Consider the following 71,215-nt stretch of genomic DNA (forward strand, 5'->3'; position numbering starts at 1 on the left):
GCATCAATCTTGTGCAGTCGAGCCCAGCTTGTCGAAAACGCATTGCTAAGGGAGGACCAGATCTGTCAGCAAGCTAACAAGAAGAAATGATAGCGCACCTTTTGCTGTCGTATCCTCGCGAAGACCGCTTCGCCTCCCAGATGACCTGACCGTCATCTCATGTGCGTCTCCAGACTCCAGCTATTGGACTGCCCGAAGCCTGATTCAACTTCGCATAGCCCCAGGTCTTTTGCATCAAGAGAACGCTCGCGGCTCCAGTTGCTGAAAATGGGACGGCGAGGATAAATAGACGACGGAAGCGGCCACGACGACCCGTTGGGTGAGGCCAGCCCTGATCTATGCGCTTGCCATTGGGTGCCACTGATATACCAGTCTCGGTCCTCTCGGACTACCACACAAAAACGTTAGTAAGAAGACTTTATAACAGGAGCAGTGAATACGCACCAAGGCACACAGCCATTTGCACACTCTTCTCAACGAAACCCACGGGTTGCAGTGTCCGCTGGCGACTTGCTTTGTCCAGCCATTCCGTTACAGTCAAGTTGTGTATGCTTCACTGGACACCTCTCGAATCAGGACAAAGTGCGAAAGGAGCATTTGGCGGATTGTAGACGGAGGCGAGGATGTGGTTTCAGAAGGGTAATAGTTCGCATGTTGTCGGTGGCGAGGGCTGCGGCCCGGGTATCCAAAGGTTAGAACAAAATAGCCAAATTGTAAAAAGGCCCTCACGCACCCGCATTTGTTTTGGACGTGAATGGGGGGAAGCGCGGCCTGCGGACAAGGCGAGCGTGTGGAGTACACAAGATCCCGCTCGCCGCTCGTGCGAGCCTTGGGCAATATGAACGCGAGAAAGATGTGGTCGCGGACAAGCTTTTTCAATCACGTCACCACGTATTCTCAAGTAACGCTGTTAAAATGCTTTAACTCGGATTCACGTTGTGCAAAAGACAAGAAAGAATAATAATCGCAGTACCCCAGAGTGGCGATGACCATTGACAACTCATAAGCAAGGAAAGCGCAATGTGCCAACGGGAAGCGTTTATTCCACTGGAAATAGAATACATCCATAACATCCGAAACCAAGCAGATAGAATACCAGTACAGTCCGGCTAATACGCAAAATACTGGTCCGAGTCAAAGTCCAAGTCCATTCCTTGTTTCTTTAGAACCGAATCGAAGTCGCCACGGAGACTACGAAGTAGACGGTTACGATTCGGGGCCAGTCAGGCTCCGCGTGTTTTTCTTCCTCTACATCCACTTTCAAAAACCCAGGCATATCGTGGAGGAACTTGACGGATGAGTTTGACTCCGTTTTCTGGAGCGGTGGTGCAGCTGGCATCTGCTTCCGAGGAACTCTGCTCAGATGCCGGTTAGCAAGCTGATTGGACACAGCAGGGACACTTACGACCGCATGTATATTGGTCCGTCGTCAGAATCAGAGTCGCCAATTACAGTCCCGTCATCGTTATCCGAGTCGGCATCGCTATCGCTTGCATCGACATTGTCGGTGTGTGCTGCGGTCGTCCCTGTGGCAGTTGAGGACTGCGAGAGGTTAATCCGTCTGAACTGCTCCCAGTGTCCCTGAAATGTCGGATCAATTCAGCTTAAACTTGAAGAACCCAAAGAATAGTTAGAAAAACACTTGCAATCTCTTGAGAAACGGCGCCGAGCGACCATCCACGATGGATATTTGTGCGATATATTGAATCATCGGAGTGTCCAGCGCTATGAAAACACGATCAGTTGTCATCTCCGAAGTAAGGCTGGATAACCTACCCCGAGATATCGAGACCGACGACAAAAGGACTGCCGTCCCCGACAACAGTCGAACTCGGTGATTCGCCCCATGGCGCAATGGTTCCCAGCCGTGGGTCCAACAAGTTACGTGGGGGAGGCCTGTTGGCAAAATAGCCCCCTGCTTCAAGCTCGAAGTCCCAATACATCGGCGGTGTACGAGGACTCCCGCCCGGACCAGGCGTAACAGGCAGTCGAGTGTAAGGAGGAAGCTGCGGGGAAGGAAACGCGGAGGAGGTTGAGAACGACTGCGAACGTGGCATCGAAAGCAAGGCAGACGATACACGACTTGTGGTGGTTGTCGACTCTGGGGGTCCTGGGGGTCTATCCCGACCAACGTCGTTGTGGAATTTTAACCCTCGACTCTGACCGAGAAGCAGTTGTTGCCGTAAAGCGAGGACACCCTTCCAGCTCGTGTCCTTGCATGATCGATCAGTTGCCGATGAAGAAGAAGCCAAAACTGGTGTCTGACCTCGATTTGGGAGAGACACTCGATCTCTGAAGACAATTGAGCCGAGTTGCTGATGCTTTGCGCGGATGTCGGATCCATCATATTGTTAAGCTTCCATTCGTCTTGCGCGCTGAGAATATCAGGTGGGTAGGTCGGTAGTCGGAGTAAGCTGGGACGACCAGGCGGATCTCGCGAGTCGGTGCGGGTAGCAGGGATGACTGGGGACGACGAAGGGGTTGTTTTTGGAATGAGCTGCTCTTCCAACCTGAGAGATATGTTAGATGTACAGTCGTGAAACGAAAGATATGGGCATATACATATGACGCCTGGCCAGAAATTTCGATTTTCAGTGACTGATTTCGCTAGATTTATGAATTTACGCACATTTTGTTGACAGCCAGAGCGTTTTCAATCTGCAAAGCAAACACCAAGTCTTCTCGGGTCGCCTTGAACCGCGCACCGTAATCCGCGAGAATTTTGTTCCGGCCTACAGCTCGAACAAAATGAATGGCTGGTGCTGAGCGGTCATGCGCAGAGAGCTCTGTCGTGACTCGGAATGAGGGTATGGTACGAAAGAATATCTGAACCCGCACCATTATAGCACCCATGGATGTCTTTTTGCATCTGCTCGCAAACGGCTACAATGCGAGACTTAATCTTCTGGCCAGCAGGCGTAGTTCGGTATGCAGTATAATCTTCGGTAAAATATTCGAGTCTTTCGAGAGCCATGAGGAAAGGTACATGATGGAAAGGGATGGCGACTCACTCGACCAATGCGAGCATCGCATCTTTGATGACCGTGAACAGAGCTGCGCGTCGATGATCGTTGTCTCGACGTTTTGTTTCCCTTGAGATTGGAGACAGTCAGTTGATCTTCAAGCTGAAACTAATTCGCTCAACAGATGGTACAGGAGTTTGAAAGGAATGAATGCCACTATCGAGAAGGATTTAGTTGGATGCAAAGTAATAATAGGGCTCACATTCGACAAATGGATGAACTCTTGCTAGCGCCTCAAGCGTTCTCAGCAAGGTCGGCACTCCTTCCAACGCATGGCGTCCCAGAGCCTGGACTTGTCCAGAGAGCGTGTCACTGGAGGCCTCGATTACAAGTCCCATCGTGCTATCATCCGATTGTGTGCGTTGATCTAGATTGTATCAGAGCCGCAAGTAAAAGCAGAAAGAAAGCGAGGCTCACCCGCAGTATCCCTCAAACCATCTTTGTTGGCATATGAAGGTCGTGCGGAGTGCATCGTGACCCAAAGTTCTGAGTTATCGCGTTGGCGCATGTCAGCAGGTGGGACATTGCGCGGTAGGTCTGTGCAACAATTATTAGCGGGGGGAAGATTCAAGGTATTCAAGCTCCCTTACCAAGTGCTTCGGATTTGGGACTTGAAGTAAGCTCGTCTAAGAATTTAGGAGAACGACGAGGAGCATGTACTTTCTCTTCCACTGCAGCCATTGCGCAGTTGGTAGTGGAGCTTTTGGAAGGCTTCACCAGAACTATCGAAAGATTGTGAGTCGTGAAAGCCAGTATTACAGGGCAATGATACTCACGCAAGTCTTCTTCACACGACTCCAAGGAGTGAGTGAAGGTCGATTCAGCAACAGTCGTGGGAGGTGTTTTGCGTTTGCGGCGACGGAGGGAGACGAACATAGCAGAAGCAGAGGGAGCGCGACACGAATGGGGGAACCAAAAGACCAGGGGCACGGTCTTTAAACGCCTTGACATGAGACATCGAAGAAGTTCTAGCCCATCTGGCGCGGAGGGAGAGTCACTCTGTATGTGGTGCTCGGCTGGCTTGAAACGAGGTTGTACACGTTGTCCTTCAATCGCGCCACGACCCGCTTCCAAGCGAATGGATTCTGAGCCCACATGCTATTTCGTCCGTCCGTTGCGGCCTGCACATTTCAGAATATTCACGCAGGAAGATAATAACACCCACGGGTAAGGGTAGTCCATCCAGACATCGACTTGGAGGCCGTCAAACGAATCTCCTTTCCGCGGAAAGTCGGCGCATGTTCCGCACGTTGCAGTCGAATACCATAGGAAGATCGTCGGCTGGTGATAACGGAATCGGTCAAGGGTTAGGCGAATCCACTTCTTGAGAAACTTTCCGGCAAGCTTTTCCGCACATTACGGAAGACGACAAAAGCTACTCCATCGTGTAGTGGATCCTTGAATGAAGCAAAAAAAGAAGAAGAGCGCACTTTGCGGACTTAACACCTTGGCGCCGAATATGACTGCCAGCACCGTTCACAGGTCCAGCGTGTGCCGTGAAATCTTGATGAGTTTGGGGGTAAATCTGCGACTGGGAATCCTGGCGAGATGAAATGCTTCTTGAGAAAATCTCGGCCCGCAAATGGCAGACGCACACCTTTGGAAAAATGGGAAAGCCATATCCGCATCCCATCTGTGACGAACAAATATCCGAGGCATGAGGAAGCCGGTAGGGACTCCTAAATTGGCCTGCAGAAACCGATGAGACGGGGTGACTGCCAGACAGTAATGAAGCTCGCGTCGCGCAAGCCTGCAAAAGAAGTCGCCCCGGTGCATATTCTCGTGGCATAGGTGGCTCCATCTCGACAGCCAGCGAATGGACACGAAAACGTATGGGGTCGTGGAGGTCAACGACAAGAAGGGTCACTATCGGTCACACACTAAGAAGGGTCACTATCGGAAGAAGGGTCACTATCGGTCACAAGTCAATCAGCATGTGCTGATTAAGATCACTTAGTTTAATGTCACCTTATGCTTCACACTGGGGTTTTGGATAAAAAATAGTCCTCAAAGAAGGATCTATTTTCAAGTTTGAGCCATAGTATAACAAAAATGGGTCAATGTATAAATGGAAAATAAAACTCATTGAAGTAGACCAAATTTGTGCCAAATAACAAGTTAGTGTGTATATAACTCCATTAGTTTAAACAGATATGATGAAAATATGATTATCCCTGTTACATTGGAGTTTTGCACAGAAAAGCCACCAAAAGCTGGACTTTTACAGTAGTGTCACGTGGCCCAAATTCCGGAAAATCCACAGCACTGATTGCTGAGCATGTGAAATTTGAATGTTCTTGTATGAAACCTGGTGTCAGGCTTCGGGTTGGGCCGTGCAAGGTCTCTCCTGAGAACGCGCACCTGGAACAGAACAGACGGATTGTCGGGCCCGCAAGTAAAGCGAGCGGGTAGATCAAAGCCGAAAGGGCCTGTTAACTCAGTCCCTTGTCGTTGTCAGTGAGCAAAGGTTCGAATTGTCACGGTTCGGGTCGGGCCGTCCGGGCCATAAGGCCGCACGGGCCCGAACGGGCCCGCACGGGCCCGTATACCGCCGTCCTCCTGGACGTCCCCTCATTCTTCCAACCCCTTCCGTTCACCCCTGCAGCCCTACGCAGCGCCCATCCGATCCGCCCTGGGACCTGGCGCCCATCCGATCCATCCCTAATACCGTAGCGTATAAAAGTCGTACTTACAAGATGTAGTCGCTAGGCTAATATCGTCTATTCTCCGGGCGAATACCCATCTCTCGTGCTCCTCAGACCCCTTCGAAGTCGGACCCCCCGACGCCCCGATACGGCCTGAGCCCGACGCTGACAGAATATTAGCCTCCCCCACAAACGCAAGAAGCGCGACAAATGTCTACCGAGCACGACAGTACGATGGGCACCCCCGCAAGCCAGGGGGATGAACGTGCCCGATTCATGGCCCTGGGCCATACGAACAACAGGAGTTCCTGTTCGCCCATCTGTTCCGAACGAGTCAGGAGATGGAGCAACTCAAGGCGGAAAACACCGCCCTGACGAATCGACAAGTGGTCCTCGAGGCCGAGCTGTCCCGAGTAAACGGGGAATACGCAGCTGTACAGCAGGGAGTCATGCAGAGCTATGATCTGCTCCGCCAAGCCAGAGAGGACTTGGCTCATCGGCCCCACGGGGGAAATACACGAGTAACCGTCTCTCCCCCTAAGGAGTTCACGGGCGACGCCAGCGAAGTAGACGCCTTCCTGGCCGATTGCTGGTTGGCCTTCGAAGCCAACCCGAATGTTTACAACGACGAGGTGCGAAAGATTTCGTACACACTCTCCTATATCAAAGGCGGGAACGCGGTCACGTGGAAGGAAAATGTCTCCCAAGCCATGAAGCTCCGTACCGCCGCAGCCTATACTACGTACGAAGGCTTCGAGAAAGCCTTCATCGCGGCCTTCCGCGGGGAAGCTCACGCCGAAATCGCGCAGCAGAAGATGGAAACCTTCGTCCAGACCAAAGACATGGACGCGACTAGTTATTTCACGGTCCTCGACTCTCTCAACAAAGTCGCGCACTACGACGACGTTAACCTTATTCGCGTCGCCAAGAACTGTATGCTCTGGGGCGTTACGAACGCGGTCTACCGAAAGGACACGCTCCCTGACACCTACGAGGCCTGGAAGGCAGAGGCCATCAAGCAAGACGGCGCACTCCGCCGCTACCGCATTTTCGACGAAAGCCACAAGGTTAACCACCCTCGGGCCAAAACGCCCCCGACGGCGCCCGCCCCCGCCAAGAGCGGGCTCAGCAACCGCAACCCGTTCAACGGGTGGGCCCGAAACGCAGCGATCAGCGCCACCGGACCGACCGTGGCCGCACCCCGAGGAAACGGGGCAACCACGGTCGCCGGACCCTCGACGGGGCCCGCGCCTATGGAGATCGACCGGGCCCAGGCCCCCGCTACGGCCCGCAGCACTCGCTGCTACAACTGCGGCCAGGAAGGACACATCAGTCGGATGTGCCCGAACCGGGCCGCATCGGCAAACCAGATCCGGGCTATCTTCTCCGAGTTTGTCAAAGATAACGCGGATAAAGCGGATTTTGGCGATCGTCGCGAGTGAAGCCTACGCCCTCGCCGACGTATACCACAAGTGTCTCTAGTTACAACCCGCATAATCGATATTCCGTGTTGCCAATCCAGAGATACGTGGGACCAGACGTAGAAACCAACCCCGAACAACAAACCCCGCAACCCACCATTTCCGCCCGCAGAAAAAACCCGCATAAAACCATACGAGACACTCCGAGGCCCGCTTGGAAAAGTTGGCCCGCGGCCAGCGCCGAGAGGCTTGTCGCGCAAATTCGAGACCAGCCCGAGAAGGCTCGTGCGAAACTACAACAGTGGATACATCCGGCCCGACGAGCCGAGAACGGGCCCGAACTAGAAGAGTTCATACGAACGGGGTACGCCCCCGACGTAGCCGAAGCTTTGCGACAACTGCAAAATGCTCCCCCCTTTCGGAAAAGTGAAGGCACCACGGCTACGCGGGTAGCCGTCACCCTTCAAGGGGTCAACGACCTCCGCGCGGGTACTCGGTTGACGCCCTCCTCGACAGTGGCGCCACCTCCGAGTTCATGCACAAGCGGTTCGCGGAGGACTCGCAACTGGACCTCGAAGCCCTACCGCACCCAGTCCCAGTGTACAATGCCGACGGGACGATCAACGCTGACGGGGCAATCACCCACGTTACCCGCTTACGAGTCACCATTCAGGATCACTCCGAACTTCTGACGTTCGCCATCACGGACACCGGGAACAGTGACGTGATCATCGGGCATCACTGGCTCAAGAAGCACAATCCCGTGATCGACTGGCGTGAAGGAGCGATCGCCTTCACCCGATGCCCGCCCGAGTGCAAGCGGGCCCGATTGCTGGAACAATGGGACGAAGAGGACAACGAACCCCTGGGCAAAGGGGATCGCCTCTTCGTCATGCGGATCTACGACGAAGGTTCGAACGCGCCCGCCCACATCCGGGCCATGCAGAGCGTGGCCACCAAACTGGCCACCGCCGCCTACGCTTCTGAGAAGCCCCGAACCACCGAGGAGAGCGTACCCGCGCACTATCTTGAGGAATTCAAAGAGGTTTTTGAAAAACAGGACTTCGACAAACTCCCGGAACGGAGGAAGTGGGACCATGCCATTGAACTACACCCAGACGCCGAACCCGTCAAAGGGCGCTGTATTCCCCTATCAGGAGAAGAACAGAAAGAGCTTGACGCATTCATCAAGGAACATTTGGCAACCGGGCGGATTCGGCCCTCGAAATCCCCATACGCATCCCCGTTCTTCTTCGTCAAGAAGAAGGACGGGAAATTACGGCCCGTACAGGACTACCGGAAGCTAAACGAGATCACTATCAAAAACCGATACCCGATACCACTCATATCGGACATCATGCATAAGTTACGTAACGCCCGGTGGTTCACCAAGCTCGACGACGTTGGGGATACAACAACATCCGCATAAAAGAAGGCGACGAAGAGAAGGCCGCGTTCGTTACCAATCGGGGCCTATTCGAACCACTCGTGATGTTTTTCGGCCTCACCAATTCCCGGCCACGTTCCAATCCATGATGAACGAATTGTTTTCCAACCTGATCTCCCAGGGTCGCGTGATCGGGTACCTGGACGACATCCTCATATACTCTAGCGACCTCTCCGAACATCGCAACGGTGAAAGAGGTCCTGCAGATCCTGAAGGACAACCAACTGTACCTGAAACCGGACAAGTGTGACTTCGAGCGGAACGAAGTCGAATACCTCGGTGGTGATCGTCGGGAACGGGCAACTCCGCATGGACCTGATCAAGGTCGCTGACGTGCGCGAATGGCCCCGACCTCGTAACCTGCGAGAGGTTCAAAGCTTCCTGGGGTTCCTCAACTTCTACCGACGATTCATCAAAGACTTGGGCGTCACGCCAAGCCACTGACCCGGCTGACCCGAAAAGACAGCCCATGGAAATGGGGACCGGAAGAAGAGGAGGCCTTTCAGACCTTGATAGACCGGGTCACTGATGAACCCGTCCTACACTTCCCTACAGATCACGGGGCATGGCGGGTCGAAGCGGACTCTTCCGACTTCGCCACCGGGGCCGTCCTTTCGCAAGAACAGGAGGGGAAGTGGGTGCCGATCGCATTCCTCTCCCGGGCCATGAACGACACCGAGCGCAACTACGACATTCACGACAAAGAAATGCTCGCTATCATGCGGGCCCTCACCGAGTGGCGACATTATCTCCAGAACGGGGGGGATAAGCCGTTCGAAATCCGGACCGACCACAAGAATCTGGAGTACTTCATGATGGCTAAGAAACTGAACCGGCGGCAGGCACGATGGTCTCTCGAACTGAGCGAGTATCACTTCTCCTTGCTACATAAACCGGGGAAAACGAACGGGCGGGCCGACGCGTTATCCCGACGAAACGGGTACGAAAATGGGAAGGAGGATAACCAGGATATCGTCCTACTACCGGCGGGGCTATTCAAGGAACACGCGATCCGCGCTATGCTCACACTGGAGCATACGGAGGGCGACGGGCTGATGGACTCGATCCGACAGGCCGAATCGGCCACAGAGGAAAAGGTCCTCAAACTCTGGGAAGAAGGAGAACCGGAAGGCTGGGAACAGCATGACGGCTTCAAGACTAGGAACGGACTCGTATACGTGCCCCCAGCCATGGGACTGAGGCATCGGGTGCTACGCCAACACCATGACATCCCTATCGTAGGACACCCAGGGTAGCATCGAACCCTCGAACTGACGACCCGCAACTACTGGTGGCCGTCTATTCAGGCCGATTGCCAGGCATACGTACGGGCCTGCCCGTTGTGCCAACGAACGAAGATATTCCCGAGACGCCCCGTAGGGACCTTGGTCCCGAATAGCGTGCCGACTCGGGTATGGCAGCGCATATCAATCGATCTGATCGTGCAACTACCCGAATCCTCCGGGTACAACGCAATTCTCGTAATCGTCGATCGACTGGGTAAAGGGATACGCGTACTCCCGTGCACGGGAAACATCTCCGGGGAAGGAGTCGCTCGGCTATATCGCGATCACGTCTGGAAGGATTACGGATTCCCAGAGGAAGTAACAAGCGACCGGGGCCAGCAATTCATCGGGCATTTCATGAGCGACTTGAGCAAATTGCTGGGAATCAAGGTCCGATCTTCATCGGCGTATCACCCACAGACGGACGGGCAAACGGAGCGTGCGAATATGGAGGTCGAGCAATACCTTCGAACATTCTGCAACTTCCAGCAGAGTGACTGGTCCGACTGGCTTTCCCTAGCGGAATTCGCGTTTAACGACAAGGTTAACTCTTCAACGGGATTCTCGCCCTTTTTCCTCATGCTGGGATTCCACCCGAGAAAGGGGTCCGAAGCCCCGCAAGACGTCCCGACCGAGGCCGCTACAGTGTTTGCCGAGCGAATGAAGGAAGCCCGGGCCGATGCGGCCGAAGCTATGAAAGAAGCCCAGGAAACGATGAAGAAATACTACGATCGAAAACACTCTCCGGACCCGAATTACGCCGAAGGGGACAAAGTTTACCTCCAGGGGACGAATTTGACCAGCGATCGACCCTCAAAAAAACTGGACGACAAGAGGTTCGGGCCGTTCGGAAGTCAAGCGCAAAGCACCTGTAGTTGTGCACATTTGACAACTGCACTGAGTGCACTGAGTCAACCTGGTGTCAAATCCACTAGCTCCACTGAGGCCTGAGTGCAGTTAGTGCATTTGTCTTCTGTTCCCCTATAAGACTGATCAAACTTTGATATAACATTAGTATTAATAATGATTATACTTAATAAATGAATGTTAAGTTCCTTTTCTTCAGGCCGAAGACCCGTTATATAATTTGGAAGACTATATATATAGAAAATAATTAATAATCCCAATTTGGACAGAAATGATGTAGCTGGTTACAATCATCAAAACTTTTGATGGCAATCAAAAATGTTTCCACATTGATGACATTATCTAGATGCCATCAATTCCATCATCAATTCCCATAAGAGTAGTCTTAAATAAATAAAATAAGCCTTTGAAGGAATGTGACATATGTGACAAAAAGCCCTGCTCAGTGTATTTGACAACCGTTATGCTAGCTGTAGCTAGTTGCATTTGTAAAAATATAACGCCTATGGCTCCGCAAAGTTGGTAAAACATCCTACGAACTGGTGCTACCCCTAACTTGGTGCGTGAGCCCCGTATTCCACACGGTGCTATTACGACCCTGGAACGCCCCAGTAGCGGATCATCAACGGGCCGCCCCACCACCCCCGGCAGAAATGCGGGACGGCGAGCCTCACTACGAAGTCGAGGCCATTTCCCTCCGTACGCAAGCAAGGTCGACACCGCCTGAGGTACTTAATTCAGTGGAAAGGCTATCCTCGGGAAGAGTGGACGTGGGAACTGTGGGACAAACTGGAGGGCGCAGAAGAGGCACTCGAGGACTTCTATACTCTCAACCCGTTCGCGCCCCGCGAAGAACTCGTAAACGGCCGATGGAAAATCCAAAAGCAAGACCAGGGGACGCGGACCCATAGGGCGTCGAGGCGCCGCCCACAACGGAGGGGGTGATGTCACGGTTCGGATCGGGCCGTCCGGGCCATAAGGCCGCACGGGCCCGAACGGGCCCGCACGGGCCCGTATACCGCCGTCCTCCTGGACGTCCCCTCATTCTTCCAACCCCTTCCGTTCACCCCTGCGGCCCTACGCAGCACCCATCCGATCCGCCCTGGGACCTGGCGCCCATCCGATCCATCCCTAATACCGTAGCGTATAAAAGTCGTACTTACAAGATGTAGTCGCTAGGCTAATATCGTCTATTCTCCGGGCGAATACCCATCTCTCGTGCTCCTCAGACCCCTTCGAAGTCGGACCCCCCGACGCCCCGATACGGCCCGAGCCCGACGCTGACACGAATTGGGTCGTCTCGGGCCCTGTTAAGTGCCATGTCGACCAAAGGACTGGAGTCAAAGTTGAAGTTGGAAACAGAATCGAAGTCGGAGAGCACTTGGGGGTGGAACATCACAGAAGGATGTTTGGGTGACTGGGGCTTCCAGTTGACCAAGACAAGACAAGAGAGAAGTGTGGAGTCGAGACAATGCTGGGAGATAGAGACCAGCAATGTTAATTTACAAACTGATGTACATAGTGATACATCAAAGTATTTATAGTACTGTCAGGGGAACCTCCCTTTCGGCCCGGAGACGCGCCCGATTCCGGTCCGACTCCGGTTCCGACTCCGGTCCGGCCCTCCATCTCGCCCGCACAATCACCGATCCGTCAACGCCCTCCCGACGGTCGCCCTGGGACCTCGCCTGCGACGCCGCCCAAGCCTTCTGTGCCCGACAGCGGCAGCTACGGACAAGCAGTATATAGTCAGCTACCTAGCAGGCGGACCCTTAGAGTTTCTTCTCTTTGGATCCTCCCCTGCTAGGTCAGCTTCATTTGTATTCGCTTACCAATGTTCACGCTTTGGATCCTCCCCTGCTAGGACCTTGATCTCAGGCCTCCGGGGTTGCCCTTACAGCAGAAGAAACTCTCTACGGGATCAACCGGACAAGATTGCCAGGTTCGGCGCTGACTCAGGCTCGGAGTACGAGTCCGTTCCGCCCTCGTCACCGCCCCTGCCACTTGTCCCCTCCTCCTCTACTCCTGTGGTCCCCGCACCCGTCATGCCGTCCGGAGTCACTCCTACCGCAGACGCCCGGCTGGACTCACTCGAGGCGAAAATCGATAGCCTAACTGAGGCCCTTGCTTTACTCACCAACCAGGCTTCCGCTGCCGCTGCCGCCGCTAATAATGCTGGCGGACCCCAAACACCATCGCCGGAGACGTCGATTCCGACTCCGACTCCGGTCCAGGGCGACTCGAAGCCCTTTTTGGCGACATCAACCTCGCCTCAAAATTGGTCTTACGACCAAACCCCCCGTTCACCTTCAACGGCGACCGGAAACGCGGCCGCGCGTTCCTCTACGCGGTCCGCACCTACGCCCGCCTTGCCCCTGAGGCCTTCGTGGTCAACGGAGAGGCGAGCGAGGAAAAGGCTGTCCGCTATGCCATGTCGTTTATGGCAGAAGGACCCGCTCAGCAATGGGCGGAGCGCCACGGAAGCAAAGCCCCGTTTCCGTTTCCGTCCTGGGGCTCGTTCGTTCCGAGTTTCGACTCCGGTTCGTCGAGGAGAACGAGCAAGATCACGCTCTCTCCAAGCTGGAGACTTCCGCCTATCACATGGGCACGAAGGATGTCTACCAGTACACCGACGACTTCGAGGACCTGATGGACCTCGCCGGATTCGAAGACGCGCTGGTCAAGGTGACCAAGTTCCGCCACGGACTTGACCCCTTGATCAACAACGGAATCACGTCCTCGAACGACCCCCCGGACCTCCGGGATTACCTTAGCTGGCGCACCCGGGCCTTCCGTCAATATGAGGCCCTGGTCCGGGCCAAGCTGATCAAGTCAGCCGCCCCCAAGACGCCTGGCGGTTTGATTCGGACTCCGTTTCCGGTCAACCGCATCCCGGCTCCGGCCCCTTTCCGCCCGGTGGTTCCGGTCGTACCACCCCGGCCCGCGCCCCGCTCCGGCGCCTCCAGCTCCCGTCCCTATGGAGTTGGATCGCACCAGGGCTCGGGGTGCCCCTCGTCGCGCCTGCTTCAGGTGCGGCGACCCAAACCATCTCGCCGGGATTGCCCCCTCCCCGCCGATGTCCGCTCGATGGACATCCTCGACGAGGTGATCCAACAACTCGGTGACGAGATGTTAGCGGAGTTGATCGCCCGCTACACGGACACAGCTGCCCTGCCGGAGACGGCAGCGGAGTCGATGGCCGGAGAGGATTTTGTCCCCCGCGACGAGTGACTGGTGTGCCCTCGTTCGCGTCTATAAATCGTTTTGCCTCTTTGTATGATGAATGCAGTTCCTTGCCCTACAATGAGCCCGAAACGAAAGACACACCCTCTCCTGCCCCCGCCCGACTCCGTCTCCGACTCCGCCCGCGACTCCGGTCATCGTCCTCCGCCGCCTCACTGCCTGGGAAAAGAAACTGCCCAAGCAGTACACCGTTGCCGCTGCCCCTGGGGCGAACTCCCTCCACCTCCCGTTAGAGCTCGAGTCCACCACCAGCGCACTGAAGCTCTCGCTCTCTGGGCTTGTCGACTGTGGTGCCACCTCCGACTTCATTGACACGAACTATGTTGCTCGGAATGGCATTCCGGTCCGCACTCTTGATCAGCCGATTCCGGTTTTCAATGTCGATGGCACCCCCAATGACGCTGGCTCCATCAAACAGATCGCGGACTTGGTCCTGCGCTACAAGGGCCATGCCGAACGAGTTCAGCTGGCCGTCACCCATCTTGGCAAGCAAGACCTCATCCTGGGGTATTCCTGGTTGCGGAAACATAACCCAGAGATCGATTGGGAAACCAAGGAGGTCAAGATGACACGGTGCCCCCGCAATTGCTCGACCTGCCGTGAGGAAGAGCGGGTCGAACGGACCGAGTTGCGGCGACTCCGGTCGCTTCAGAAGCGTCTCCGCTCCGGCCCGTTCCCCTCGGTCTGCGCCATGGACCTTTCTGGGTCTGATGACGGAGACGATTCCGTCTCCGGTGACGACTCCGGCCTGCCTGATCTGACGCCGGACTCCGACGACGACGATGACGATGGTCAGCTTGAAGATGGTGACCGCATCTTCTACACCTCGTTCCGCCCCTCGGAGCAGATACGCGCTGGCAGTACTGTCTCGCAACGCCTGGCCGAAGCCTTCGCCAGGAACTCCGCCCCTCCGCCCTCCGAGATCCCGGACTGGGCTAAGGAGTTCCAGGACGTCTTCAACAAGGAGTCCTTCGACACGCTACCGGAGCGGAGAGCCTGGGACCACGCCATTGAACTCGTCCCCGACGCTAAGCCCACCAACTGCAAGGTGTACCCCATCTCGCCCCTCGAGCAACGCGAGCTCGACGCCGTTCATCGAGGAAGGGCTTTCGACGGGCCGGATTCGCCCCTCCAAGTCTCCGATGGCGTCTCCGGTCTTCTTCGTCAAGAAGAAGGACGGCGGACTCCGCTTCGTCCAGGACTACCGTGCTCTCAATGCGATGACTGTCAAAAACCGGTACCCCCTTCCGCTGATCAACGACCTCATCAACCGGCTCAAAGGCGCTCGTTACTTCACCAAACTCGATGTCCGTTGGGGCTTTAACAACGTCCGAATCAAGGAAGGTGACGAGTGGAAAGCGGCTTTCTGGACTAACCGAGGCCTGTTCGAGCCCTTGGTGATGTATTTCGGCCTGACAAACTCTCCCGCGACGTTCCAAACGATGATGAATGACATTTTCCAGGACCTCATCCTCTCCGGAGACGTCATGATCTACCTTGACGACATCTTGATCGCCCATTCCGACCTCCGGAAACACCGGCAGATTGTCCAGGAGGTCTTACGGCGACTCCGGGAGCACAAGTTGTACCTTCGAGCGGAGAAGTGCGACTTTGAAAAATCGTCAATCGAGTACCTCGGAGTCATCATCTCCCACAACCACGTCGAAATGGACCCCCGTCAAGGTCGCAGGCGTCTCCGCTTGGCCGACTCCGGAAAACAAGAAGGACATTCAGCAGTTCCTTGGGTTCGCTAACTTCTACCGCAGGTTCATTCGGGACTTCTCGACCCTTTGCGCCCTCTCTTCGTGCTCACCAAGAAGGACCAGCAATGGACTTGGGGCGACGCGGAGGCCTCCGCGTTCCAAGCGATCAAGGACGCGGTCACCCTCGGAACCGGTCCTGGCGATTCCGGACGACGCACGGCCTTTCCGACTCGAGGCGGACAGCTCTGATTATGCGACGGGGCGGTTCTTTCACAATCCGCCCCGGACGGGAAGTGGCACCCTGTAGCATTCTATTCCAAAAGCTTAAATGATGTCCAGCGCAACTACGAAATCCACGACAAGGAGATGCTCGCGATCATCCGCGCACTCGAGGAGTATAGACACTTCCTCGAGGGCGCCGCGCATCCCGTCGAGATTTGGACTGACCATAAGAATCTGGAGTACTTCAGGAAGACGCAGCACCTCAACCGGAGACAGGCCCGCTGGTCCCTCTACCTCTCCCGGTTCGACTTCACGCTGCACCACAAGCCCGGCCGCGACATGGGCCGACCTGACGCCCTCTCTCGGAGACCAGACCACGGAATCGATTCCGACAACTCCGACGTCGTCCTTCTGCGGCCCGAACTCTTCCATGTCCGCGCTCTCGAAGGCGTTTCCGTTTCCGGCCCTGGTTCTGAACTCCTTCGCGACATCCGCGATGCCCTCTCCGGTGAGCCTGACCTGGAGGAGCCCGTCGCACTAGCGGCCCGGCAACTCCTAAAGGTCCAAGGTCAAGCTCGAGGCCCCCGCTCCTCGCGCTCCGACGAGTGGGCTGTCTCTGGTGGTCTTCTTCACTTTCGTGGGAAGATTGTCGTACCAAAGGACAAGGACCTCCGGAGACGCATCATCGAGCTCTGCCATGACACCCGAGTCGCCGGACACGCAGGTCGTTTCAAGACCCTGGAGTTGGTCTCCCGGAACTACTGGTGGCCTCAGATGTCTCGCCATATCGGCCGGTATGTTGCGACCTGTGACTTGTGCTGTCGCACCAAGGCACTCCGGAGACTGCCCCACGGAGAATTGCACCCCACGGAAACGCCCCCGGAACGCTGGCATACCGTCTCCGTCGACTTCATCGTAGAGCTTCCCGAAGTCCATGGGTACGACGCGATCATGGTCGTCGTTGACACCCTCGGAAAGCGCGCCCACTTCTCAGAGTGTCATACGACGGTCGATGCAGTAGGGGCAGCCCGTCTCTACTACCGGAATGTCTGGCGGCACCATGGGACTCCGGAGAAGTACGTCTCCGACCGCGGCTTGCAGTTCATCGCGGACTTCACCCGAGAACTTTGGCGTCTAATCGGCATCAAGCCCGCCACGTCCACCGCGTACCACCCGCAGACAGACGGTCAGACAGAGCGCGTCAACCAGGAGCTGGAGCAGTACTTGCGGATCTTCACCAACTACCAGCAGGACGACTGGGATGAGCTGATTCCGGCCGCGGAGTTCGCCTACAACAACCACGTTCACTCCTCCACGCAGCAGGTCCCCTTCATGACGGACACGGGACGGCTCCCGCGCATGGGCTTCGAACCCGGAGTCCGTTCCGCCATGGAGTCAGTGAACGAGTTCCGCGACCGGATCGCCACTGGTGTTGCTGAAGCCAAGGCCGCGCTCACTAAGGCCAAAGAGGAGTACAAGCGCTACTACGACCGGAGACGGACTCCGTCTCCGGAGTTTAAGGTTGGCGACCGTGTTTGGCTGGATGCCTCTGACATCAGGACGACTCGCCCCTCGGAAAAGTTCTCCCATCGCCGCCTTGGACCGTTCAAGATAGTCGCGGAGATCAGCAAAGGTGCCTACAAGCTCGACCTCCCTCCGCGCTACTCGAAGCTCCACCCGGTCTTCCCCGTCGTCAAGCTCGAGCTCGCCCAGGACGACCCCCTTCGACGGACGCCCCGGCTACGACCAACCCCCTCCGGACCTCGAGGACGGAGTCCCGGAGTGGGAAGTAGAGGAAATCTTGGACGCAAGGGTGAGGTATAAACGGCTGAATTACCGTCAGATGGAAAGGCTACGACGCGTCGCACGACCAGTGGGTCCGCTTCGACCGCGTCTTCGCCCCGGAAAAAATCGCGGAGTTCTATCGTAAGTACCCTGGCAAGCCACGACACATCGCCTCCCGCCACCGACTCGATTCCGTTCCGGTCTATGCGTCGGGACGCCGCATTCAAAGGGGGGTGATGTCAGGGGAACCTCCCTTTCGGCCCGGAGACGCGCCCGATTCCGGTCCGACTCGGTTCCGACTCCGGTCCGGCCCTCCATCTCGCCCGCACAATCACCGATCCGTCAACGCCCTCCCGACGGTCGCCCTGGGACCTCGCCTGCGACGCCGCCCAAGCCTTCTGTGCCCGACAGCGGCAGCTACGGACAAGCAGTATATAGTCAGCTACCTAGCAGGCGGACCCTTAGAGTTTCTTCTCTTTGGATCCTCCCCTGCTAGGTCAGCTTCATTTGTATTCGCTTACCAATGTTCACGCTTTGGATCCTCCCCTGCTAGGACCTTGATCTCAGGCCTCCGGGGTTGCCCTTACAAGTACGAGAAGAACGGAAATGGAATAAGGGATAACAAAGTAAGGAACAAGATTAGAACAAAGTCAAGTAAAGTAGAAGAGGAGTTGCATACGAGGAACAAGACATAGGTGATTGCAGTGTCACGGTTCGGGTCGGGCCGCACGGGGCCGATCGCCACACAACCGCCATACTCCTCAACGCTCCCCATTCTTCCAACCCCTTCCGTTCACCCCTGCGACCCTACGTAGCGCCCATCTGATCTGCCCTGGGACCTCGCGCCCATCCGATCCGTCCCTAATATCGTAGCATATAAAACCGTACTTATAAGATGTAGTCGCTAGGCTAATATCGTCTATTCTCCGGGCTAACACCCATCTCTCGTGCTCCTCAGACCCTCTCGAAGTCGGATCCCTGACACCCCAATACGGCCCGGGCCTGACGCTGACATGCAGTGATTGCATAAATCATAACTTCGGAGTAATTGGAAACGCTCAGTAAATCTTCATTGCGTAAAAACCAAATACCGGAGATGGATATCAGAGTCAGAGACGGATATCGGAGTCGATTGCCGGAGTCGGCATGGATAACAGGCCGGATGGGTCAGTGGTTCCTACTTGCATGGAGAGAAGTGGTACTTTAGACAATCTAAGCGATAGAGTACATGGTACGCTATCGTGCATTTATATATGTGGGCCCACAAAGGGGTGATCAGACACCCTATCCTCTCCTGCTCCTTCCCACCCCGTTCCTAGCTGCAGAGGGGACAATCATACATCCCTTGCGGGCCAGGCGCTTGTAAGGGCAACCCTGGAGACTCCAACAAAAGCCTAGCAGGGGAGGATCCAAAGAGAAGAAACTCTAAGGGTCCGCCTGCTAGGGCACCAACTATATACTGGTCATCTGTAACTGCCGACATAAAGCGCAGAAGGCCTGAGGGGCATTGCAGGCTCTGTCCCAAGGTGATTGTTGGGAGGGTCTTGACGGATCGGTGATTGTGCGGGTGAAGGAGGCCGAGGGCGAGGGTCAGGGTAGGTCGGAGCATCCGAGGGGCGCCAGTCAGATGCGCCTTGGATGCGCTTGGACAGTCCGAAGGAGGCCGAAGCAGGGGTTCCCCTGACAGCACTACTCTTTGCCTCCTAGCACTCCTCCTCAATCCCCTGGTGTCGAGTTGGGCTCGGCAACAGCTTATTGCGTCGTTCTCGGTCACATGCTTCCCACATGTGTGTTCCTCCTACTGGGGTGCCTGTTCCCCATTGTCACATGCCCGGCACCAGCACCAGAGCGGACGGGCCGGGTCTTATCCGTGACACCCAGGTGTGTTTGAGATAATGATACAGCTGTTCTCAGAACTGTAGGCGTATTGTAGAGCTTGTTCGATGCTCCAACTGTATGTACACATGTTTAGCAAGGTCATCCAAGACAAGGTAGTGCTCCAGAAGAAGACCAGGCATGACCCGTAACAGTGGGATGGTGCTGTTCTGTTCTGGGTACGTGTTCTCAGGAGAAGCCTTGCACAGCCCAACCTGAAGCCCGACAGTCAACACCCTCCCGACCGTTTCTGTGCGGCCCAGTCTGTGATGCTGCTGTTGTGCCTCTAGCTCCGCTGAGTGCCAAAACCGCCATTCCACGGCAGATCATGGCATCACCAAATCCAACTCATGTCAGCATCCTGCCTCATCAACCAAATCAAACACGTACAGGTGCTTCATGGCAATGTGTCACCACCTCAGTGACTCATCTGGTGCGGCCCTGAGACATGCTCTGACTCCCGCTGGAGTTATTTTGTTTTATCACACTATTAGTGCCTTTTTGTAGTATAAAAAGCTTGTACTTCCCTACTTGCAACTCAGATTATTCTCCCCCACAGTTACTGCCTAGTTTCTGTGTGTTCTCGCATCTGTATCAACTCTGCCTTTGCCTGCGCTTAGTCAGCATCCATCCCTGCTGCCATCGTCTTTGCTACATGCCAGTCAGAACCTTAGTCAAAACCCTCGCATATTCTTTTTGGTTTGCGCAGCAGCAGCTACGGACAAGCAGTATATGATCAGCTACCTGGTAGGTGGACCCTTAGAGTTTCTCCTCTTTGGATCCTCTCTGATCCTCTCCTGCTAGGATCTTGATGGGTTGCCCTTACAAAATTATTAAAAAAAATTCATGGCTGGCTGGGGGGACTGACTGACTAGTGACATGTGTACTGATGTCATCATGCTTCCCTGTAATCAATCAAAATGGGCTGGTTTATCTGCAAACTCCTGTGGTGAAGATCTCAATTGAAGTCAATTCATAGGAAACTCCCAGCACCACAGGCACTGGGGGAAAAATTAGCCACTTTGCGATTCCCACAGGGAGCCACTAGGTGGCTAAAAATTGTTCTGCAATCCAGTGGCTCCATAATACATCATAAATGACTATTTTGGGTTGCCAGTGGGGTATCGTTTTCTGGAATTGAAATCTCACCCAAAAAGGCCATGAGTTTCATGCAAAAAAGCCACCGGAGCCACCCGGCATCACAATGATTTTAGCCACTGGGTGGCTCCTGGTGGGAATCGCAAAGTGCCTATTACCATCTTGGGATGCTAAAATTTCCATAACTGGATATATGAAAAAATCATATACTGTAGTATTTCAATCAAGTGTCTGTGTTACGTGTTACACAGCCAAAAAAACTCCTTGAAAAATAACAGCTAAAATCACAATTAATTTTTTTTCAGCCTTCTCAGGCACCAAAAAGGCCAGACACTTGATCAAATTATTGAAATACTACAGTAATAGCATGAGTGTGACAGGTGAGATTTGAAATGAGTAAAATACTACAGTACCTGTAGGCTGTCGCCAGGAAGGCTGGTACTAGTTTCTTCTGGCAATGAAGCTTGAAGAACAGAATTTGCAGGAAACCATTGAATGCTTTGCTAAACTACTATAATTGCTTGTCATTACAGTACAATCAGGATTCAGCAACTGTGAAAATCACAAGGGTTGCGGCATTTTGTCCCAACGGAAATCAATCCTGGACAACAGTTCAGCAGGAAGCAGCCTTGATCATTGCAAATTTCGTTGGTTCCGCCATTTGGAATACAGTCCGGCGGACCAGGATTTGGGGAGAGGGTCGCATTTGTGCACCTATCACATTCACATATAATCAGTGACAGCCTTCAGCAAGACATAAATGGCGCACGTGTACTTCGAAGGCGAGTAGCAATCACCTCCGCATGGAAGGGTTGGGATGGTAAGGAATTTCGGGCAGAGGAAGTCGCCATCAAAGCAGGAGTACTGGTGAAAATGAGCATGATCAGAACTCCGAGTCCAGAGAGGAAATTCAAAATTAATGCATCATACCAAAGATGGATCATATCGTGCATCGCCGCAATCAAATAGTTGTCCTGGAGTAGATGGGAAATATGACACAAGTGTGGTGTTGGAGCAGCTGCGAAATTAAATGTCCAAGTTTGCCCTCCGAGTTGAAATTCAAGACATACGTAAAGTGATTAGGGTCGTAGCACTGATCAGCGCAGGCGAGGAAGCGAATGCCACTCTGCACTGGACATAACAGAGTATCATCAAAGCAGGTGAACTGTGAAAGTATTAATTCTCCACGCATTTACCCAATCCCCACTGGCATGAGCTCAAGCAGCAAGCTTGTCTCACCTGTGTGTAATTATACTGAGTTGTTCCGCAGGTCAACAAGCCGAGTCCAGGTCCTTGAGCGGAAACTTGGGCGGGAGTAACGGCTATCGCAGTGAGAATAGCAAGATAAGCGCTCAGGCTCATAAGTTGCAACATCTTCCGAGTCCCTGTAGACATTCTTATGATCATGATACTGTTCACCCTTTTATACCAGGAATGCTAACAATAGCACAAGTTGCTTCCTCAATAGCCTGGTGTCGGGTCGTGGACATGAGACAGCAGTGTCCCTGGCTTGATATCAAACATGCCCTCAGTTTAACTCGAATCCCGACCCGACGAGGCCTGTCAACGGTGCCATTCGACACCGGGTATTCGTCTGGCATTGTGTCTAATAAGCTGGATAGGTGGGTACCTGACCCAATTTAACAAAATCGCATTCAGAACTTTAGAACCGAATACACATCGATTGATATAAAATGATCGACTCAGCTGTCGCAGCCATCTACAAACTATCAGATGTGAGCATTAGCTGATGCAGTCGCATCACTTCCTTCAGCTTTGCATCTGACTTTTAGTTAGGAAGATGACCGTTGTGGAAGGCACGGCACAGGCATACCAAATATTAGGCTGTGACCCGAACGTGAGAAGAGCATCAGCGCCTGAATGATTGTCTGGCATCAGTAAAAGTGCACAAAAGTCTTTCAGGTCTTTCTGGTCTTTGGGCAAGACCAAAAAGATCTGAAAGACCTGAAAGACCCAAAAGACACTGGGTCTTATTCCAGCGGCGTCCCAGTCTTGGAAAAGACCTAAGGTCTTTCTCAAAGATTATGAAAGACCACAATAAAGACCTGCTTTAAGACCTCCAAAGACTCCTAAAGATGCAATGTAAAGAGTAAATAGCAGCAGTAAATTCAATATAGCTAATACAATTTGGTTATTCAACTATGCTTATCCTACATTCCATAGCAGACAGCTGCGGGCCGGCAGGAGGTTTTGACCGCCTAACACGAGCCCTCTGGCCAGCCTGGCCGGAATCTCCTCTGACGACTCGGCGCCGTCTGGATCCCACCGAGCGCGAGGACGTTGGCTTGGCCGCTTGGGTGCAGAATGTAGTGAACGTGAGCGGCGCGGGAGTGGAGATGTTTTCGATGCTGCGGGTTGAATTGGGAAGGGACGGTGGCGGCGGGAGGCAGGAGGCATTGTGGCGGCCACCATTGGTTCCGCGAAGACCGCATTTGGCAGCACCGGGAGCCCGCCGAGCACGCGGACATCGGCAAAGGGTGGGTTCAGTGAAAAAATCAAACGCAAACACGACACTCACCAAGCGCCGGCACTGAGTCAGCATCCTGCTTCCCTACGCGGTGTTGGGGTTAATGGCAGGGGCAGAGAAGGGGTGCGAGACGCCGAGCGGAGGGACTTCGGCTAGGCTTGCAGTGCAGCTTGAGGCTTGACGGCTTGAGGGTCTTTGACGCGCATTTGAGAAAAAGCTTTCATTTTGAAGCCAAAAGGCATTGAGAGTTGAAGAACTTGCACTTTGGGACGCTTGCTGTCGGAATTGAGTCGATAATGGGCGGGAATGGACTTTGGAGGTGGCGGGAGATGGGGGAAAGGAAGAAAGAAAAGCGGCGACCGATCGCCGTCGCTCATCAGCCATCTGTCATTGACGTGTCATCGATGTGACACACATCAGAGAACTTTAGGGCCGTATTTGATCACTGACATATCATGATATTTGTGAACTCAGAACTCAGAAACAATGAAATAAACCTTTTACTATGAATTGTCGGATATGAATGTTGGTTCACTGGATGGTATTCAATATCATTTTCTTACATCTGAAGGGATTTTATTTTGCTAGTCCAAAGATCATATTAGAATAAGACCTAAGACAGCTTTCCAAGACCAAAGATCACACCTCAAAGACTAAAGACTCAAAAGACTTGGTCCCCAAGACCAAAGATCCTCCAAAAAGACTAAAGATTCAAAAGACTTTATGCACCTTTTACTGATGGGAGCCCAGAGAGTAGTACAAGCTTGAGGCGCTGTGTATGATTAGTTGGCGCTGCAGAAGGTATGTCCCCTGAGACGGCGAACAATGCCTTTGCCATTGAATCAAGCAAGACCTAGGAAAATATCGGCCCGGGTCAACTTCGTGGAGGATATCTGGTCTAGATTCACATACCGCCAGGACAGGATTAGCCACGTCGTCGCTGGCATGACGAAGCGCTAGCGACTCGAGATGGGAGACAACAGCCTTAGCGGCTTCAAGAACACGTTGTTGAGAGTTGCCTCCACGTTGAGTGAGGAACGGACGATGCAGTTCGATAGTTGCGGCATGCAACAAGCAGCAAGTCAGAAGATCTGCGTTCTGAAACGGAATTTCTCTGATTGTCTGGGCCAGCGCGCTTCTCTTGAGATCTTCAACAAGCTCGTCAAGCGACGCGAAAGCTCGAGCCAAGTTGTCAAAATCCGATTGGTGCACATCTAGTCAAAAAACGGTCATGACCAGTTAGAAAGATAAATAGTTACCCACACGCTTCATACTGGCGACCGATATGACAAGCCCGCTCATATAAAATGCCTGATTTTGCCAGGAGAGCCTCCTTGGAGCCCGCATCAGCGTGTACTTGACGACCCACGAAATTTGCCACTGTCTTGGTGGGGGTCAGAGCAAACTCGAGCTCTACAGCAGACGTTGCTCATACCTGACCATGCCGACCCCTGGTATCCACGGCGGTGATGTCTTCCCCAGGCCATGGTGTCATTATGCGGAGCTGGGGTTCCTCATCGTATGTGGTGTTGAAAGGTGCCGCGTCGGACGCATTCCAACAGTTGTTCAGTGTGAAGACAGTCCAAAATGCTGCTACATGATCCGCTTCTCTGCGAGTTGAGGGCAAGCGCAGCTGGTGGAAACCAGCGCTAAGAACAGTGCCAGCCGCAAGACTGAGATGGTACTTTCCCTCCCGAATCCGATCGTGGGTGAAGAAATATGTGGCAAGCAGGACAGCCGTCTGTATCGTTTCAATGGGCGAAGACGCCGGTTGGGAACTCAAGACGCGTTGAAGCCAGGTGGACTCGTGAGCTTGATGCTCGGCATTATGAGAGAGATGGAGTGCCCAGAGCTGGACAGCGCTTTGTAGACCGAGGCTTGCATGATTGACGTCGCAGGACCAGAGAAAGTATCCCATTTTCGCGGCGTGTCCAGACAGAAACGCTTGAACGAGGTGTTGCAACGTGCGTAGGGATGGGATATAGCGCGGGCTGACGCTTGTCGTAGGGGCATATGGATTTTCGAGCATGAGAGCATCTTCTGAAGGATGTTCTAGGGCGTCGATGCGGGTTTCAACGATGGCGATTTGTTCTGACCAGACATGAGTCCAATAAGTATCTGTGAGGTTTGATGCACACCTTGCAGCACTTGAGCCTGCGTTCTCCCGTTATTGGCTACAAATTCGCAATCCTGAAACTGCATAGAGCGAGAGCACGGGCCACACTTAGGCCGTTGCAAGTCACAGCGCTGCAAACAAAGTGAGTACGCGTCGCAGTACTCTTGAGACGAAACCGACGATTTTCCGACTGCGACAATTCCCACAAGCTTGCGACCGATTTGACGGTGTCCGGGAATCCCTGCGCGACGTTCTTGGGCCTTCCTCCATTGAGAAGGGCAAGTACTGAAAGACTCCATTGGAAGAGCCTTGTTAAGTACCGGACCGGCCGCAGCTTCCACCATGGCACGATTTTTCAGTCAACGGCCTTGTATCATGTCCCGCATTGGGCTGTAGAGTCTCCTCCGTGTTCAATTCGATTAGTGGTACGATACGGGTACGGAGGCACACCTGCGATATACAGACATCTAAATTGACCCATTAGACAAAGGCGAATCCGAACTTCCGACGTGCCAGCCTGAAGATCCCATTGAAAAAATTGCCGTCATTGCGCGTCCTCGATGCAGTGCGGGAGGATAGTAAGCTCGGCCTGCGGAGAGCGGTGTTGGGTGCGCGCGGGGCACATATTGAGCCTGCCCCGCGCGCGTCGCGCACGGTACAGATTACATGTTGGCACGCGGGACAGATGAGGGGAAGAAGCTGACGTGTTCTGTAACGCGATGATGAAATCAGTCACATCATTTGTCAATCAACCACGCAACATATTGATTTTTTTCTACACGAAGCCCAAAGAAAGACCCATCATTTACACAGATAATATCCAGAAACTAAGTCATGAACCCCATTTCTAACAATCATGCGTGAAATCACACGGATCGCGGCACTTGTCGCCGATTGAAATGAGGCCGGGGCAGCAGGTGAGCTGGAAGCAGCCCTGGTCGTTGCACGCCTGACTGGCGCCAAAGTTCGGGACGCAGTCGGCCGGGCCGGGGTTGGGCGAGAGCTGGCCGTCCGTGCATCTGTCGATATATCACAGTGATCAGCAAGAGTACATCGCGAATCGCGATGACGCTGAGGCGGGGACGCACGTGTAGAGGTCCGGGGCGTAGCACGCGGTGTCGCAGGGCAGAGTCGGAACAGTGCCGGACTTGGGGCAGAGGAAGTCGCCGTCGTAGCACACATACTAATTTTATGAGAATCAACACTTGAACAAGTTCAAATGCATACGGCAGAGGGATCGTATCTGGAGTCTCCACAGTCAAAGAGCTGTCCAGCGACGTCGGGGTTGTAGAACTCGAGCGTAGTGTTGGAGCACCTAAAACAAGCAAGTTAAAATGCCGATTAAATGTCAAATATTTACTGACGTGTATTCGTTCGGATTGTAGCACGCATCGCCGCAGCGGAGGGTGCGGACTCCACTCTGAACTGGGCACAAAAACGTGTCATCGAAGCAGGAGTACTGAGCAGATAATTAGTCTACTCGAAGGGTCGATTTCAGAAGGGGTTGAACCTACGTCTGCGTAATAGTACCGGGACACCCCGCAGTCCAAAAGGTCCTGGGCAACGGCAACATGATTACCGACAGCGGCCAGCAGCACAGCGAGCACAGTGGTGCGAATAAGCGCAGACATTCTAGACAATATGCAGATGACTTGAGCCTGAAGGGCGTTCGTTGGACTGCAGGACACCTTGAACAAGGCCAGGGCTTTTATATACCCCCAAATCCTGGCTGTACCTGCCAATTACGAGCTGGATGCTCGCATGGCAAGCGCTCGAGGCCTGATGTACGTGTAAGCCATCTCCGCCGCGGCAATGGGACTGGATACAGGAGTATGAGGGGCGAGCAAGCAGCGAACTTGAACGTCAAACTTGGCTGGCCATCGAATTGATGTGCCTGTGTACGTGGTTAACTTGATAGCAGAAATGCAAGTAAATAGCCTTCTCTTACGAGGAGGTTCAAAAATAGACCTCTCGTGACGTCGGAGCGACATATAAGGACCACATTCACGTCGACGAGACAGCTGCGCTTATTTTGTTATTGGTGGCAGGTTCATTATGGTTGTCAAATACACATACATACGGCTTTCGTAGAGCAAACGTGCGAGTCAATGTCCTGATGCATCTAGACAAATTTCAATAGACGCAATAAACAGTCAAATAAACATTCATAATGCCACTCCTGCTTTAAGTGCCTTTATCATCCTCATCCACAGGAACCCACTGCTCCGATCTCCACACGACCGGCTTCGGCGTGCGCAGCCGGAACACCCGCCGTTTCCGCTGTTCCCCGGGTTTCCCGCTCGGCTTTCGCGCGAAGGGCGATACCAAAGCAGAGACTCGCACGCAGACAACGTCTTCGAGCCAGGGAGCGCGCATGCGCAGGGTATCCGCCGTATTTCTGCAAAACGTCGAGGTAGTATTCGAAGACGGTGCCTGTAACTCGACGCCGCGGAGGGTTGCGGGCTCGAAGAGCGAGACAAAGTTGACAAGATGGCGGAGGAATATGGGCACATCCTCCGGTTGCTGAACATCAAAGAGATGCAGTTGGCCAACACACGATATCGGATCGACCTGCAGGTCGGCTGCAAATATAAGCGGTGGCCATGACGCGGGAAGGCTCATCCGGAAAGCATCATCGGGCTTGTTTGCGGCAAGGATATGCATTAGCGCCACCATCGTCTCAGTTTTTGCCGGATGTGCAATGTCGTCCAGCAGCCGCAATTCAGCAAGCGAACGGAGGCAAGTTGGGCTCTGAAACGAGCGGATGAAATAGGCGGCAGTCGTGGTGAGATGCGTGAGGGTGACGAATGCAAAGCCGGGAGCCGGGGAATCAGCGAGCGAGACCCCGAAGTCAGGTAGATAGTCTAGCTTGTTGATTGTGGGATGACGGACAAGAAATTCGTCAAAAGCCTCCACAGACACTTCGTGTAGTTGTATGCCCCGGCTGTCTGTGCTGCTGAACGGCGTACCACTGGTGATGTGGAGCTCCTTAAGTGCCGGGAAAGACATACGCGGGAGAAGATCCGCCCACGAAAGAGAGCCGACCGCTACGATATTGCGGATAGAGGTGGGCATTCTGAAAGTGCGACTCCGGGAACCGTTCAGCACAACGAGGCTCCATGGGGCAAGTCCGTCGCCGAGGTTGTAGGTGACATCAACGGACCACAACTCGTCGATTCCCTCCGATGTTCTGGTGGTCGTCCCATTCTCCGAAGTAAACGAGGCGAAAAGCGTCAGAACGCGTTCAAGGGCGGGCCGGCGTATGTGAAGAGCGTGACGGAGGCGAGGGCGGAGACCGGAATGGGGAGGGTTGGGCGGGTGCTTGACCAGGCGCCAACGGCGCAGACCAGGCGGAGTTGGGTCAAGTAGCATACTCCGCCCGGTATCCCCGAAGACGACAAGCGCGCGTTTCGTGGGCATCGATGCATTGAGGAGGTCGCGAACAGCGCGCTGCATCGTGACCGTGGTGACCAGACGGAACCGCGAGTCGCGTGCCATGAAGGCATGCTCGGAATGGAACTCGATGGCTATGTGGTCGCGGGACAGCCGAGAGCTGGCGAAGAAGGACGTGAAGTGGTGCAACGTGTCGTATCGTTGTTGGATGGAGATGGCACAACGAAGGCTGGTGATGGGGGGGAGGAAGAACGCTAGTCGGAGGATGCCAGGTAAGTGGCGGTGGTGTGTGGGGATGTCTAGCTCCCCGACACGAACAGCGGCTTGCTTGACGCCGAAGCGGCCAAGGTAGAGCGGGATTGCGAGGGCGTTGAACGTCCTGTTGACGACGGAGACTCGCAGGAGGTCATTCGTGTCGAGCATAACGAAGATCTCAACCCATAGTTCGTTGGGAAGTTGCAGGGAGGTTGAGATCGGCGCTGGACGGGGCTCGTCGCGGACGGTAGGGATGCATGGCGCGAGGGCATGGAGGAGTGAAGTCATGGTCGTGGCTAAGAACAACAGCTTCCGAAGAGGCTATAGGGCGTCAATGTCATGATTTGACAGTAAAGGCTGTACGATACCGAAGTTCTTCAGAATGCACCTTCCGTCCCATGTTTCTCCAAGTCATAGTGCGTCGGACGCTCGCAATAAAGAGAGCAGTGTTATATTCGATGGCGCACAGCGTGTAGAATGAGCTGAAAAGAGTTGGTCTCGGCGTCTAAAAAGGCTTGGAGATACACGCACCTTTTTCTGGGCCTTCTCAACCGACAACTCGAAGCGCCGGCCAGTTCCGCGACAGTTCCGAACAGCTTTGAAATACCCCGCAACCCATGGCTGCCCAAGCGCTTGCAGTGCCACTGTTTCCGCGAAAAAGTGCAGTCTGTCAAGCAAAGATGAAAGATGATGTAGAAAAGGCCGTTGAGTCATCCGATGTGACCCCCTATCATTTATTTATAATCAGTCACAGTGCGCCGTTCTTCGTCCATCCCATCATCCAGTCCTCGGACGCGAGTTCGGACAGGATACACTGACATAGCCCGTATATGGCTGTCAGTGCTCGTCATGAGCGCCCAGGGACTCGTCATGAGCGCCCAGGGACTAATACATCATCCGTCGACAATGGGAAGTTCTTGAAGCGCTAGCATTCAATTGCCTAACCTGTAACTTAAAAACTAGCAGTGTAAGGCTAACTACTGGAGCGAGGATGTCGGAACAGGGATGCTATGGACTTTGGGTGCGTCGATATAGTACGTTCTGTTGCAGGTTAACCCACACACCAAAAAGCTCAAAAAAAGCTACCATTTGGATTCAAGTTCCGAACTACACCACTGGCAGCGACTCCAATTGCGCACTGGCGTCGGGCAATATCCACTGTGCCATTGGTAACACAATGTACAAGGCCCATGAATGTTCTTCCGAATAAGGACGCGCTAAATTTGGTCCCAAACTTATTTTTGCGTCGGTGCCTTGCCCATCTACCATCCATCTCTCAAGCACTGGCCATGGCGCCGTCTGGATGCCCAAGACCTTCTATGTGTGCCCTGGACGGCCGCCTGGCTTCGGCTCCAGATCGGACTCATTGCTCGGGCCACCAGCGAGCGTACAAAAGGCCCTGGATTATCTTCACTTCCTGCAACTCGAAAATGCACTCGCTCTCTCTCTCCGCTGCATTCGTCACTGCCCTGGCGACCACCAGTGCCCTTGCGCAGACACTGCTCACCTGCGGCGCGTCCACTTACTTTTACTCCACGGCAAGTCGCGACTTGCGTTCTATCTCTGCTGGTGGCGAGAGGTGACACTACCCATAGGCCAGCTGCTTCGACAACGCCGTCCTCTGCCCCGTCGTCAATGGAGTGCGCACGATCTCGTGCAACGGGCTCTGCTACGACCCGAACAAGTTCACGTGCGACAACACCACACTCATCGGATACAACCCGAACCTCTCGGGCCAGCTCTTCGACTGCGGCGCGGCGCGCTACGATCCCTCCGCGGTAAGGGCTCTCATCTTCAAGTTGGCTGATAGTTAATCATGCAATAGTACGTTTGCTATGACGGCGACTTCCTCTGCCCCAAATCCGAGACGATCGCATATCTCCCTTGCGGTGACGCATGCTACTGGCCTGACTCCTACACGTGCGTCCACATGTTCCTCTTCTGATGAACTTGCGCTCAAGCTGGACCGCCACGCCGCAGCTGCTCGAATGGCACGCTCGGCCCAAACCCCGGGCCGCGGGACTGCATCCCGAATTTCAGCGACAACATCTTCTGCAATGACCAGGGGTGCTTCGAGCTCGAGTGCTGCCCCGGGCTCATTGCCGTGGCAGACAAGTGCCGCGACCCGTGCGACTTCGGGCCTATTTGTTAACGGGAACTTGAAGGTGCATTTCAAGTGCCATTTGACTCGGAGTGTCTGAACATTTCAACACAAGCCGTGTTTTCCTGTAACAACTTGAATCTTATGCGGTAAACAAAGAGCTGACTCGAAATCAAAAATAGCAATAGAAATTACACACTGGCAGTACGATGGAGTAAATGAAAGTCACATCAGTAAAACTTGAAGTGTACAAAAGTCTTTCAGATATATTAGAGATGTTGTGCTACAGCCATTAGAGCCATTGAATCTCTCGCTCATCACCTTAGTCTTTATGATGCATATAACTTAGTAGATGCTATCTTAGGAGGCATCATCATTAGGGAGAACACCATGGCAAAATTCTCAGTGTTTGTCTCAAGGCATAAGCCCTTAATAAGCTAAGCCCCCTTGGGTGGGCTTAACATGAGGCTTAAGATGCCTGGTGATGGTAAATAAGCCCTTAATAATACAATAAGTAATATTTTCTACAGTCAAGTCAAGGAATAGGATGCAGTATACATATTAGCCTCCTACATACTAGTTACATTATAAATTAACTATTTTATTTCTGTTTATCAAAATTTCAAATAAAATTGAAACACAGACATGAACAGTAATAAATATTTAAAGCTATTTATAAATGGTTGTAGTAATCAGATAAAATTGAGTAGTTTCAGGTCAAGTTTTCAATATTCATTGTTAACCTTTATGACCTATATGCAACGACCAGTGAGAAACATGTTCATTTTAGCTTGAATAGCTTGTTTCAATCTAATATCAATATCAAAAATAAGCTTTCTCTTGATTTTATTACCAATGTAGGAAGCATAAAATGCTGTTTAGTGCTAGGGAGATGAGTAATTTGACATTTAGAGCAATAAAATATTGTTTCTAAGATGGTGTCCAAGTGTTGCTCACATTGAATACCTGAACTACACTATTGATATTGATTTAAGTCTGTTTGAAGTGAAAACTATTCATTTATATTTAATTTCTGTTTGCCCAAGTTCACAAATAAAATGGTCATTTAAACATTTATTACCATTCGTAAATATTTGCAAATGGAAAAAGTTGGAGCCCTAAGTATAATGGAAGCAGCTTAATACTATTAAATGAAATCGTTTATATTACAAAAATAATATAATAAGTGTCAAGTTAAGGTGCTAAGAGAGGGGACTCAGGGGGGCTTATTCAAGCCCTAAGCCTTGAGTAAGCCTTAAGAAGATGGACCTCCCTTAATAAGGGGGTTAGGGCAAACAATGAAAATTCTTACCTAGATGGTAGAAGTTCATGTGCTGTCCACAATTATATTATGCCAGATTATATTTCAAGTATAATCATTATAATATGCCTTCTCTATAATCATCTATGAAAATATTACTCTTATATCAAGCAGATGTTGTGTGAATGCATACACATGTTTGGCACTGGCCCTTAGCAATCCATTTACTCTGCATTTCCATTTTCAGGGTCACTGCTCAGGCTGTTCGAGTTGAAGCCCTATTTGATAAGAAAAGCTGGAAAATGTAACCAAGCCTAATTGAGATACAAAGCTGTTTTGCATCCAGTACCATGATTCTATGAAGTCCAATCTAAGGCTACTGTTCTTGGGTTATCCATGGTTAATGTTATAGCCATCTCTGTAAATACTGACCCATTTCGATCAATTCAGTGGGCCTGTGACCCGTAAACATTTCGGCGAAATGTTCAATTCAGCTGCAGGCCAAAATTTTGTGTGACCTATTACCTGATTAGAAAATTTGGCATGCCGCAGGTGCGGAAATTTTGAAAATCTACCCAATTAGGACACTTTGGGACCAAAAAAATCAGCTGTGACCGGTGACCCACCAACATATTTCGGCCAAAAAATCTGATGTGTTTAGTATACAAAGGATTAGTGTACTGGTAAGGGGAGCATGTGATGTGACAGCTGTGAGTGGTCTGTGCGCAGATAGCCCTGTACTTAAGTAGTTGGCGGTGGGGCTGTTCCCCCGGCTTTAGTATCAACTAGGCACCTGGACCCTCATCCCCTGACAGCATACCAAAGCCTCTACATCGACTCTGGCACTCTTCTAGCCCCAGTTGATCCTCTCTATCTCCTATACTCGTCCTCACTCTACTGTGCTTGCCTGCTCTTCTCCAATGACGACTCCTGGTGTCCCTGTTGACCTGTATTCGTACTGCCTGCTCCTGCAGAGCGAAATTACTCGCCTCACCGACCGTCTAGACCGCCTTGAGTATAGTCTGCCTGCTCTATTCCCCTGCTCCCCTTCCCCTGGTCCTACATTCCATGGTGTCTGGGACAACACTCACTGGGTCCTTCCAACAGTCCCGGCCCCTACCCCTGCCGTCATTGCTGCTGCCCACACTTCTATACCACTTGCCGAAACCTTCCCTCCTACTGCGCCTGACACTGTTACACACTTCTCTTGTACGCTTGTGGTGCCTGACTCGGCTGTCGGGTATATCATGGGTCGTAGCGGCAAGGGTCTCCACCAAGCTCACAACACTTCCGGTGCTCAGTTGCGCGCATACTCTGATCGCACTGTGCCTGGCGAGCGCCGGGTCTCTATTCAGGGAACCGACCAGCAAATCGGTGAAGCGCTTATTACGCTTGGGAAACGGTTCATGCGCAAGTGTGTCCGTGCGAAGAAGCAACGTCAGCCACCGTCGGCTGAGGGACCTGCCCCCCCTCCTCCTGCTGCGCCTGTGCCTGTACCACATGCCACGAAGATAGATGTCGACGGTGCCCCTCCGCACCGCTTGTCCACCGTGATCCATGCCCAGTCTCAGGTGCCCCGCCACGACTGTCTTCCCCCCCTCTTCCTGTCTTCCCTGCCCCGCCAACCTGCTGCCACTACTACCCAACCTATGCAGGCTGCGGCACCATCTCTTCCTACCCCTCAGCCTTACCCTACTCCCTTCACACCCTCGGTGGCTATGGCCACTCCGTCGGCGCTAACCAGCGTGTTACCTACCCGATCGGCTCTCCTATGCAGATCGACATAGCTCACGCCCGGCTGCGTAACCTGCAGACTGCCCAACAAGGGGGCATACCCACGCAGTCATCATGCATCATAGGCGACAACCTCTATTTCCCTAGTGATCCTGAATACGAGTTCACAAAACCCTACACTCTGCCTAGCTGATATAGCTAGTTCTATGCAAAAGATGTTGGCTATTGCCACACAGTGTAATGCAAAAGGGCTAGAAATTCAGGTTTATTCTAATATTTTTCGACTTTTTAATTTATTTTGAGCTTTCTGGGCCTTGGATCATGATGGGATTGATGGCATCTAGATATGTCTTGCCATGTGGAAGCATTTTTGATGAAGATCAATGGTTTTGATGGATCTATGGTGTTAGATCAGATGTGACATATCATTCCATCAATTTCATTATTCTGTATTACAGTCTTGTCCTACTGTTTATCCGCATCATCGGCCTGAAGAAAAGGTGATTAGCTTACTATATATGGTGTTATATTAGTCATATCTATCTATTTAACCCTATAAAAATCGATTTTTATTTTACAGCCTAGCTGTTCCCAACATCTTTTGCAGCTGGCATCCCAGCCGCTTCCCACAATGAAAAACTTGGAGGATGTTGGCGGCGCCCTGATAAGTGCCGCCGGCATGTCTAATCTCATCACGGCCTACAAGGGCAAGACCCCCGTCCACACCAGCAATCTGATCTACGATATTTGTAGCGCTGAAGGACAATATTTCCAGGCGCGCACCCAGCAAGAGTTGCAAAGCAAGGGCGGAGCAGATAACTTGGTCAAGACTTGCAACTTGCTAGCTGAAATCTGCCAGGACTACGATGTTCCTGCCATGGTATATTTTTGATTACTCTTCTATTATCGAGCATGCGTGTGAATGTATACTCATGTTTGGTTTTTGATCAGATTTGTACTTATTAATCAATCACTAAATCCTCTCCGCTTTACCCCACTGCTGGAAAATCTACCCCACATAATTTTCCCCACGAGCTCCTCAGTCCGCAGTGCGTAGATCTAAAGCTGTTGAACAGCCTTGGATACGGTGCTCTTTTTATACGCTCAAGAATAGCCCACTCACGCCAAACTTCAAGCACTAATCACTCCCATGTCCTCTTTCATCGCTACTGGCTTCTTCGCGTTGGCGGGCGGCAACCGCCAATCGAGCTACAACAGCCACAATGGTCACTCGACGACGTATTGTCATTACAACACAAGTATCACCACTCCCACCACCGAGATTGTTCCCGCTCGTCTTCGGGTCTATTCCGGCCCTACCGATAACACCCTTCCCGATGACACCCTCGCCTTCGTTGTTGCCAAGGTTGCGGCACACAGTGGCTCCGCCGCTGTTGTGGATTTGGACGCTATCTCCTTTTATGCTGTGCCTGGCGACGTACGATCCGAAGGATATCAGGTAAGCATGATTATGCCGCGTCCTGTCTCGGTCTTGCTCAGTCACTGTAGGACAACGTCCCCGATATCCCGACCTTCTTCTTTGGCATTGGTCACGTCCCGTCGAAGCCAATCGTGGCTCCTCCCGGCATCAAAGCCTTCGAGCTTGCCATGGCCGAATATGTGGGAGGCGCGATGAAGCAATTTAATATCCTGTCAGTTCGCTCCCGTCTTTCTTGCTCCAACTAAAGCTGAGCTAGGTGCATGTTCCCAGCAACGAATCGCTGGAAGAATACACCTGTCCCGCAACCTCTCAATTGCACACAATTTGCGGGGTTTTGTGCGGGCCGTTCCGAGAACGGCCTCTTACAAATCCAACTTGAGCACATTACGCTCAATCTCGGCCCGCACGTCCTATCTGGATCGACTGGCACTCAGAGTGCGACTACGACTCCACAGCGTCGCAAGTACGTCGCTGCAGCGATACCAGGATCTGGCGGCCAATCACAAGCCTTGCCGCCGGTTGCCGGTCCCTCTGGGTTCGTCACCTTCTTCTACTCATGCAGCTGAGCTCATCCGAATGCCAGCGCGTCAGCTGTCTCGCCTACCCAAACTGTCGGACGCAAGCGGTATGTCGACACTCTGTCCGTTGTCTTTCCCACCTCTTATTGAGCCTCTTAGAAAACTTCCCGCCCCTTCGTTCTCCCCCCTCCGTGATCCCTCGCCCGACGAAGATGACGACGATGAGGAGGATGAGGAGCCGCAGGAGGTGTTAGGCAAGGGCAAGCGTAAGAAGAAGGCCCGCACTATGCATTAAATTCAGCTAAATAAATTTAACCCAATAGTGTAATTGTGTACTACTCCTTTGCCTACTGCCTATACATGTTCTTGCAGCCACTTCGCACTGCTGAGGTTCCATCTGATATGACGATTATGAATGACGTGGACTTGACATCTTGACAGCTCCCATCAAGATGACGTGGCACCGCCTCTTCCCCGCTTCTTCTTGAATCTGTACTACCACGATGGACGCATACAACAGTGACTGGCCGGTTCTTCACCCAGCTGGCTATGGTAATACAAGGCCAGAAAACAGCAGCTCTTACGTTGGCTAGCGTGCCCCACATCCCTCTCCACTCCGATGTCGCTCGCATAGCCGACTCCATCGCTACCGATGCAACCGACCAATATCCCCGTCCAGCGCTCTCAGCAGCCATACAGCCTTCTAATCTCAGGGTCCCACAGCTCGAAAGCCTCTCTGTACTGCCTCTGTCTCCGGTGTGAAGCTTTTGAGTATAAAGCTCGCAAAAAACTTGATATTTCTGGCTGTAAAAACCCCCCGATGACATCTAATGCTGCTGACCACCATGCCCTATTCTTCCGCCCCCTTGCTCGCCGTCGTACGTCGTCATTAGAAATGTCATATTTCACTTTTCAAACTCGCTTAACTTGACCCAGAACAACGTCTACTTGGAGCTGCCGCGGAAGGCCCAATGTGCCACACACGCCTACGAAGGCGAGCGCCACGCGATCATAGAGACGGTAAATCGAACCTGGGATGTGGGAATTGAGTTGGGGGTTCGAGCACTCCCTCATATCTTCGCTGTGAGCTCTTCTTTCACTTTACACTGTAATTTCTCCCTCAACTGTTTCGTCAGCCTCAGACGACGATCTACGCAACTACCCCCACTTCTAAATCTGTCCGCCGCAGTAAAAAGACACCGATTGTCTTCGCTTGGCTGAGATCGGCCGATATATTGCTGTTCCGCTGCCCCAACATGGAATATGCCGTCGCGTTTGCCATTTTAAGCGCTCCACGGTATCATTTACTGGATCTAGCCTGGATGCTGTGTCGCTTCCAGGACATGTACATTCGAGAGGGCGATTATCGCGCATTTAGGTTGGTGAATCTCTCCTACTTCATCTGCCCCACAGGTACCTTTGGCCTTCTTCTATACGATGGAGGACTGGAAACTACTTACCGCCGGATGCAAAATGCATATATTTCCCCTTTCCACCAAGTTCCTGTCTCGACTTGGCCTCCGGAGATCGACGCCCCACATTTACGCCGTCAAGCTGTTATCACAGGGCTGTTGAATCAAGCCACGTAAGTTATGGTGCTATTATTTGCATTTGGAGCTCAAAATTCGGCTAGATACCTATGCTGTGGGCCTCGGATGAAAAATAAATTCATTGCCAAAAAAGGAAAAAAGGAAAGAGAAGGAGAGGGAAAAGAAGAGTTTTTGAGTGGACTATGAGCTTAAGGTGAGGCCACTATGCATAGACCATCTGGAAGAATTTATTCTGCATTTTTCTGTATTTTTTTGGCGCGCCTGCGGCGCGCTGAGTGTTGTGCAGGGAAATTACCCAATTATTGCCTTTTGGGGCACTATCTACCGGGTAGGATACTGCCGGGTCCGCGCGTCATGTGCTGATTCAGATAGCTCTGACCCCATATGGTTTTTTTTGCGGCCGGCCTACGGCCGGCAGGATCAAACACGACCAAGCATGATGTGACATGCTGTCAACCTTGTGACAACCTGCGATAAGTTGTGTTGCAATACACTATAATGTTCCTCAGTATATAGATTCATGAGCACTTAACAAAACTGAAGGTCTATTGTGAGATTCAGCACTATTTAAACTCCCCCTCTATTTTAAATTCTTGTGAAAAACAAGATTTCACACCACTATTGTCAAATTGAATGTGAATGAGTGAATGAATCTCTTAGAAATTTTATGCTATGGGACAGGTATGCTATCTAAACTATTCCTCTAGTTTTCAGGCCAGACTATGAAGAAATGAAGCTGCAATGCACCAGAGGAGATTTCAATCATTAACTCCTTCCCAAATGGGAAGGTGTGACGATTCAGATAGCGAGGTATCTGCCCACACTACTAGTAACTAGCCAAAATTCCGCAGAACGCTCGCACAGCTTTAGCTACGAGCGATGATCGCTCGCGTGCATGTCTCGAAAAAATAATTTCACCGCCTATTTTACCTTTGATTTTTTTCCCCCATCTCACTCATTCTTTGCTCGCAATTACCCACCCAACTATGTGCTGCGGTGAGTTGCCTCGATCTCCTCTGCTTTCAACTCTCTGAATGGCGTCTCAGTCACCTCTTCCATCCTCTCCATCATTCAATGCCTTAACGGTACCTTCGTCCAAACAAATATCAGCGTGAACAGTCCGAACAACACTGTCGGGAACGATGACGAGCTTGCAACCGAGACCACAGAACAGCCTGTATGCATACCCGGCCCTTTGTCCGTCTCTGCTAATTGATTTCAGATTCGTTTCGCCATGCCAGTGACATCTCAACCCGCGCCGTTCAATTCGATGCTTCAAGTGGGCATGAACTTGAACCTTACCATCGCGCTTCCTTCGAAATGTCACTGCCACGTCGCCCATCGTCCTACCGAGTGACTTCCCTCCACGTCCGTCAACTCAAAATCCAAAAGGAAACAAGAACAAATTGTAATCATTGATGTACTGCGCTATCCTGTACATAGCTGTAAAACACCACTCGACTCACTTGACTAATATTTATTTAAACTCTGCTTTACTCTAAATTTGAGCACCCCATCACCTGTTTTGCAGCGTGTAGCCTGAGGTTTACCATTCTTGCCTCCGACTACCCATTTTTTTCAACCCTCAGGCATGGCCACTTCCAATCTCTGGCAAATTGTTGGAATCTCGAATCCAATATTGGAATGGGGTGCGATCCGCGCGGGGACCCAGCACAAATGTCCAACGTGTGGCCTCCTCCTCCTCACGGGGGAGAAAGCTGGCTTTTGCTGTGGGCCAAACGGCAATCGCTTTCATGACGTGAGGCCTCTCCCGCCGCTTCCACCCGAATACGATACATTCATCAACAATCCAAATATTTCCAAATTATCACGTCGACTCAATTTAATTATGTCCTTTGCCTCGCTCGAAACAACGCACCCTTTCCCTCAGAGACCAAATGGACCACCCGCATTTGTCGCCATCAGTGGCCCGCGTTTATCATCGTGTACGACCCACGCACGAGAACTCTGCAGTGCGATGGCTTCTCTACGATGGATTTGAAGCGAATGAAGTGCCTCATCAATCCTCTTCGTGGTTTCAAGAGGTACCACAACCATGGATCCACGCTCTACGAACCTCACTTCTGCAACACAATTCCTTTGCTTCCAGTCTTCGTACTCTGGGTCAAGTTCAACAAGCCGGTGGGCAGCGTGCGTCTTTGATACTCGAAGATTGTGGAACTGCGGAGATTGCAGCAATTATGTCATATTCGAATACTACGCAAGCTGAAGTTAAGGCGCGCCGCCTTATCGTCGTGACAACCGACGGCGATAACCAATCTGTGTCCACGATGAGTCGCTTCTGGGAGCCTCTTGCGTATCCTCTCTTTTTTCCACACGGCACACTCGGCTGGGGGTTGGTTGATAATCGACCTATGGCAACCGCACAGGAGCCAAATCCTGACACGGACGTGCCAACCACTCAAATGTGGCACTACCGGTGCCCGTCTGCTGCGCGAGCCGCGCTTCCAAATATTCGGCCGGCTTGCAAACGAGTACATGGTCGACATGTTCAGCCGTGATTTGGAATCACGGCTAGCTTACATCCGCACCAATCAGCAAAGAATTCGACGGAACGACGCACTCTTGATGGGCTCAGCCGGCCCTGTTGAGGCTTCGGAGTATGTCTATCTCCCATCTTCGTTCCTGGGATCTTGGCGTTGGGCTTCGGAGCAAATCTGTAAGGGCAACCCCGGAGGCCTGAGATCAAGGTCCTAGCAGGGGAGGATCCAAAGCGTGAACATTGGTAAGCGAATACAAATGAAGCTGACCTAGCAGGGGAGGATCCAAAGAGAAGAAACTCTAAGGGTCCGCCTGCTAGGTAGCTGACTATATACTGCTTGTCCGTAGCTGCCGCTGTCGGGCACAGAAGGCTTGGGCGGCGTCGCAGGCGAGGTCCCAGGGCGACCGTCGGGAGGGCGTTGACGGATCGGTGATTGTGCGGGCGAGATGGAGGGCCGGACCGGAGTCGGAACCGAGTCGGACCGGAATCGGGCGCGTCTCCGGGCCGAAAGGGAGGTTCCCCTGACATCACCCCCCCCTTTGAATGCGGCGTCCCGACGCATAGACCGGAACGGAATCGAGTCGAAGGTCGCGGAGGCGATGTGTCGTGGCTTGCCAGGGTACTTACGATAGAACTCCGCGATTTTCTCCGGGCGAAGACGCGGTCGAAGCGGACCCACTGGTCGTGGCGACGCGTCGTAGCCTTTCCATCTGACGGTAATTCAGCCGTTTATACCTCACCCTTGCGTCCAAGATTTCCTCTACTTCCCACTCCGGGACTCCGTCCTCGAGGTCCGGAGGGGGCTGGTCGTAGCCGGGGCGTCCGTCGAAGGGGTCGTCCTGGGCGAGCTCGAGCTTGACGACGGGGAAGACCGGGTGGAGCTTCGAGTAGCGCGGAGGGAGGTCGAGCTTGTAGGCACCTTTGCTGATCTCCGCGACTATCTTGAACGGTCCAAGGCGGCGATGGGAGAACTTTTCCGAGGGGCGAGTCGTCCTGATGTCAGAGGCATCCAGCCAAACACGGTCGCCAACCTTAAACTGGTCGTAGTAGCGCTTGTACTCCTCTTTGGCCTTAGTGAGCGCGGCCTTGGCTTCAGCAACACCAGTGGCGATCCGGTCGCGGAACTCGTTCACTGACTCCATGGCGGAACGGACTCCGGGTTCGAAGCCCATGCGCGGGAGCCGTCCCGTGTCCGTCATGAAGGGGACCTGCTGCGTGGAGGAGTGAACGTGGTTGTTGTAGGCGAACTCCGCGGCCGGAATCAGCTCATCCCAGTCGTCCTGCTGGTAGTTGGTGAAGATCCGCAAGTACTGCTCCAGCTCCTGGTTGACGCGCTCTGTCTGACCGTCTGTCTGCGGGTGGTACGCGGTGGACGTGGCGGGCTTGATGCCGATTAGACGCCAAAGTTCTCGGGTGAAGTCCGCGATGAACTGCGAGCCGCGGTCGGAGACGTACTTCTCCGGAGTCCCATGGTGCCGCCAGACATTCCGGTAGTAGAGACGGGCTGCCCCTACTGCATCGACCGTCGTATGACACTCTGAGAAGTGGGCGCGCTTTCCGAGGGTGTCAACGACGACCATGATCGCGTCGTACCCATGGGCTTCGGGAAGCTCTACGATGAAGTCGACGGAGACGGTATGCCAGCGTTCGGGGGCGTTTCCGTGGGGTGCAGTTCTCCGTGGGGCAGTCTCCGGAGTGCCTTGGTGCGACAGCACAAGTCACAGGTCGCAACATACCGGCCGATATGGCGAGACATCTGAGGCCACCAGTAGTTCCGGGAGACCAACTCCAGGGTCTTGAAACGACCTGCGTGTCCGGCGACTCGGGTGTCATGGCAGAGCTCGATGATGCGTCTCCGGAGGTCCTTGTCCTTTGGTACGACGATCTTTCCTCGGAAATGGAGAAGACCGCCGGAGACGGCCCATTCGTCGGAACGTGAGGAGCGGGGGCCTCGAGCTTGACCTTGAACCTTAAGAAGTTGCCGGGCCGCTAGTGCGACGGGCTCCTCCAGGTCAGGCTCACCGGAGAGGGCATCACGGATGTCGCGGAGGAGTTCAGAGCCGGGACCGGAAACGGAAACGCCCTCGAGTGCGCGGACGTGGAAGAGTTCAGGCCGCAGAAGGACGACATCGGAGTTGTCGGAATCGACTCCGTGGTCGGGTCTCCGGGAGAGAGGCGTCGGGCCGACCCATATCGCGGCCAGGCTTGTGGTGCAGCGTGAAGTCGAACCGGGAGAGGTACAGAGACCACCGGGCCTGTCTCCGGTTGAGGTGCTGCGTCTTCCTGAAGTACTCCAAATTCTTATGGTCAGTCCAAATCTCGACAGGGTGCGCGGCGCCCTCGAGGAAGTGTCTATACTCCTCGAGTGCGCGGATGATCGCGAGCATCTCCTTGTCGTGGATTTCGTAGTTGCGCTGGACATCATTTAAGCTTTTGGAATAGAATGCTACAGGGTGCCACTTCCCGTCCGGGGCGGATTGTGAAAGAACCGCCCCCGTCGCATAATCAGAGCTGTCCGCCTCGAGTCGGAAAGGCCGTGCGTCGTCCGGAATCGCCAGGACCGGTTCCGAGGTGACCGCGTCCTTGATCGCTTGGAACGCGGAGGCCTCCGCGTCGCCCCAAGTCCATTGCTGGTCCTTCTTGGTGAGCACGAAGAGAGGGCGCGCAAGGGTCGAGAAGTCCCGAATGAACCTGCGGTAGAAGTTAGCGAACCCAAGGAACTGCTGAATGTCCTTCTTGTTTTCCGGAGTCGGCCAAGCGGAGACGCCTGCGACCTTGACGGGGTCCATTTCGACGTGGTTGTGGGAGATGATGACTCCGAGGTACTCGATTGACGATTTTTCAAAGTCGCACTTCTCCGCTCGAAGGTACAACTTGTGCTCCCGGAGTCGCCGTAAGACCTCCTGGACAATCTGCCGGTGCTTCCGGAGGTCGGAATGGGCGATCAAGATGTCGTCAAGGTAGATCATGACGTCTCCGGAGAGGATGAGGTCCTGGAAAATGTCATTCATCATCGTTTGGAACGTCGCGGGAGAGTTTGTCAGGCCGAAATACATCACCAAGGGCTCGAACAGGCCTCGGTTAGTCCGGAAAGCCGCTTTCCACTCGTCACCTTCCTTGATCCGGACGTTGTTAAAGCCCCAACGGACATCGAGTTTGGTGAAGTAACGAGCGCCTTTGAGCCGGTTGATGAGGTCGTTGATCAGCGGAAGGGGGTACCGGTTTTTGACAGTCATCGCATTGAGAGCACGGTAGTCCTGGACGAAGCGGAGTCCGCCGTCCTTCTTCTTGACGAAGAAGACCGGAGACGCCATCGGAGACTTGGGGGGCGAATCCGGCCCGTCGAAAGCCCTTCCTCGATGAACGCGTCGAGCTCGCGTTGCTCGAGGGGCGAGATGGGGTACACCTTGCAGTTGGTGGGCTTAGCGTCGGGGGACGAGTTCAATGGCGTGGTCCCAGGCTCTCCGCTCCGGTAGCGTGTCGAAGGACTCCTTGTTGAAGACGTCCTGGAACTCCTTAGCCCAGTCCGGGATCTCGGAGGGCGGAGGGGCGGAGTTCTTGGCGAAGGCTTCGGCCAGGCGTTGCGAGACAGTACTGCCAGCGCGTATCTCCTCCGAGGGGCGGAACGAGGTGTAGAAGATGCGGTCACCATCTTCAAGCTGACCATCGTCATCGTCGTCGCCGGAGTCCGGCGTCAGATCAGGCAGGCCGGAGTCGTCACCGGAGACGGAATCGTCTCCGTCATCAGACCCAGAAAGGTCCATGGCGCAGACCGAGGGGAACGGGCCGGAGCGGAGACGCTTCTGAAGCGACCGGAGTCGCCGCAACTCGGTCCGTTCGACGCGCTCTTCCTCACGGCAGGTCGAGCAATTGCGGGGGCACCGTGTCATCTTGACCTCCTTGGTTTCCCAATTGATCTCTGGGTTATGTTTCCGCAACCAGGAATACCCCAGGATGAGGTCTTGCTTGCCAAGATGGGTGACGGCCAGCTGAACTCGTTCGGCATGGCCCTTTGTAGCGCAGGACCAAGTCCGCGATCTGTTTGATGGAGCCAGCGTCATTGGGGGTGCCATCGACATTGAAAACCGGAATCGGCTGATCAAGAGTGCGGACCGGAATGCCATTCCGAGCAACATAGTTCGTGTCAATGAAGTCGGAGGTGGCACCACAGTCGACAAGCCCAGAGAGCGAGAGCTTCAGTGTGCTGGTGGTGGACTCGAGCTCTAACGGGAGGTGGAGGGAGTTCGCCCCAGGGGCAGCGGCAACGGTGTACTGCTTGGGCAGTTTCTTTTCCCAGGCAGTGAGGCGGCGGAGGACGATGACCGGAGTCGCGGGCGGAGTCGGAGACGGAGTCGAGCGGGGGCAGGAGAGGGTGTGTCTTTCGTTTCGGGCTCATTGTAGGGCAAGGAACTGCATTCATCATACAAAGAGGCAAAACGATTTATAGACGCGAACGAGGGCACACCAGTCACTCGTCGGGGGGACAAAATCCTCTCCGGCCATCGACTCCGCTGCCGTCTCCGGCAGGGCAGCTGTGTCCGTGTAGCGGGCGATCAACTCCGCTAACATCTCGTCACCGAGTTGTTGGATCACCTCGTCGAGGATGTCCATCGAGCGGACATCGGCGGGGGGGGGCAATCCCGGGCGAGATGGTTTGGGTCGCCGCACCTGAAGCAGGCGCGACGAGGGGCACCCCGAGCCCTGGTGCGATCCAACTCCATAGGGACGGGAGCTGGAGGCGCCGGAGCGGGGGCGCGGGCCGCGGGTGGTACGACCGGAACCAGCGGGCGGAAAGGGGCCGGAGCCGGGACGCGGTTGACCGGAAACGGAGTCCGAATCAAACCGCCAGGCGTCTTGGGGGCGGCTGACTTGATCAGCTTGGCCCGGACCAGGGCCTCATATTGACGGAAGGCCCGGGTGCGCCAGCTAAGGTAATCCCGGAGGTCCGGGGGGTCGCTCGAGGACGTGATTCCGTTGTTGATCAAGGGGTCAAGTCCGTGGCGGAACTTGGTCACCTTGACCAGCGCGTCTTCGAATCCGGCGAGGTCCATCAGGTCCTCGAAGTCGTCGGTGTACTGGTAGACATCCTTCGTGCCCATGTGATAGGCGGAAGTCTCCAGCTTGGAGAGAGCGTGATCTTGCTCGTTCTCCTCGACGAACCGGAGTCGGAACTCGGAAACGAACGAGCCCCAGGACGGAAACGGAAACGGGGCTTTGCTTCCGTGGCGCTCCGCCCATTGCTGAGCGGGTCCTTCTGCCATGAACGACATGGCATAGCGGACAGCCTTTTCCTCACTCGCCTCTCCGTTGACCACGAAGGCCTCAGGGGCAAGGCGGGCGAGGTGCGGACCGCGTGAGAGGAACGCGCGGCCGCGTTTCCGGTCGCCGTTGAAGGTGAACGGGGGGTTTGGTCGCAAGACCAATTTTGAGGCGAGGTTGATGTCGCCAAAAAGGGCTTCGGAGTCGCCCTGGACCGGAGTCGGAGTCGGAATCGACGTCTCCGGCGATGGTGTTTGGGGTCCGCCAGCATTATTAGCGGCGGCAGCGGCAGCGGAAGCCTGGTTGGTGAGTAAAGCAAGGGCCTCAGTTAGGCTATCGATTTTCGCCTCGAGTGAGTCCAGCCGGGCGTCTGCGGTAGGAGTGACTCCCGGACGGCATGACGGGTGCGGGGACCACAGGAGTAGAGGAGGAGGGGACAAGTGGCAGGGGCGGTGACGAGGGCGGAACGGACTCGTACTCCGAGCCTGAGTCAGCGCCGAACCTGGCAATCTTGTCCGGTTGATCCCGTAGAGAGTTTCTTCTGCTGTAAGGGCAACCCCGGAGGCCTGAGATCAAGGTCCTAGCAGGGGAGGATCCAAAGCGTGAACATTGGTAAGCGAATACAAATGAAGCTGACCTAGCAGGGGAGGATCCAAAGAGAAGAAACTCTAAGGGTCCGCCTGCTAGGTAGCTGACTATATACTGCTTGTCCGTAGCTGCCGCTGTCGGGCACAGAAGGCTTGGGCGGCGTCGCAGGCGAGGTCCCAGGGCGACCGTCGGGAGGGCGTTGACGGATCGGTGATTGTGCGGGCGAGATGGAGGGCCGGACCGGAGTCGGAACCGGAGTCGGACCGGAATCGGGCGCGTCTCCGGGCCGAAAGGGAGGTTCCCCTGACAAAATCTCCGACTCACTTGCAATTGCAGCCGCATTCGGCAATCCCACATTCTTCGTGACGATGACCTGCGATCCGAACTGGCCCGAAATTCAATCACAGCTCCGACCGGGTCAAAATTTTACGGACATACCAATCATCGTGGTACGAGTGTTCAAACGGAAGCTAGCACTCCTTCTTTCTACGCTGAAGACAATGTTTCCCAATGCTGGGAAGCCTGTCTATTGCATCTACTCCATCGAGTTTCAAAAACGAGGCCTTCCCCACGCTCACATTCTTATTAAGTATCCGAAGGGATGTATCGAACCCGAGGAGATCGACTCGGTGATCTCGGCTGAAATTCCCGATGATCCGGAAGATGCTCGATTGGTCCGAAAGTACATGATGCATTCGCATCCCGCGTCGGGTGCAGAACCTTCAAAGTACTGTCAGAAGGTACATTCCGACGGCTCACGCTCATGCCGCTTCCACTATCCCCATCCCCTACAACCTAGCACTACTGTTGACACCGAGGGCCGTGTCCATTATCGACGTCGGAAGCAAGGTGACGAGATGGTGGTTCCTCACTGTCTACCGTTGATTCGACACTTCCACTGTCATATCAATTTTGAATCTGCCAGTACGTCCCATTTATTCCAATATATTTTCAAGTACATTCACAAACGTGCGTGCGATGCTCTTTTTATCTGCATGTCCTTACTGAAGTTGACAGCGGGGTGCTCAACTCGCTACAGGATTTCCGATCCTTCCGATGCAAGTACGCCGACTGTAGATGAGATACAGGACTTTTGGGATGGCCGCTATCTGTCTGCTGGAGAAGCGGCATGGCGAATACTTGGATTCCATGTTGCGAAAAAGGAGCCAGCAGTAACGGCGCTATCTATCCACCTGCCCGACTCGACAACCTACCATCAGTACCATCGCTCTGGGCGCAGCAGCGTGCTCTCATCGCTCAATCGGTACTTTCTGCGTCCTTCTGGCAACTATCAGCTTGACGGCATCACACACAACTTTGACGAGTTGACCTACGCCGAATATTTCTCCCTCTTTCGGCTGGCTAAATTTGATCCAGAGAAGCAAGGGTGTCCCGGCTACTTCGTCGAGCAGCGGAATGACACGCAATATCCTCAACAGCATGTCATCATGCGCAACTCAGTCCGCGCCCATCTATCCTGCATCCAGTCCATTCGACCTTTGCAAGGGGAGCTGTTCTATCTACGCTCGATTCTTCAAACGCGCGCTTGCCGGTCTTTTTTAGATGCCCGCACTGTCAATGACGTCATCTACCCGTCATATCAAGAAACAGCAAATGCTCTCGGTCTCTTCGAAGACACCAACGAGGCCATGTACGCTGTCATGGAGGGCATCCAGGCTCTACAGACTCCCAGAGAACTGCGTGTTCTGTTCACCCACCTGCTGACAAACGACTGTGTACCCTCGCCGCTAAGCCTGTGGGAAATGTTCCAGGATGAATTTTCCCGCGACTTCACGCTCCAAAACGGAAATGTTCCTGAGCTTGGCTTGAACTTGGCACTTGATGAGCTCAGCCGACTGCTGGAAGAACACGGTAAGCAACTTCACGACTATGGTCTCCCAGAAGCTAGAGTGCATACTGCGGAAGTCACGCACGAGCTTCGAAAGTGGGGATCTGTTGCTGACGAACTCAATGCACGGGCTGATAGCATGATTGCGATGTTCAAACCTGAACAACGGCAAATTTACACGCGCATCTACGAGGCAATCGCGGCCAAGGAGGCATTCTACCTATTTGTGGATGGGAAGGCAGGTAGAGGGAAGACGGCAATGGTCGTTGCGCTGTGCGACAAGCTGCGGGCCGATGGAGAGATCGTGGTAACGACCGCTACTTCTGCTTTTGCTGCGCAGCTGTACCCGGGCGGCCGAACAATGCACTCGACATTCAAGGTATGTACTCCATTGTACATTGAAGCATACTGATTCTTGGGAGGTACCCGTGAACGAGAAGAACGAGCTTCTCGAGTCATTGATGGACCCAGACAGTCCGCGAGGCGAATTGATCCGACGAGCTGCGGCCATCATTTGGGACGAGGCTCCGATGGCTAATCGAGCAGTGCTGGCATGTGTCGACGCCATCTTACAGAGAATTATGGGTAACAATCTACCATTCGGAGGTAAAGTCTTCATCCTGTTGGGAGACTTCAGGCAGACCTGTCCAGTCGTTCGTCGAGGCTCAAGGGCAGAAGTCGTCAACGCATCCATCAAATCATCCCCGCTGTGGAGTCTTTTCACTGTGATGCAGCTAACAGAGCCAATCCGAAACGCCGAGGATCTGGGCTTTGCGGATTTCGTTGACAGCATCGGAGACGGTGCCGGTCCGGAAGTTCCGTTGGACATGCTTGGCAGCACGACGGAGCAGGAAGACCTCATCAACTTTGTCTACCCAGCGGACATTGTCTCAGACCCGCTGGCATGCCTCGGACGTGCCATTCTGGCTCCCACAAACCGACAAGTCGATGCTTATAATGAAGCCGTGTTGGGCCGCATCGAAGGCACAAGCAGCTCCTACCTTTCAGCGGACACTTTCAAGGAGGGGGAAGACCTTGGCATCATTCCACCTGCCAGCATCCTCGATTATGTGGCGCGCAACACCCCTCCTGGCCTTCCTCCCCACTCATTGACGATCAAGACAAACAGTGTCTTTCGACTTCTTCGCAATTTCTCCATTGACCGCGGATTGGTCAAAAATACACGTGTCGTTATCACCAACGTGGGATATCGGCTCATTACAATCCGCATTCTGAAGGGTTTAGGTGGAGTGGGTGGCATATCGGATGATGACGAGGAACTGTTAATCCCAAGGATTTCCTTCAACGCCAATCTTAGCAGTGGCCATACGCTGCTTCGAAAACAGTTCCCACTCGCTCCCGCCTATGCTACAATTTTTAACAGTTGTCAAGGACTCACACTCAACAAGCTTGGCGTTGATTTGACACGCCCGGTGTTCTCACACGGGCAGCTCTACACCACACTGTCCCGGATTCGGCACCGCTCGCATGCACGCGTTCGACTCCTGCCCGGAGAATTTAGCACTATTAATGTAACATACCCTGAGGTTTTAGTATGAAATGCAATTGCAAGTAATTCTGAATCTGGGCCGGAGCGTAAGCTCCGGCCATGTCTTGTAATCTATATTCTGACTTCTTGTTTTCCAGAAGCAGAACACCCCGGCCCCAAATATGTTCTGGCCGTTCCTAGCCAACAAGTAGGGAAGGGATCTGGTTTCTGTGGGGGGGCCAAAGTTGCCCAAATCTTCCTCTTCTTTCTCTTTGTACGATATTAGAGCCTTGTTATAGCTGTGAAATGTAGTGTCACGCTTTTTCAATCAATTATGTAATCTCCAAAATTTCCTTTTTGGGATGAGTGAGTTCATTTGAATCGTGCAGTTCACCACATGTCTGAGGAATGACTGTGGGAACACAAGTTTCAAGTCATCATTTGGCTGTACATGGACCAACTTATGTTGCAACCAAGTGCGTTCCCTTGGTACCCGTTTTCGTTTAGACCGCCTGAGTCCATCTTCTGGTTCAGACTCAGTTGATTCCACATCTGATGCCTCTAATAGATCATCATCTTCTTCTTCTAAGGCAGGGAGGTCTTCATTCTGAGGCGTGGACCCACTGATGGCATCATTCCCGAGATTGATCCCATCAAACTGGTAGTCTGGGCCTTGATATTCAAGATCTTCCTCATCTTCTTCTTCTAACTGGTCCAGAACAAACTTGGAAACATCCACCAACTCCTCAATAGGTCTTGGCAGAGTGAATTTCCTCCTTTGTTCATATGGAACCACTCTGAATCTCCCAATTTTCTTATGCCAAACTGTACCATCCATGTCTGCTACAATATAGGCACCTCCTTGAGTTCTTCTGACCACTATGAGAGGTCCCCACCACCTTTCCTTATTTCTGGCACTAGGTGCATCTTCATCAGGTGTGTTCCTGACTAAGACTATATCACCAGGCCCAAAATGGAAATCTTTGATGATGTTTTTGATATTTTCGCGAATATTCTGTTGCTGACTTAATTTGCTCTTTTTGCATTCTTTCTCGCATTTCTTTAACATGTGTCACGTGCTTGGCCAAGGCCTTTGCACGTAACCCAATCAATTCATCAGTGGAAATAATGGCATCAGGATATTCTGATAGCCAAGTGGCTTCTGCTAAATCCAAGGGCAAGGTTGGGTGTGCTCCAGTTACTGCAAAATAAGGTGAACAACCTATGCCTCTTCTGGCTATGATTCTGTCTGCCCAGAGAACTTGTCTGAAAAACCAGTACTACTTCTTCAGATTGCCTCCAGTGGCTTTGAACAAGGACTGCCTCAAGTCCCAGTGCCCTTTCCACTATCCCATTTGCCTGAGAATTATATGGTGCAATTCTGATGCCTTTGATGCTATATTTGGCCTCCAGCCATTTGACAGCAGCTACAAAAGGAGCACCATTGTCTGTGATCAATACAGAAGGGCAACCCCATCTGTAGATAATGTCCTCTAGTAGAAATAGCCCAATAGACTTGGCATTTTGTTCCTTGATTGGCCTTCCTTCAATGTACCTGGAGAGTGCACATCTAGCATCTACCACATAGTTGAAACCATATGACTTCTCCATTATATACATCACATCTGCATGGACTTTCTGAAAGATTCCTGGAATGCTAGCCACAACAGGTGGTGCTTTGATTAAGTTCTGCTTTCTGACCTGGCAAAGATGACAAGTTTTGATGTACCATCTGATGTCACCCTCCATGTCTGGCCACCAGAATCTAAGATCCAGTAATGAGCCATCAATATGACCACTCTATGAATAATAACATATAGACCCTATGAATTCATTTTCATGCACAATAGCCATGGAACATATGGAGTATCTCAGAATAAATGTTGGATCAATTCTATATGCACCCGGCCACAAGGCCTAGGCCTGCTCTAGGCCAGGGACCAGCCTAGACTCTGAACCGAACCAAGGGTAACATGTCTATATTTGGCAAGTCTGACCCAGGACCTATATTAGAACATTCCAGAAGCCTAGACTAGAACATTCTAGAGCCGGATCAGTGGATCAAGTCACGCCGTCACAGATTATGTAATTAATTTGAGAGTAGTATATAAGAAGGAATACCCCCCTGGCGAACCTACTGATTATGACAGTTACCAGCGTCACATCAGTTAGGTTTAGAGGGGGATTTCAAACAAATACAATGTCAGGTTAAGTCAGGTTAAGTCAAGGTTAAGGTCAAGGATACAAGGATGCAAAAACAAGGTTAAGGTTAAGGACAAGGTTAAGGACAAGGTTAAGGACAAGGTTAAGGACAAGGTTACGGTTAAGTCAAGGTTAAGGGAGAGTTGAGCCATATTGCTCCTCTCAAATCTCAAAACTCTACAACACTGCTCTTCTGTTCATCAAAAGTGAAAACAGTTAAACACAGTTTAAACAACATCCTAATTATAACTGGGATCAACAAGAATATCTGAATCCGTTAGCCGTTTCCTGCGGCTCGAACCCTGAACACAAACCGCACAAAATTAGGATTTGATTAGTTGAGTTGAAGGTCCTGGTGATCTCCTTAATTGCCCATTTTCTACGTGTATTATCAGCAAAGACTTGGTAGCAAAGCTTCCCCTGTGACCCAAAGCATCATGTGCAGCTCTTATCATGTACATTCTGTGAGATTTGTCCACCACCAGTTTGTGCATGGAGTCTTTTCCAACTCTGTACAGTTTCCCATTTTTGCCAAGGAAGAATTTGGTAGCAAATTTGATGAACCTGTTGTACTTCCTATCATCTTCCAAATTAAAAGGTTTTTTCTCACCCTCCCTGGGACCCCCCACCCCATGTCCATGATAAGCATCTTGACACCGTAGATACTAGTACTGTATTATTTCGATCAACTGTCTGGGTTACGCGTTACGCGGGCCTCCAGACAGGACCCATTTGGGGAGCGTTACGCGTTACAGCCATGTCCAGATGGTAACGGATTTGGTCACAAGTGGGATAGATCCGATAGAATCTCAAAAATTTTCCCAAGTCTTCAAATTGGCCATTTTAGCTTCAAATTACGTCTAAATGTCTAATTAGAGGCAAAGAATGCACAAAATCTTAGCATTTATCACTGCGGACACGGTCAGATTTTTGACCAGTTATGCGTTCCCTCGGGCTCCGGACACCTGTTTCTCCCGAACCGACGGCGCCTCAGACATGCGTGACGCGTCAGCGCGTTACGAAGGTCACACGTCGGGGACGTGGCAGCGACGTCGATGGCGAGCCGCGACATGGCTTTGGATTCGAGATCGCGGATGCATATGAATGCAACACTTGATGCGTCGTGGTCCGACTGTGCACCGTGCCTGCGCAGCGCACCACATGGCGACCAACTTGTTCCAGGCCTTCTCCGAAGTCAAGACCGCTGACCGCAAAGCTGAGGCAGGCGCCGATATCTGCCTCAGGCAACGTCTCCAATGCCGGCCGGTATCCGGTTTGAAATTCTGTGCCCACATGTGGCAGGTTGGCGTACAACGTCATGGAGCCTACTTCCGCACGCTTCGACGTGGCGCTTTCGTCTGGACTCTGAATCTGGCCCGGTATTCGCTTCTCCTTGCCTTTTCTTCCTTCGCCCTCTGCCTTCGCCCTCCCACCTCAGCGCCCCACATTACTCCCCACCTATCCCCCCACTGGCACCTGCACCAAACGAAGCAAGCCAGCACGACCACAATGGCGGGCCCGCTGTATACCATTGCGCTCTGGGACACCAACCTCACCCTCCCGCCAACTTGAAACTGCTGACACGCGGCTCGGAGGGCGCGTGCCCGTGCACGGTGCCATGCGTTGGAGTACTAGTATACATGTGTCGTGCCCACTGCCAGTGCACATACAGGGAGAACGCTTCTTCCTGGTGTCACATCAATACAGACAAGCATTTTGTATAGTGCCGTCGGCCGACCCAGACATTCGGCTTGTTCTTCGCAGGTCTTCTTGCTCCAATTCCGCCACAACTCGGTCGCGAAACATGAGCCTATCAGGTGCGCCCTGCTGCTTATCCTCAAGCGCACATTGCAGCAGTGGAGTATAAAATGGGCCATTCGACAGCAGCTCGAGCACAATCACCTTTTGACTTGTAAACACAGTATGCAGACGATTTTGCGACCCGGGCTTGCCGAGTGCTCACCGTTGACCAGATCTGATAACTTTGCAATGCCCACCGCTTTAGGATTTATTCTGCAACGCCCCGGGAATACCAGGTTCATGGCGACCTTCGTTATCGATGAAATCCAGTACATCTTCGGCGGCGACTTGTCTTCTGCACCCGTTCGCTTGGAGGCCAGAGACATTACCCTCACCTACGGCCGAGTGACCGAGTTGTCGTCCAACCGCTCGTTCACAGGCACGGTTGGGACCGATACGTTGGAGCTCACGTTCGAGAACGGCCCCACCATCACGGGCCCGCTGGCCTCGCCGCTCGAAGACTCTGAGGTGGTGAAAGTAGAGGGTTCTGGGCACTGGAGTATAAACTAACTGGAAGGTGCGTCTCGAGATTCCACTCCCGGGCCATCGCCAGTGTCGTTTTCCTTTGTCTGACTGGAATAGAATTGTAGCAAGTCCGTTGCCGATCGTCACAGTGGCGATTCAACACCCCAGTCGAGGATCATGATGACGATGACCTGTACACCTAGAATAAACATGTACCACATCAAATTTGAAGAAATTGTCGTCGAACCTTCCTCTGTGTTTAACTCATCATATTTTCCTCCCCTTTGTTCCCCGACGAGCCTGACTCTAGATATGGAGACCGCCGCGAGTCATACACGTGTGACATGACAGTGATGTCGACATCATCATCTCATGAGCGTATTCCGAGTCGGATGGATTTGCGGTGAAGGGCGCATGCGTCGTGCACCGTGTCTGCCTCCTGCCGCCAGACAAGTCCTCGGCCGACGGCGACTCCTGCGCCACCGCGACCGGCGCTCGGCCCGGCCCGCGCAACCGCGACGTGGACATCGCCGGGAGTGCCAGTGGCAGTGGCAGGGCGAGAGACGTCGAGGCGGCGCTGCACGCGCATGACCCCGACGGAGAAGATTACGAAGAGATAGACGAGACCTCGCTGCACGAGGCGACGCGCGAGGCCGTGCGTCTCAGCGCGACCTTCTGCAAGCCGTCCGCGGCGGGTCCCGGGCCCGGGCCGGAGGCCGACCAAGGTGGCGCTCCCGATTTCGTCCATGGCTCATCTGACGCGGCCCAGCGAACTTGAAACGCACAAGCAAGCGCAGCTCGTGGTACGCCGCGGTGCGCGTGCGCTCGGTCGCCGGCCCCCACAATCAGCACGAGCACAGGGGCGGCGACGCCGGCGTGGCTGCACGCGTGGATGCCCGCGCGCCGGGCCGGGCTGCCCGCGGGGCTCCCGGTGTACATGATGCGCCAGCACCACAGCCGCACGGCGAGCGGTGGGTCGCTGCTGAGCCGCCTCGGGCTCGTCGGGGCGTAGGAGGACTTGGGCCCTGATTGGCATGGCAAACACAGTCAGGAACGGATGTATTGTAATTTTGATTTGAGTCTTTTCCCTCTCCTGTCTTGTCGGTGCGAATGCATGCCATTGCATAAGGACTGGGGTGCTATACTAGTAACTTGATCTTTGGCAGTGGCACAACCAAGCTGGCCATATGAGTCCTCTGACCCACAGTGAAGAACTGGAAGGTACTAGTACTATACATTGCCATTGATGCAATCTCAAGCAACGACACGGGCAAGACATCTGTGTTTTCCTGGATATAGTTAGCTAATCAGACAGCAATATGATGAGTGTTGTTGTTGATATGCCTAATGCAATACTAGGTACAAGTAGTATTGTATGTAAGTAGTGGCCAACAGAAAGAGATACAACATATGTAGCTCACACATATTCTTTTTTTTTCCGTTGGAAATACCATCATTTATCAAAATAGCAATGAAATGTAAACACTGTTAGTTTTTAATTCTGGTGTTGTCCAATCATGATTATAAATACATGCTTTGCATAATATATTTATTTTTATAATATGAAGACATAATGTATTGGCATTTATACTCATACTGGGGTTTCTGCCCAAAAATAGGCCCCAAAGTAGGATTTATTATAACAAGGGGGTTCAAGATTCGAAACATGGATATAGGGTCGGAAAGTTTTTTTTCCGACCCTCTGGGACCCTCCCCCTCCTGCCATATATAGTAATATATTCTCACAATCAACGTCATGTGACCGCTGATGCAATCAAAATTGGATAAAAAATTCAATCTTTGTGAACCTTTTTTTTGCAAAAATTTTTACATATGGGTATGTGTATATGTGTATGTATGGATGTACCTAGAACCTTCAAACACACATGGCAAGCTATATCAACCTCTCATCAATTGCCTGACAATGGGCCTATGACAGAGTGGGCTGTCCAAGCCCATAGGCCTGAATATATATAGATATAGGTATGAGAGTTGTGAACTATAGAAATTAGAGTGTATACACTATATACACTTATATAAGGCCTAAATCTTTCATATAAAAAAGTTTTTTTTTTACCCCCTGGGAACCCCCCCTCCCCCTACCCCATGTGCCTGATTTGAACCCCCCTTGATCTATAATAAATAGAGGACAAGAAACATGTATATTTTAACAACTTGGAAAGATAACAAATAAAACTCCTCCAAAGTAGACTTGATTTGTAAGGAATTGGGGGCTTATATCAAGTTATCAGATGGGACCTCACTTGACACCAACAGCAGCTAACAATTTTGTGGCTACAATTTGTAGTAAATAAATGCACCAAATATACCACAAGATATAAGACCATATATATATCAAATATCAGGGACAGCACCAAAGTGTAAGCAATATATTAGAAATAAGTGACAAAATGCCATTATATATGACAAATCACTCTTATAAACGACAAATTAGGGTAATAGTAATGTGTCATTATTTTTTTTGACAAATATTTGGGTTCAAATGAGGTATACCTATTGGATACAAAACATGGCTAGGAAAAGGGTAGTCACAATAAAAGGGTAGTCACAATATATGCTATATTTGATAACCCAATAGAGTACTTGATTTCCTATAAATCAGATGCAATTTTTGCAACCGTTATTGCATATGAATCAAGGGGGAGGGGGAAAAAAAATTAACGCACAGAAAAAAATTTAAGCCCTCCCCAAGGGACCGACCGACAGTGAACTGATGTGACTTACCATATATGGCAATATCACGTGGTTTGATACCATCACATCCTCCCCGACCATGTTGCGGCTGTTTTGGAATACATCTTTCCAAATGCAAATGTGATTGTAGTACATCTATTTATGCCTCTTTGCTTTGTTACCTGTTCTACACTTCCATGCCATTAGCGGAAAATCAAGCTTTGCACAATGAAGATGAAACTAAGCAGCAGTGTCAGCTGATCAAAGAAAAAAAAAAACAAGTCTGCAGGCATACCCAACAGAACTCACAACCATCACCCTTGCACTCAACAGTCATGTTGCTCCGCTTTTCATCAGCTATAACAACCTCACCACACTCACACTCAAATCCTGCAAACACCTCCGTATGAGTACGGGCTCCCCGGGTTCGTCGGGAAGGAACCAATGCGATGTTAGGTGTGGCTATCGTGGTAGATTGCACAGCAAGGGAACTGCCAATCGGAGGCACACTGCTCGCCACTTGTTGGCTCAGAGCCTCAGGTCCAAGAGCCGGGATCGCACTGTTCTAGGTTGGGGATATTCACTGCTGCACCATCGGTGGGTTCAGCCATTTCTCCCAATATCTCTTCTTTGCCGCCTCTATCGCCTTGTGGTACCACTTTCACCCCTCCCTTGTTCGCTGGTGTATAGGGTGCTCAGGCACCGTTCGGAGCTGGTAGGCTTCCCTCTGGAGCTTCGCACATTCCTTCTGTTGTGCAGTGAGTTTGTCGTTGAACCACCTTTTACAGTATGGGGATGGCTCCAAGAACTCGCTGTTTCTTGAATAGTGTCCTCAATAGCGTCTTCGAGCTGCTTGGTTGCTCACCCATAACCTCAGGGTGTCTGGATCAATATAGCATCGATGATTGAATAAATGGTTATATAATACCTATCATATTAATAATAATACATATATAATACTTTAAACTCCTTTTCTTCAGGCTGATGACCCGGTATATAGTTGGGAAGGCCTGTGTCAATAACAATCCTAATTTGGACAAAAATGATGTATTGTAATATAGCCATCAATAGTACTGATGGCAATCAAAAATGGTTCCACATTAAAAACATTATATAAATAGGTGTACTAGTGTAGGTAATAGAATGCCAGATAAAGAGTGATACTATATATTCCTATTAAAATAATGCTTTAGTGTAGGGAGAATTGCTAGGCTAAAGTTCTAGGTGTACATAGTCTCTGGCTGTTATAGGTACACCTACTGGATTTAGGCTAAATACTACCACTACGGCTCGATTGCTTGCTCAACTGCTGCTACCGTGCTGTAGGTCTCGACTACCTCCATGTCCGGTAGCTTGGCCTCCAGTGTTGTGACAGAAGTATGTGGTGCTGTTATACTCAAGGTCAAGCACTTGAACTACTACCGGCCTCATCTCTGGCTGTGTATCGCATTCTATGTAAAGCGTCAGCAGATCCTCTGAGCAGAAAACGTTGTCTGGGCGCGTGAGATTGCCGGTTGATTTTGCTTCCAGGGTCGGTATGTCCTTCGGTAGGGCCATCTTCATTCGGAAAGTATTGAGCATGTTGAGTAGTGGCTGCACAAGTCTTGCTGCTTATGCAGTGAACAGGTGGAAGTTTCTCTCCTTGTCCCAGTCCAGATGGTGTCTGTTGAAGTCTCCCGCCCAAATATACCTTAATGGTAACCATGTTGCTGTTCGCCCGGCTGGGCTTGCCTGATATGCTTTCACAGGTCATTGTATATGTTGATTATCCTTATCATCCCGAAACTTCCCCTTACTTCAATCGCTGTCACATCCGGCGAGGGTATGGGGATGGCAGACCAACCCATTGAGGATAGTCTCTGGTTGACCAAGATCATAGAGCGTGTGTGCGCTTGCTGTGGGGTGTGTGTTGATGGGTACTAGTATATTGTTGACCAGTATCTGCTCGCTTGCGAAACGCCTCTGAAGTCAAAATATGGTTCTTGCCAAGAGGGTGATGTTGTAGACGTCAGGATCCAGCCTGTTGATTAAGTCATTTTGAGCCGCCAGGCTCTTGTTGAGGTTCTGCTGCAATATCGTCAGTCTTTGTTGTGGGTTAAGTATCCTTGAAATGCCGCTAGTCATGTTGACTTGGAGTCTGGAATTGTACTTCTTGTTCATCGCCCGTTCCCCCTCTGGTTCTGTTTCTCATTGTCAGTGACTCTTTGTAAGTGAGTTGCGTGCCCACAAAATCTTGTTGGTTCACTGTACGATTCTGGGCGTAGACTCTTGTTGCCCCCTTAAAGAATGAGCTGGCTGTCATGTTGGCCCTCTGGGCTGCTGCTGCGGCCGGGTTTGGCCCCGGACCCCTTCTGCACGCAACCGTTTTCCAACCCGCGTCGCCATTGCCCTTCGCCTTGTCATGCAACTCCTACGAGGTTGGGTCGCTCTCTTCTGGGAAGAAGCAATATTTTGCCTCAGGGTTTCTCTCTAACCAGACTTGTAGCTTATCTGCAAAAACTGGGCCACGCGCGGTCTGCCGCCCCGTGCTCTAAGTGTGGGCGCTGAGCACTCCGACAGTTCGCACAAGCTCTTTGTTCTTCATTCACTGTGCACGTCGCAGTGCGGTGGAATTCTCCACACCGCATGCAGGTTTCATGAATGCTTGAGCAGGTAGCCGCAATGTGAGACTGGCCAAAGCACTGGCATTTTAGACAGCGCATCGGCTCTGACAGGAGCTTACACACCGATAGCGCTTTGCCTGCAACAAATAGTCCAGCACGAATAGTTTTATTGGCTGCTGTAGCATTAGTGAAACCAAAGACAGCATGGGCTACTTTCTGCTCTGGTTTCCTGCGCTCTTTTGGTTTGATCCACCTCGCTTCTGCCAGCGACCCTTGGGGTAGCGGGTGATTGTGCGGGCAAAGGAGTCCGAGGACGAAAGTCGGGGTAGGTTGGAGCGTCCGAGGGGGCGGCGGTTGGATGCGCCTCGGATGCGCTCGGACCCTCCGAAGGGGGCCGAAGCGGGGGAAGTGGGGGTTCCCCTGACAGTGTCCTTATACCCATATAAGTCTCAAATCTTTTATATAGAAAAAGTTTTTTTTTTTCTCCCCCAGGGACCCTCCCCCCTACCCCATGTATATGATAAGAATCTTGGACCCTTGGTCCTTGGTAATATCCAGTACTGCCAGTTCAAGTTTCAAATAAACTTCTGATCAATCTGATTCAACTGGGCCTTGGACGTGCCCTATAGCTTATAACAAGTAGGTGTCATAACTAAGTATCTTTGCCCCCCCTCACTGCAAGAGTTCGGGAATAAATGGTGCCCCTTTCGATCAATTATACACTTAAAATCCATGCACCAAAAAAGAATTTTTTTTATGCCTCTATTTGCAGCCAAAAAAGATTGTTTCAAATTTGCCTGCTTATATAAGAAATAGATGCTATAAACGGACTCAGTTTTATCACCCACTTTGGGGGCAGATCAAACACCCTTTTCTAGACCAGCTTTTGCATCAAAATGGGAACCAAAAAATATGGTCCAGGGCCCTGATATATATCATAGAAGTGAATATACATAAATATTTTTGGTCCTTGTTTTGATACAAAAGTTGGTCTAGAAAAGGCTGTTTGATCTGCCCCCAAACCAGTTGACAAAACTGAGTCTGTTTATAGCATCTCTTTTTCATACAAGCAGGCAAATTTGGAACAATTTTTTTTGGGTGCAAATAGAGTAATAAAAAAAATTATTTTTTTGGTACATTGATTTTAGGTGTATAATCGATCGAAACGGGCACTGTTTATTCCCAAACTCCCGCAGTGCGTCTTGCTGGCTGAGTTTCAGCTTACTTACTATCGATGGACCAAACCCCTAGGTAGATCCTTGACCGTCTCCCGCACCCGGGGGGCTTTCAGCTGCAGCTCGCGCACCTGCAAAACGGCCGCTCACGCAGCAAAGTATTCGTCCTTCTTCTCGGCGTAGATCTGCGCGTCCTTGAACAGCCAGTTAGTATGCATACCACTGGCAGAGGTGCAAATGCATGACGTACAAAGGGCCACAGCTCCGGCAGCCTGCGCGCGTCCCGGGCGTCATTGCGCATGTATTCCGGCTCGTGCAGCCGGAGGAAGGGCAGCACGGGCGGGATGTACTCCCCGCGGACGTGCTCCGGATCACAGCCCTGGTCTTCCACCTGATAAGTAATAAATCCGCAGGCAGCCCGATTGGGCGACGCACCGAAGATGCGCAGCACGCGGGCCGTGCGCCGGCGGTTCAGCGCCTGCGTGAGCGCCGCGGTGATCCACTGGGCCGCGATCGCGCCGAGCCAGAGACAGAGCGCGGGCACGACGAGGAGGATGACGGCGATCAGCAGCACGAGCGTCCCCGCGGTCGACTTGATGGGCCAGTGCGCGGCCACGTCGGCCGGGGTGCGGAGGACCCCGATGCAGACGGCATATAGTGCGGCCGCGACGGCGGCGAGCGATGCGAGGGCGAGGCCGATGATGACGGTGCGGCGGAACATGAGGATGCCGTTGCGCCACTCCTCGTAGTGCAGGAAGCGGAAGACGAGGGAGACGGACGCGGGGTCGTGCCGCTGCAGGAGGTCGAGCGGGATCAGATGCGGGGCATAAGAGGCGAACTTTGCGGTGCGCGGGACGAGCAGCGCGCGGCGCGGCACGGAGACGGCGATCAGCGGGAAGGCGTAGTGCCGCAGCGCGAGCGTGTGGAAGAGGATGCGCGCGAACCAGTAGCAGTTGCTCCCCGCGAGGCTGTAGCGCGGCGCCTCGGCGGAGATGACGCGGATGTCCCATTTGTAGTCCAGGAAGTCGTTGAAGCCGTTGAAGCAGAGGACACCTGGCGAGTCCACGTGAGTGTTTATATATAACTTGATCACACTTACCTTGGGGGAGGAGGCGCCTGTCCGTCACGAGCGCACAGAGCAGACACCGGACACGCCGCATACCCGTACGGCATACGCTGTGGCCGCGGCACTGGCACCGGGCCGGAGCACATGCTTGATAAGCGTCACTCCGATAATGCACTTGGTTAGCAACGAAAGCGGGTTAAATATCGCGCACCTCGAAAGTCAGAGGGATCACGGTGCGGCGCCGGTCCTATAAATAGTGAATTATTACTAAATACCAGCGTCCGGCGCGGCCCCTGTCTCTGCCAAGCAGGCGAGACACGCTCCGGTGTCTGGTGTCGGCCCCTTGCCGCCGCTCCGTTCCGCGGACGCGGGTCGGGTGTCTGTCTTGTCTGTGTCTGTGTCTGAGACCGTGACGCTCCACACTCCGCCGGGTATAAAGCCGCCGCGAGGGAGATCTATGGCCGCTACCCCCTCAACGCACACTAACACAATGGCCACCATTACTTCTACAGCGCCGCTTTACGCCACCGCATCCGCCGCTGACCCGCACGGCCCCGGCCACCTGCGCCACCGTGACCGGCGCTCGGCCCGGCCTCGTAACCGCGACGTGGACACAGCCGGCGGTGGCAAGCCACGAGACGTCGAGGCGGCGCTACACGCCCATGATCCCGACGGCGACGATGACGAAGAGACAGACGAGACCTCGCTGCACGAGGCGACGCGCGAGGCCGTGCGCCTCAGCGCGACCTTCCGCAAGCCGTCCGGGGCGGGTCCCGGGCCCGGGCCGGAGGCCGAGCAGGGTGCGTTCCCTTTTCAATTTCATCGATGAATCGTAGTCTGACGACGCATATAGAAAAACGCACGAGCAAGCGCAGCTCGTGGTACGCTGCCGTGCGTGTACGCGCGCTCGCCGCGCCAACCCCGGCCCCTACAATCAGCACGAGCACAGGCACAGGGGCGGGCCGCGCGCGCGGTGCGACGACGCCGGCGTGGCTGCACGCGTGGATGCCCGCGCGCCGGGCCGGGCCGTCCGCGGGGCTCCCGGTGTACATGATGCGCCAGCACCACCGCCGCACCGCAAGCGGCGGGTCGCTGTTGAGCCGCCTCGGGCTCGTTGGGGCATAGTAGGAGGCCTAGGAATAAGGCCCTGATCGGGTGCTGGCGAGCCATGGCAATCCCATTCAGTAACGGATGTATTGTAATCATGATTTTGATTTGAATCTTTTCCCTCTCCTGCATTGTTGATGCGTCCTTTCTTGTGATGGTGGGCGGTTCAATGGCTGACAGGTCAAGCCCAACATGTCGTTACCCCTTATGACATGCGACAAAGCTCGACATTTGGCTAGGACTGTAAATCAATGGGATCTTTCTAAGAAATACAAAAAACTTCACACTGGTGATTAAAGGATTTTGCTGCATAAAACCCTACCATCTGGTGCAAAATAGGATGTTGCTATCGAAGTATTATCCTGGCCTCATTGATATATACGATTGTATCCCTTAGGGCTTGGTTTATAAGGGGTGCTTGTAAAACGGTGCTTTACGCTCCAACTAATTATGTACTATCCATATACACTCCAAGGATGTATTGTATTGGGATACGGATAGAGGATATAGTAGATAATAAATTGTTTTAGATTATTATTTTGATATATTATACTGTAGCAATTTATTCAATTGGGCAGTCACGTGTCACACCGGCCCTCCTATGCCGAAATATTTCGGCGTGTCACGGGCCCACAGCCAGATGCTGAATGTCAAATGACCATCAAAGCATCAGAAAATTTTGGCGGCCCTCCGGGCTGCTAAATAGGCTGAAAATTTTTGGCAGTCACACACATTGACAGGCAGTGCTGAAAATTTAATTTCGGCGCCGATGTCACACCATTTTGGGGCGCCGAATTGAATAAATTACTACAGTACTTCTGATAGTTATTCACAATCTAGTACAGCTCTGCCATATGGTGAAGACAATAATAACATCTTAGTTGTAGTTCGAATTCCTGAGAGTCTTAGCACTGCAAGAAGTTGACATTGAGGTTAACCAAGGCTTTAAGTAGTCAAATATAATAGTAAAACAGCCAAAGCACAGCTATTAGATCAAGAGGAAACTGGGTAATAAGATGAATGTCTTGCTGATAATTAACTATAAACTCTTTTCTTGCTGTAATACTTACTGCCTTTTGATGTGATCAATTTCCTGATATTGAAATTTGAAGTTTCACCCAGACTTATAATTGATATATGAGATGAGTATTGTACTTTGGCTGTACATCAAAAATGGTAATTTCTGGAAATTTTCGTGCCTCATGCAGAACTTCCATATAAGGCAGGAGGTCACACCAAATTCAGCCCTTGGCTGAATTCACAGCCGCGATTCAAAAATGTTTAGGTGGGAAACATTAGTGGGAATATATAAAGTTTTTTCTTGGCCCAAAAACTCATTGCAAAACATTAAATATTTTGGTCCTAAAAATCCTGTTGCCCCAGCCAAGTCAACATTTTTTGGGCAGAAAAACTCAAAGTTTTTTACACAATAAAAAATTAATTGCAAAATTTTATATATTCCCACTAACGTTTCCCACCTAAACATTTTTGAATCATGGCTGTGAATATTGCACATTGCTGCTATATGTGTCACAGGTCACAGGCCCACAGAATTGAATGAAATAGTACAATAGTATTGGGAGTTTATGTTCTGGACATATTCAGCATGGCAAAACAAGAAAAAGGACGGCTTTTTGTCCACAATTTTTTTTTTAAAAAAAAAGCTACCATTCAATTTATACAACCCAAAGAAATAGATAGATAAATCTGTGATTTACTCTTGCCTCTAAGTATCCTATAACTTTCACTTTCCCAAGGGGGGAGTTTCTGAATCAGCCCATTGTGAAACAAAGGAGTCTCCCATATCCTCTTAGGAGAAGGCAGAGAGAAAAATTATTTGATCGGGTAACTGTCATCTGTATCGTATCCTATCGCATCATATTCGTGTTTTTTTTTTCTGCTTCCCCTCCATCCTCAATGTCGGCCCGGGCGCTCAGTTGACGCCCTGCTCCACCTCCTTCTCCCCCTGCGTCTCCGGCGCTGCCTCCTTTTCGGCCCGCTCGCGCTCGTACTTCGCCTCGTCGATCCCGCGCTCGACCTTGAGCGTCGTGCCATTGAACGCAAAGAACGTCAAGCCCTTGCGCGCGCGGCACACGCTCTGCCATGCCCGCGGGAGCCGCTCCTCGCGGAGGAAGACCTCTAAGTCCGGCACGTGCCCGCCAAAGATGGCGAGCAGCGTTGACGAGCTGCCAACGTCGTCGTCAGCGATGGAAGCATTAGGGAAAGACACGCACTTGGCGCTCCCGAACACGGCGTGCGTCTTGTCGAGCACGAACTGCGGGTTCTCCCGTTTGGAGTCCGCCCTGCGCTTGCTGGAGAACGCGGAGAGGTCGGCGGCGGTGAGCGCGCGGGACCCGTCGGGGGCGGTTCCCGAGGCCGAGGCGAGGAGCGCGTCGACAAGGGGCAGGTGGGGCGTGCTTTGGGAGGGGGAGAAGTACGCATCTTGGCGGAGGAGAGAGGCGTCGTGCTCGATGCCGTTGTGTAGATCGAGCTCGGCGAGGTCGAACGTGTCCTGGGGTCGTCAGCACGTGCAATCGGCGGGAGGGAAGGGAGGAAAATACCTTTGAGTAGTCCCGCTTGAGCGTGTCGGCCCCGTTGCGCGCGACAAACGCCGCAAACGTCGGTGCAAAGTTGTACGTCTCGTGCACCCGTGCGGCCATGTCCGTGAACTTGACGCCCTTGCCATCTTTTTCCCAATTAGTTCCTCTTTCTCTGGTTTGTCGTATCACGCACCGTGCGGGAGTATCCCGTGATTCGCCATCGCGTTCAGCGCCGGGCACGCACACCTGCTATCGCCCTCCTTTGGGGCCGCCCACTCCGGCCAGCGCCCCTTCTCCCCGTCGTCCTTCGCTTTTGGCAGGGATGGGAGGAGCACGTTGAGCAGCGTGAGCCACAGGTCCCACACGAAGATGCGCACATTCAGCAGCACGTGGCCGATGCCCTGGAACAGCATGCTGGCTGGCGGGAGGGATGGGGAGGAGGGAGGGCGGACGGAACCGGGGGGGACGCGCGTTTTAAGCGAGGCACCAGTGGCGCCACGGACTCGGGCTTCACACGGATTTTAGTCTGTTATGTAGACGCCCGAAGCGCGGCAGGCGACGTCACGCTTGACAGCGGAAATGGGCCGTGACCGGCGGCCCAGGACGCCGGCTGCCGTTTCGGGAACAAGGGCCGCGGCGGTGGTGCAGGTGTAATGGCGCGGTGGAGTGCAGCGGGACGTCCCGCACAGCAGGGCAAGAAAGACGTCAAGCGATTAAACAAGAGAAATCGCGTGGAAGGAGGTGGACGGCCGCGTTACATGCACGCCATTGCGCGCGTAAATAGTGTCGATCGAGCTCTTCTCTAACGCCGTCGCAGCACCTTCGAATTCCTGATCGCCGTCCACCACCACCTTACACGAGCCCGTCCTTACCCCTCGCCATCAGGCACTCATGATCAATCTACCGTGTCTAAGTCTCTGAAGTAGAAAATTTTAAAACTCTCTTTTCCCATTAAAAGGTGTATTTAATAGAAACATTTTTTATTCTCTATCTACAGAGCAGAAACATTATATATCCGGATGAGAACAAATTGTTGTTTTCACTTATGTCATATTATATATATGTAAGAAACCTCTTTCAGAGAAAACTGAATTGTCCATTGAAAGTCTTTTCAATATAGATTTGTATACCTGTTTCTTTGTAGCAAAAAGAACATACTGACTACTGGCCAAATTTCCTAATCAGGTAATAGGTCACACAAAATTTGGCCTGTGGCTGAATTGAACATTTCAGCAAAACGGTCGTGGGTCACAGGCCTAGTGAATTGATTGAAATGGGTCAGTATTTTATTTTCTTCACAAAGAATATACATGTTTTGATCTCAACAAAAAATGATCTTTATATTTTTTGCAGAAAGGAGTTCCTCTTTCATATAAGCAGAAAGCACACCTTTCTCTTTTTCTTGAAAGATGTTCCTTTCCTCTACTGTCAAAGGTGTATATATAAAGAAGACCTTTCTTAGAAGGACAGAACTATATTCTTTTATATGACAAACAAACATCAATATAAAGTGCTCATTTATTCAAAGGCCCGCACTAGACAAAACCTCTCTACACCAACTCTAATAACACATACTACCAGGATGTGAACCAGATATAAATATGTAGATATCTTGGGATTTCAGGAAAGATATCCATCCATATCTTGACATGTGTCAATGAATTGGGTCAAACAGCTGATCAGCTAAGCTGGCCATATCTTCATTCTTTGTACTATTTCAGACTGCCACCCAAGTTCATATCCGTATAGTTTACTTTGGAATGTGACTGATCCTTTTGATCTCTCTGATTAGCAGTTTTGACTTGGGGCTTCCCGTACCAAACTCGCAAGTGGAAGGTTACCTCAACTCTTCAAACACAACAGAGCAGCAACTCAATCATCAGGTTGATGAGGTCTTGTAAGGGCAACCCCGGAGGCCTGAGATCAAGGTCTAGCAGGGCAGGATCCAAAGTGTGAACATTGGTAAGCAAATACAAATGAAGCTCACCTGGCAAGGGAGGATCCAAAGAGAAGATCTAAGGGTCTGCCTGCTAGGTAGCTGACTATATACTGCTTGTCCATAGCACCTGTTTAGCCTACAAAACACTGTAAGTTATCAGTGGTAACCCGCTGGGGTGCCATTGACAAGGCTCAGTATTTTCAGAACATTCACTGAGGTGAATAATTGCCAGGAGAGGGGTGAATAAAGCTGAACTCTAAAGCAAAATTCGTATCAAGTCCAAAATATAGGGGGTGAATAAAGGTGAATAATACAATAACTAAGTCCCCGGAAGTCCTGCTATGTGATATGTGTGACACATGGTCCCCAAAAGGAAATTTTATTGATAGACACTAGAGCTAATGTTTCAGGAGCTGCACAATGCTTTTTCACAGTGTTGTATAGAGTAACAAATATATCAGATTTCCAAAAAAGGAAATTTTCACCATTTAACAGTACAATCATCAGAGAATATCACAGATCGTCACAAATAATGGTTCTCTATTTTGACTATATGATCAACTTTCATTAAGTGATATATAGTAGCAGCTGAATAGTTGTGCCAGCACAAGCCAATCACTAGCTGATCTACAACTGATGAAATGATATCTTAATAACTAGAGTAGCTACAGAGCTAATTGAAGTATTACTGAGGATACCTGAATTCGAGAGTCAATATCCCTATCAATACCATGTGATCAGCATACTTATACTATCTCATGATTGTCTATCAGACATTTTGATCTAGCTATATGTCTGGCAGTTCTCTATGGATTCAGATCATTGTTTTACTAGTAGGTAGGTGGTCATATTGTCTTAGTATGATCTGATATGACCATAGTCTCATGCTTTTTGAATGTACAGTTATACCACTTTTTTGTAGTTTTTCTACCTCAAATTTGTTCAAGTATAATGATAACCTGATATCTGGGTGAGTAATGCATGGATAACGATGAGGTAAGTTGTGCCATGTCAGATGGACGTCTATGATAGCTCTAAAATCCACCGATATTTTCGATTTTGCTTTAGAGTTCAGCTTTATTCACCCCTCTCCCTGGCAATTATTCACCTTAGTAGATGTTCTAAAAATACTGAGCCTTGTCAATGGCACCCCAGCGGGTTACCACTGATAACTTACAGTGTTTTGTGGGCTAAACGGAGACATCTCTGAGGGGCCGAAAGGGAGGTTCCCTGACAGGTCTTACAATATCTTGCTATGGCCCAGTTAGTGTGTGTTATTTACAGAGCTCTATTTAAGCCTCCTCTAATAGTCAGTAGCATTGGGACTTCTTTCCTATTGAAGAGTAGAACATACTAGAGCAAAGTATTGACACACAATGCCAGAATCTCTCAATGAAGCTCACCACCAGTCATTAGATCCTCCACAATTAGACACACCCATTACCCTTACCACATATGTGTCTACGGGAGGATGGTCACACATCGAAATTGATCACAATATTCTTGCAGAATCCCTTTATCTTTATGCACTGACTGGTCCATGGCCTGTCTCCAACATTTTTCAGTAAACAATTTGTCAACATGTACTTGAATACAGACTGGGGGCTCAGCGCTAGCATTCATAGAGACCTCACAACCAGATGGCTCTGCCTGGTGTACAAGGACAAAGGTCTACACCTCTTTTCAAACCCCAGCAGATGTTCACATAGTAGCCTTGAAAATTTCCCAAACTTTGGATGTCAGATGATTTCTGGTCAACTCTGAGCAATTTGTAACAGAAATCCGTGCAAGTAACAATAAGTGTGTAGAGATAGTTCTTGAACTGTTTGATGCTGCTGTTAATTAGTGATGCTCAGGTCCGGTTCGGTCCGGTTCTCGGCCACTTTTGGCTGAACCAAGAACCCCGCGTTCGGTTCGAAATCCGGATTTGCCGGACCTGAACCCTAAACCCCGGTCCGAACCGGGCCCTGAAGCGGTGTTTTTGGCCTAATTTGGCCGAACTCCGGCCCTGGTTCTGGGTTCAAAACCGGCTTTGGCCGAACCTGAACCTCAAACCTGGGTTCAGTCCAGTCTGGTTCGGGTTCAAACCGATTTCCCAAACCGGACCTGAGCATCACTACTGTTAATCTGTATGGACTCCCTTGTCAGGTTTGCAGTGATCATGGCACAGACAAGTTTCATGAGTTATTATATGCAATTCTTAAGTTTATCCTTGCTCAGGATTCCTTGAATTGAGAGTGGATGTCAAAGTTCCATCACATAACGGTGAATATGCAGCTCCAGAATTTGGAGAAATACAGGCAAGGCAGCATTGTCTCTGATATCATTCATGTTGTCCACCCTCTGGGTTGTCACTAGCACCATGAAGCTCAAACTTGAGATACTTGAGAAGATCATTAGGCTTGCGAATATGTGTATTATAAAGCACTGCAGCAAATGCTAATAGATTATCAATACCTGGTGTAAGCTGAATCATTGTAAGGGCAACCCTGGAGACTCCGACGAAAGCCTAGCAGGGGAGGATCCAAAGCGTGAATACAACTATGGGAAATACACGGAGGGACCGACCTAGCAGGGGAGGATCCAAAGAGAAGAAACTCTAAGGGTCCGCCTGCGAGGGTGCCAACTATATACTGGTCGTCCGTAACTGCCGACGTAGAGCGCAGAAGGCCTGAGCGGCGTCGCAGGCTCTGTCCCAAGGTGATTGTTGGGAGGGTCTTGATAGATCGGTGATTGTGGAGGCGAAGGCGGCCGTGGACGATGGTCGGGGTAGGTCGGAGCGTCCGAGGGGGCCCGACCTAGCAGGGGAGGATCCAAAGAGAAGAAACTCTAAGGGTCCACCTGCTAGGGCACCAACTATATACTGGTCGTCCGTAACTGCCGACGTAGAGTGCAGAAGGCCTGAGCGGCGTTGCAGGCTCTGTCCCAAGGTGATTGTTGGGAGGATCGGTGATTGTGCGGTCGGATGCGCTCAGACGGTCCAACGGAGACATGGGGTAGGCGGGGGGGGCAGGCATGGTGAAAAAAGCTTTTGGTATAGGGTTTTGGTGGGTTTGAGGTTGTGTTTGCAGTATACGTGTAGCATTCTAGGATAGAATGCAAGATGGGTACTGACTAGCCCCACTATCTGCCTATGGCAAGGCTTTTTAGCAGTTTAGCTGGGCTGTAGTGTGACTGGAGTGTGACTAGCCTCACAATTTATCATTGACATTTAATCACCTATAATCACTAGAAGCCTACCGTAGAGACTCAATTGCTATGTATCACTCAGCAGTCAAAGTATTCTGATGAATGTAACTGGAAACATATTATTTTATCACCACTTTTGATCGCATCATCAGGTCACATGATGTGGATCATGGGAATATATTACCCGATATGGTAAGGGGGGAGTCCCAGATGGCCTGAAAAAAACCTTTCGACGGTATATCCAGTATTCGAAAGTTGGGCTTGGTAAATTCATCAACCTTATGTTGCAGTATAAATGTCTTATGTATGTCTAGTCATTTCATATACAACTGCCAAATGGGATAATTCAAGAGGTAATGAATGGGATATAAGACTATACATATGCATTAGATATTCTCTGATCATATTATTATTATTATCAACTAACCTTTTAAACCTTTTGTTTTGTTTTATTTACCATTTGCTTGACCCCAGAAATAAAAAGGATTAATAGTAAAACCGTTTATAAAGTTTGCCAGACAGAAACTGTTGGAGCCTTAGCCTGAGCCCCAGCCCTGTCTAGTCTAATTTAGCAGGATTCAAGATAGCCAAGGTTTGTAAGCTACGGGATACGACATATTTTCCTGCGCAGGGTAATTAGTGATTCAACTCCAAAGTGGGAGACCCGGTGGAGTTGTCTTTGGTATCAAGCTCACGAATATTGCTTACTGCCATTAATATCCTGGCGAGGACAACGACGGAGCAGATGCAAGAACTCGAATCAAGACAAGAAAAAAGGACAAACAGGAACAACAACATGCGATCCGCGGTGCATGCGCCGCTTGCGCGCCTGAATGTCCGCGCCGCGTCTAACACTCCCACCTTTCTGACCCCCACTAGTACAGGCCCAGGCACACTCAGTCCACCAGCCCCTCCCTACTCCCGTTGCCCGCCGCGCCGACCCCGCCGGCCCCCGCCGCACTGGCGAGCGCGAGCTCCTGCTCGAAGCGCCCCGTCGCCTTCTCGAGCCGCGCGACGGTGCGGTTGAACGTGATGAACGTGAGCCCCTTGCGCGCGCGCACGGCGGGCTCCCACCCGGGCGGGATGCGCTCCTCCTTCAGCATCGCCGCCAGGTCCGCGACGCGCCCGCCGAAGATGCTCAGCAGCGTCGTCGAGCTGGACGGCACGTCAATAATATACCGAACAGACGAAAGACACGCACTTGGCGCCCGAGAACCCCTTGTGCACCTTCGCGAGCGAGAACGCGGGGTTGTCCCGGCGCGACTCGGTCCTGCG

The 71,215-nt window shown here is 52.0% G+C and overlaps 6 protein-coding genes across 6 annotated transcripts in view; 1 reads left to right on the forward strand and 5 right to left on the reverse strand.

Moving 5' to 3' along the window:
- Positions 1–1,162: 1,162 nt before the first annotated feature.
- MIND_01270500 (uncharacterized protein) lies at positions 1,163–3,974 on the reverse strand (the record flags this gene model as incomplete). The annotated part of the gene is made up of 14 exons (XM_037369183.1): positions 1,163–1,355; positions 1,406–1,581; positions 1,620–1,725; positions 1,777–2,213; positions 2,267–2,510; positions 2,563–2,571; positions 2,630–2,786; positions 2,839–2,960; positions 3,012–3,092; positions 3,146–3,179; positions 3,226–3,390; positions 3,441–3,560; positions 3,614–3,745; positions 3,800–3,974. The coding sequence occupies 14 exons, from the start codon at positions 3,972–3,974 to the stop codon at positions 1,163–1,165; spliced, it is 2,151 nt and encodes a 716-aa protein (XP_037214389.1).
- A 19,850-nt stretch (positions 3,975–23,824) lies between these two features.
- On the reverse strand, positions 23,825–25,305 carry MIND_01270600 (Transcription factor; the record flags this gene model as incomplete). The annotated part of the gene is made up of 5 exons (XM_037369184.1): positions 23,825–23,956; positions 24,016–24,317; positions 24,367–24,487; positions 24,539–25,194; positions 25,242–25,305. The coding sequence occupies 5 exons, from the start codon at positions 25,303–25,305 to the stop codon at positions 23,825–23,827; spliced, it is 1,275 nt and encodes a 424-aa protein (XP_037214390.1).
- Positions 25,306–27,403: 2,098 nt separating this feature from the next.
- Positions 27,404–29,155, reverse strand: MIND_01270700 (F-box domain-containing protein; the record flags this gene model as incomplete). Its single annotated transcript, XM_037369185.1, has 1 exon — positions 27,404–29,155. The coding sequence occupies one exon, from the start codon at positions 29,153–29,155 to the stop codon at positions 27,404–27,406; it is 1,752 nt and encodes a 583-aa protein (XP_037214391.1).
- Positions 29,156–29,877: 722 nt separating this feature from the next.
- MIND_01270800 (uncharacterized protein) lies at positions 29,878–31,068 on the forward strand (the record flags this gene model as incomplete). Its single annotated transcript, XM_037369186.1, has 7 exons — positions 29,878–29,888; positions 29,939–30,036; positions 30,079–30,188; positions 30,250–30,405; positions 30,463–30,645; positions 30,693–30,787; positions 30,848–31,068. The coding sequence occupies 7 exons, from the start codon at positions 29,878–29,880 to the stop codon at positions 31,017–31,019; spliced, it is 825 nt and encodes a 274-aa protein (XP_037214392.1). The 3' UTR covers positions 31,020–31,068.
- Positions 31,069–64,205: 33,137 nt separating this feature from the next.
- Positions 64,206–65,225, reverse strand: MIND_01270900 (uncharacterized protein; the record flags this gene model as incomplete). Its single annotated transcript, XM_037369187.1, has 3 exons — positions 64,206–64,784; positions 64,834–64,958; positions 65,006–65,225. 3 exons carry the CDS (start codon positions 65,223–65,225, stop codon positions 64,206–64,208), a joined length of 924 nt encoding a protein of 307 aa, XP_037214393.1.
- A 5,611-nt stretch (positions 65,226–70,836) lies between these two features.
- The window catches only part of MIND_01271000 (uncharacterized protein), a gene marked incomplete at both ends in the record, with an annotated part of 967 nt that continues 588 nt past the window's right edge, over positions 70,837–71,215 (reverse strand). The window contains 2 exons of the mRNA XM_037369188.1: positions 70,837–71,095; positions 71,142–71,215. The exon at positions 71,142–71,215 is cut by the window's right edge and continues 192 nt beyond it. Of these exons, the coding sequence (XP_037214394.1) occupies positions 70,837–71,095; positions 71,142–71,215 (333 nt within the window). The remainder of the gene's footprint in view (positions 71,096–71,141) is intronic.

Source organism: Mycena indigotica, assembly GCF_014461135.1.
Source record: "Mycena indigotica strain 171206Taipei chromosome Unknown Mind.scaff0013, whole genome shotgun sequence".
NCBI classification, from domain to species: Eukaryota; Fungi; Basidiomycota; class Agaricomycetes; order Agaricales; family Mycenaceae; genus Mycena; species Mycena indigotica.